The sequence below is a fragment of the Pelobates fuscus genome, chromosome 7 (genome assembly GCF_036172605.1).
Source record: "Pelobates fuscus isolate aPelFus1 chromosome 7, aPelFus1.pri, whole genome shotgun sequence".
Classification (NCBI taxonomy): Eukaryota; Metazoa; Chordata; class Amphibia; order Anura; family Pelobatidae; genus Pelobates; species Pelobates fuscus.
Genome location: NC_086323.1, coordinates 28,509,101 through 28,581,189, shown reverse-complemented (window position 1 = coordinate 28,581,189; position 72,089 = coordinate 28,509,101). Strand labels below are relative to the sequence as shown.

At 44.8% G+C, this 72,089-nt stretch overlaps 2 protein-coding genes across 3 annotated transcripts; both read right to left on the bottom strand.

The window, feature by feature from the left end:
- Positions 1 to 778: 778 nt before the first annotated feature.
- Positions 779 to 20,594, bottom strand: LOC134569031 (carnitine O-palmitoyltransferase 2, mitochondrial-like). The gene is made up of 5 exons (XM_063427846.1): positions 20,402 to 20,594; positions 12,370 to 12,450; positions 12,139 to 12,245; positions 2,155 to 3,459; positions 779 to 1,123 (listed from the first exon to the last, which is right to left on the bottom strand). Exons 1-5 carry the CDS (start codon positions 20,557 to 20,559, stop codon positions 789 to 791), a joined length of 1,986 nt encoding a protein of 661 aa, XP_063283916.1. The 5' UTR covers positions 20,560 to 20,594; the 3' UTR covers positions 779 to 788.
- Positions 20,595 to 47,886: 27,292 nt separating this feature from the next.
- On the bottom strand, positions 47,887 to 65,636 carry LOC134569030 (carnitine O-palmitoyltransferase 2, mitochondrial-like). 2 transcript variants are annotated; one of them, XM_063427845.1, is made up of 6 exons: positions 65,613 to 65,636; positions 59,893 to 60,090; positions 57,850 to 57,930; positions 57,619 to 57,725; positions 49,266 to 50,570; positions 47,887 to 48,233 (listed from the first exon to the last, which is right to left on the bottom strand). In XM_063427845.1, exons 2-6 carry the CDS (start codon positions 60,048 to 60,050, stop codon positions 47,899 to 47,901), a joined length of 1,986 nt encoding a protein of 661 aa, XP_063283915.1. In that variant the 5' UTR covers positions 60,051 to 60,090; positions 65,613 to 65,636; the 3' UTR covers positions 47,887 to 47,898. The 2 variants fall into 2 exon arrangements, with proteins under 2 accessions (XP_063283915.1, XP_063283914.1); XM_063427844.1 differs by lacking the exon at positions 65,613 to 65,636 and having other exon boundaries at positions 59,893 to 60,118.
- Between the last annotated feature and the right edge of the window lie 6,453 nt (positions 65,637 to 72,089).

Here is a 72,089-nt window from a genome sequence, read left to right as displayed (position 1 = left end):
ACTTGCAAACAAATGCAAAAAAGCATGTAGACACTGGGTGTTTTTAAACTCAGGACAAAATTTTGAATCTATTTAGCAATTTTTTTCATTAGCTTTTGTAGATGAGTAAAAGATTTTTCAAGTAAAAGTCAATTATTTTTTAATTTTTCACCATATTTTATAATTTTTTAAAGTAAATTATATGACATAATACAAATAATGGAATGTAAAGAAAGCCCTTCTTGTTCTGAAAAAAACCCCCAATATATATTTTGTATGGAACTAGTAAATGAGAGAGAGGAAAATTACAGCTAAACACAAACACCACAAAAGCCCTGGTCCTTAACGTACAACATGGTCAAATGATGTGATTTACTTAAAGGGGAACTTCTCAGAAATTTGCACCATGAAATAAAACACTGAAAATGAAGCATTACGGATTATAAAATAACATCATAATCCAGTTTAGAAAAAGCAAAGTCAGTGCAATTAGGGAAAATTATTAATAGACACAGAACATGTTAGCACAATATAAATGCTAATAATAATAATAATAATTTCTCTATGCTGACAGAGCTTATAAAAATGATTAATAGGGAAGATGGAGGCATCAAAAGCATATTTTTCAGATTTCACAAATGCATATTTGTTAAATATAGGGATAAGTAAACATAATATAAAAAATCCTAGGAAATCAGTTTGCGGTCATTGGATTAGAATTGGATTGAGAACCTTAGAACTTCCCATACCTATTATTTCCGACTTGATCCCTGCCTATAATACTTTAATTGCTTCGAGTACTGGTTTTTTTAACAACTTTTCACAGATTTCTCTTCTAGAACTTTGAATATGTCCTCTAGTGACTGGTGCACGCACTGCACAAACTGCCCAACATCACGATCTGTGTATGCCCCAATGTTAAAAACCATCGAGTCATTGTGCATGCTGTATGCAATCCCAAATCCATCTTCTACTGTTGGTGCAAAACCCAAAAGATGGATAGCTGGACTGGTGAGAGTAGAGGTGGAGAGGACATTGTAGTTAATCTGATCATAGGCAGGATCTTGATAGAACTCTGGGAGGGTCAGTCCGTTCCTTTCTCTTAGGCATTTCATGGCATAAAGGTGGCGATCATACCCCTGCCCTGTAGGAGGAGAGACAAAAAAATAACCCAGAGAAGATTCATGCAAAACTGTTAAAAATAAATCTCATTCACGGTCTTCTTGAACTAACTGGGTTACGGTATTTCTTTGGTGCGACCTTCAGTCACATGCCAAATCTGTAGTTTTATAATACTGATCTGTATTCCCAGTGCCAGAGTATTAATGTCCTTACTTAGTTTCTGGGCCACCCACGCCTGCATTTGCAAAACGAAGAAAAACAAAAATAAATAATTTACTCACAAACTATAGCACTAAATTAGGGAGTTTTCTACTAAACCGCTGAAAGATCAAACATTTAAAAAAAGTAATTTTCTTAATTTTGGTCTTTCGGTTGTTTAGTAAAATAGTGTAATTAATTATTAGGAGGGCGCTATTAAAAAAAAAAAAAAACAACTAAATAAAAATATATTGTGATTCCCTCTACAATACATATTGTGCCTTTATTATCATTATAAAGATATAATATAGATAGTAAATAAGTCACTAATGTGGTACCCTTAATTATGGAATTCCCACTTAATGATACCAAATTAGGGAGCCATCTACTAAAAAGATGACAGCACTATTTTGCTCTTCCAATTGCTTAGTAGACATGTCTCTAATTTGCTATCTTTATTAAAACAAATAGATCCAAAATAATTTGTTTTCATTTGTTCCAAATGTGTGCGTTACCGTCAAATTTCATTCAGAATAAATGCATTGTCTACTATTTATATCTCCTTAAAGGGTTCACATGCTAGAGGGACCCGTCCAGGGCCTTTTGCTTAACTGAATCTGTTATCGGATTACTGGTTGTACCCCCTCGATGATGGCCCTGATGGGGTACAGGGTTCATAGTAGTTCGGACTATGCAAATAAGCTACTAATAAAATGAAACACATTAGTATGTTAAGTTATTTTTCAAAACATTTGCTGAGAAATGCATTTCCATATGTTGATATTTTCCTAGCATCTCAGTTTTTTTTTTCCCCCTGCAGAATCCTATACTTTGCTCAACTATTTTGAGTCTTACCCATTGAAGCCTCCTGGATGAGTTGGTTGTGGTATTTTGAACATTCTTGCAGCATTCTACGGAGCTCAGCCACACTGTGTTTTGAAAGATTTCTTACAAAAGCCTCAGAACATTTCTTGGTATAAACAGAGGCCGATCGTATGACCTCGGTGCGGCCATGTTTGAAAGCTGCTGTACTGCAGGCCTCATATGTGGTCCTGGTGTGTCCGTATTGTCTGAAGAATGTCATCTGAAAGGAAAGCTGGGCTACAGCATCTGGGCTGATCTTATGGGTCTGCAAGAACTCTTTCCCACCTCTTCTGTACTCCAGGGGTAAAATGTTGAATGAGCTCATAGTTGCATCAAACTTTTTTTTGGCGGTTGCGATTGCAGATTTCAAAGAGTCATCAAGGTGAAAAACAAGTTTCTGTATAACTTGGCTGGAATCTACTTTAGCTGGGAGAGTTTGAGGAGATATTGCTGGTTTCTGCGTGCTATCCCTGAACACCTCATTCTGGAACCGTATGACAGTTATTCCATCTCCCCATGAGTGCTCAAAGTTCACAGCCGCTGTCCCATCTTGCGTCATGATAATGCTGAGGGACTTGTCGTACCACCGGTTCATACCTGATCCATGGAGCATATTGTGGGACAAGTGGATATCATCCTTAATGGGAAAGTCATCAAGACACAAGCAAAACACAGCACAATCCACTTTTTTCAGGGCCTCTTCATTTCCTTTTTCAAGAAGCTTCTGTCTTAAAACAGCCCATGTATTTCTTTCTTCACTTGTGAGATATCCCACAGGAAACTCCGGAGCAGGGGTGGCATCCGATAGGATATACTGCAAGTGGGCCTGAATTTCTGAAGCCTTCACTATGTTCCCATCTTTGTCAATGACATCGAACACATAAAAATTCCCATTCCTTAACACCAACAGGTGCTTTCCGCTTTCATCTGCCACCAGTTCATCACGGTTAAGTTTCGGCAGACGAGTGGAGTTAAAGAGCCAAACAAATGGTGACATATCCATAGGGTAAGCATTCGCCATGTGTGCTGGACACCCAGGCAACAACGATGGCACAAACCTGATACATTTCTTAAACCCCTGTGTGTCACGTTTGTCTGGATTAATGTGTAAAATCTCAGGTTCAAGGTAACCTGCTTGAACAGTCTTCAGGAATCGCATGGCAGACACCACCATGTTAGTGGATCTGATCAGCTGGTTATTATATTCTGGCCGAGGGTCAGGGGTGAAGGACATGAAGGGATTACAGTTCAGCACAATGGGATCACGAGCACATAGATACATATCAAGCCAGTAATCTGTAAAAATGAGAAATCAATAATTAATATACTTGGGTAATCAAATACAGCTATCCTCAAATAATTAATAAATCTTAATTTGTACCGAGAAAAAGCTTTAGATCTGAATTATCTAAAAATCAGAGTTCACTGTAGCCAAGACAGATCTACACTAAAGTAAGGGTCAACTATGGGGTAAAATTACCTTTTATGTTTAATTAATTAATTACACAGATAAGTGTTAACCCAATTCATAAAATGATGTTTTCTTTAAAATTTATTGTAAATAATTAGTAAATTACATCACAATCTAGTTCAGTCCTGGCACAGCAAGGAGGGAAAACAGGAATATATATATTTTTTTGTTTCTTCTCCTCTCTGTATGCTTTATCTATGCTGAGTGACCGATGTAAATAGCGAAGCTTATAACAATGATGGACAAGGACCTAGGATGGAGGCACTCAGAGCTAAACACAACATTGTGGGGGGGAAAAGGATAATTAAACAAGAAGTTATAATATGTATGCAGTTGCTTGGAGTGTCTTCTTGCATAGTTTGCATTTGTAAAATTTGAATGAAGTGGTCTAGGTGCAATGGTCCTGACCTTGTAACCCTGCAATGTAAAACATTGCAGTGTTTAACCACTTAACAACCACATAATGGTCTATGGCAATGTTTGATTGAAGGGTTAAATGCTCCTAGTGGCTGGTGTCCTGGCAGCCACTGGAGGCACTAGCATTGCAATGACGGAGTTTCACTCTGTCATGTAATGTTTGATGTCCATGAAGACACTGAACGTCATCAAATGCATTCAGTGTTTCCCTGTGCAAAGCATTGGATTGGACAATAAGCCAAGAAGGGACAACTCCAGGATGACGTCACAGAAGGAGATGCTAGCTGCAACACCAAGTAGGTCTCTGAGCGTGATAAAAGATAAGCAAAACATTTTAATCACTATTTTTTAACAGGACACAAGAAAGGGCTGTGGTGTCTGATTCTAAATAGGGATTAGGACATTATGGTTGAACGATAAAAACCCAAGGGCAGAGTACAGAATATTTGATACAGTCCTAACCTCAACATCTGAGGAAAGGGATTTAGGGGTCATTATTTCTGATGACTTAAAGGTAGGCAGACAATGTAATAGAGCAGCAGGAAATGCTAGCAGAATGAAGCCCATGGAACAACGCAGTAAGAGGAGTGGGCCTTGACAGAGCCAGGAAGTGGGCAGGTGCTAGTGTTTGGGGGTTGGATTAGTTTAATGGAGCTTGGGGGCGGAGACAGGGAGTATAAAGAGCAGCCATTTTAGATTAGGGGCCATTTTAACCAGAGCCTTTCTTACCTGTAAATTGTGTCAGGTCGGCGAGGTTCTTTTTCTTTGTCGTTTCTGCAGGATTATGGCGTCGCTAGATGAGATCCTGGATGGTGTTCGGGCAGCGGTGAAGGACAGAGGACTGGATTGGCTTCATCAGCAGTTGGGGACTGCCGGGCCTGCTCCTGCGGTACCGGCCCGTCGACCGGCAAGGAGGACGAGACCGCCTCAGCGTTTGAGCCCGGGCGCTGGGCCTGCAGCGCGGCGGAGGAGGAGCCCTTCAGCGGGAAGTGGGGTGACCGACGGTCCGGGTGAGCCCCGGTCGACAGAGCCAGGCAGGCGCACGGCTCGCTCCGGTGGGCGCGGCAGCGGCCTGGCGAGGACGGCCGCACAGCGCATGGTGGCGGAGGGATCTAAGCCACGCGGTTCCGCGGCTGGCAGGAGGAACGGTCCGGGAGGATCTCGGAAGACGGCCGGGACGGAGGCCAGGCCGGCTGGGAGTCATGTGAGCGGCGGCACGAGGCGGACACGTCCCGGTGAGTCAGCCACTAGTGCGAATGCTGGAGGGCAGGGGTGTGATGGTGATGGCGGATGTATGACGGCCCCTCAAGCTGTGGGGGGAGGCCAGGACGGCAGTGTGAGGGCAGGGACGTCTCAGGCTGAGGCAGGTCAGGGAGACAGATGCAGGGACAAGGGGACCTCACAAGAAGCGAGTGGGTCTGGGCACACGGCAGGCTGCCGGGATAGCGAAGATGAATCTGACATGGGGCAGACGGCCGAGGAGAGGCCAGGCTCGGCACTGACAGTTGAGGGACAGGGTGCTCAGACTGTTAAGCTGGTTAAGGATGTCAGCGGTAGGCGGGAGGGCCCATCTGGCCGCTCCCAGGGTCAGCTTCATGACAGGGAGACCTCAGGGAGTGAGTGGAGAGCAGAACGACGCTTCTCTGGCGTCAGGCGCAGCGTTTCAAAGAGCAGAGCAAGGAGTTCAGGGAGCAGGGAAAGATCACCTGCGCGGAGCGGGTGCAGCTTAGCAGGCTCATGTTGCAGGAGGCGTGATTCCAGGGATAGCAGGAGGAGGAGTCAGCGGAGAAGATCGGGTTCGCCGGGAGAGAGGCTCAGTGATCGGTGGAGGGGATCATCTCGTGAGGGCAGTCGCCCTGCGAGACGCTGCGTTGCTGAGGAGGATTGGGAGGAACGTAGGGAGGAAAGGCGGGTGAGGAAGGTTCAGGACAGACTACCCAGATTTCCTTCTCCCTACAGGTCTCGGAGCAATACCCCTACGGTCTCGAGGCGAGTCCAGGCGGATGGGAGTCGGCGACAACGGGATTCTCCGGTGCCTGAAAAGGTGGACGGAAGGACGGCGCCTCTGCAGCCAGCTACGGCCAGAGGTTCGAGTGGTGAGTTCTTACACACACGACACCCAGGACAGTTGTTAAATGATTTAAGAACATTTTTAGATTCGTGGTCTGGGAAAGAGGGGTCGCCTGCGCAGTTCGGGAAGGTGTGGGCACGAGAGAGTAGTCGGGACATAGCTACAGGGCTCGGGGTTACACAGCTGTCCGCGCACGGCGGAGGTGAGTCGGGAGCGGGGGCTGATTTGTCTGGGTTGGAAGGAGGGGGCGAAGAGCGGGAGGTAGGTGATGTCCCGGATGCGGCGCGGCAGAATGTGCACGTGTCCTTCGCGGGCCCCCTCGGATGTCATTTAAAAGTGGAAGTGAAGGAGAAGATTTGGAAAGGTGAGTTTGTGGAGATATTTTCCCTCCTTCCCCTAGAGGAGTTCTTAGACTTGAAGGAGGAGGATAAGAAGGATGCTAAAAAGGAGGAAGAGGAGAAAAGGCGAAGGTATCGCAAGATACCTAAGACCTTTGGGAATTGGTTGAGGGCCTTCTGCATTCTAGCTAGTGTAATCGGGGAGAAGGCGCCGGGGCGTTGCTCAGAACTATTTTGTTATTTGGACGGGATAGGTGACGCGTACCGAAACTACGGAGGTTTGGCTTGGTGGAGGTACGACGAACAATTTCGTCAGCGGCTGGCAGCGAATGCGAACATGCGGTGGGACCAAATGGACCTGCCGTTATGGATGCGCCTTATGATGGCCCAGAAGGCGGCGCCCTTTCCTGGGGCAGCCGGCACGGCCTCAGGGGCCGGGTCGGCTGGGCAAAAGAAAGGTTTCTGTTGGATGTTCAACGAAGGACATTGCAAATAGGGAAATAATTGCAGGTTCCGGCACGAATGCTCAGGCTGCGGGGGGTCCCACGGTGTCAACCGTTGTTTCAAAAAGGGTAAGTCTGGCGGGGGAAGCGGGCCCGCAGGGGCGGCAGCCACCGCAGCTCCCGTTGGGAGCGTCTCCGGTGAAAATAGACGCGATGTTGCCTTGGCTAAGGCGATACGTTAACAGGGAAGATGCTATTTTCTTGTGGCGGGGTTTTCGGGAAGGGTTCTTTATTCCCTACGTAGTTAGGGGACCTGGTGCGTTATGTGGGAATCTTAAGTCAGTGCGGGAACACCCAGAGGTTGTGAGGGACAAGCTAAGTAAGGAAGTGCAACTGGGGAGGATGGCAGGGCCGTTCTCGGCACCGCCATTGCCCGATTTGCGAATATCCCCGTTGGGCGTGGTCCCCAAGAAGGAGGCAGGCAAATTCAGGTTGATTCACCATTTATCGTACCCGAAAGGGGCTTCGGTGAATGATGACATCGACACGGCTCTTAGCTCCGTCTCTTATACGTCATTTGACAAGGCAGTCGAGTTGGTTCGGAGGCTGGGGCAGGGTGCACTGATGGCAAAGGTAGATGTGGAAGCAGCATTTCGACTGCTCCCGATACACCCGGACTGCCATCATCTGCTCGGTTGCTGTTTTGAAGGGGAATATTTTGTTGATCTGTGCCTGCCTATGGGCTGTTCGATCTCGTGCGCCTATTTCGAGAAGTTTAGTACCTTTTTGGAGTGGGTTGTGCGGACGGAATCGGCAGAGGGTGCGGTGGTGCATTACCTAGATGATTTTCTTTGCGTGGGCCCGCGGGATTCGGACCGCTGTAAACAGATATTGGACGTGTTTCAGTGGGTGGCGCATAAGGTAGGGGTTCCCCTGGCGGAGGACAAGACGGTGGGGCCTACGACGTGCCTTAGTTTTTTGGGCTTAGAAATTGACTCCTGTAAATGGGAATGCAGGTTACCGGGGGACAAATTGTCACGGCTGCGGGAGCTGGTGGCCACGGTAGGGAGGGCCAAGAAAGTGACACTGCGAGGGCTCCAATCGCTGGTGGGGAGCCTTAATTTCGCGTGCCGGGTCATACCCATGGGGAGGGTTTTCTGTAGGCGCCTCGCGCAAGCTACGAGTAAGGTGCGTCTGCCGTCGCATTACATTAGGGTTTCGGCGGATATGAAGGCAGATTTAATGGTGTGGGACCGGTTCTTGCAGGATTTTAATGGAACGGTGATTTTTCGAGAGCCGGCGGCATCAGGGGAGGTTGTTGGTCTATACACCGACGCTTCTGGTAGCGTAGGCTTTGGGGCTTACCTGGGGGGTCACTGGTGCGCTGAGCCATGGCCGGAGGCCTGGAGGCAAAGCTCGCTGATTAAAAATCTAGCGTTTCTGGAGCTATTCCCGGTGGTGGTAGCGGTGAGTTTGTGGGGGCGGGTGTTGTCCAACAAGCATATTATATTTCACTCAGATAACATGGCGGTAGTACAGGCGATCAATAGTTTGTCGGCGTCGTCCCCCCCTGTTTTGTGTTTGCTGCGGCGTTTTGTCCTTCTTTGTATGTCTTTTAATTTGGTGTTTAGGGCTAGGCACATCCCTGGTATGTTGAATGTGGTAGCTGATGCGCTTTCTCGTTTTCAGTGGGAACGATTTCGGGAAGCGGCGCCGGAAGCTTTGGCACAGGGGCAGGCTTGCCCTGGCGAGATGTGGCAGCTCGGGACCGCATGCTTGGGGAGTGTATAAAGAATTCTCTTGCGCCGAGCACTTGGTCAGGCTATGTCAAGGTTTGGAAAGAATGGGACGAGGCGGTACAGCAGGTAGGGGGTGACAGTTCGCAAGGGCAGAGGGTGGATGTGCTGTTGTGGGTACTGTGTCGCTTGTTTGCTAAACAAGCGTCGCCGGCCGTGATAGATAGGTGCATGTCCGCCATGGCGTTTTTGTTCAAGTTCAACGGGTGGGAGGACATTACGAAGAATTTTCTAATACGCCAGGCTTTGAAGGGCTTTAAGAAGGGTAAGAAGCTCGCGGACCCGAGGCGACCGGTGTCGTTTTCGGTTTTGCAAAACCTGTTAAGTGTGTTGATTGATTTGTGTAATTCCCCTTTCGAAGTGACACTATTTTCCGGGGCGTTTGTCTGGGCGTTTTTTGGGGCTTTTCGCATTAGTGAGCTGGTGAGTGCCAACAAGTTGGGGAACGGCGGTTTGATGTTCAAGGACGTGGTCGTGGGTATGGATCAGGTGCAGATATGGCTGCGCCGGTCTAAAACGGACGTGTACGGCAAGGGACGTGCGGTGGTACTGTATGAGTTGCCAGGATCAGAGGCTTGCCCGGTGGCTTGTGGCAAAGGGTACTGTGAGGTGCGGCCAGAAGGTAAGAGTTGTTTCTTTTTACACGCCGATGGTTCAGCGTTGTCGAGATTTCAGTTTCTGCGGATTTTTCGAATGGGTCTGCAGAGAATGGGCTTAGAGCCGAGTCAATTTGGGACGCACTCCTTTCGCATTGGGGCAGCGACAGAAGCTGCGCGTTTAGGTCTGGGGGACGAGAAGATCAAGCAAATTGGGAGGTGGGAGTCCGTGCGATTCCGCTCGTATGTAAGGCCTGATAAGTTGGTGTAATGGCTAGGGTGCAAGTATCTGGGGATGGGGACTTTGCCCTTTTTCTGCCACTAACTTTGTCTCTTTTCAGGTTTGAAAGTTTGGTTGCTGGGCCACTCGTATGTGTACTGGGCTGAGAAGAGGGCCGCAGTTCGCAGAAGCGGATCACAGCTGGGCTTTCCTTTGGAACGAGTGACTCTATGTTGGTTTGGTTTCAGGGGAGCAAGTTGGCAGAGTTTGTGTAATTTCTTGTTTCAGAAAGTGGTTGGTGGGTCGGTCCCGGATGTGGTATTGATTCATGGAGGAGGGAACGACTTAGGTGGGATTCCGCAAAGGGAATTGGTGAGAAGGATGAAAAGGGATGTAGATCGGCTGAGGGAGCTGGTTCCTGGCGTGGTGGTGGTGTGGTCTGAAATGGTTCCGCGATTTGCGTGGCGGCACGCCAGGGACCCGGCTGCAATAGCTCGATCGAGGGGTAAGGTTAATAAGATTATGTCAGTTTTTATTAGACGTTCTGGGGGCGTAGTGGTGCGTCACAGAGAGTTGGAGGGCATGTTACCTGGGTATTTCAGGAGGGACGGTGTACACCTGTCAGACGTGGGGAACGATTTGTTGAACCTTGGGTTCCATGAAGGTATTGAGCAGGCCCTGTTTAGGTGTGGTGGGGGTCGCACATGCGCTTAAGGAGGTCAAGCCATGTGCTGTGGCGGAACAGGGCATAGTAGAAATTGGAATTTGGCGTAGAGTTTGGACTGGACAGGCCGAGGTGTAGGCCTGATGGAATTAAGGACTGGTTGGTTCTAGCTCTTCGGTGGCGACGAACCTGTGGGTGTAGGGGTGTCTGAGGTACACCCCTACAGTTAACAATATGATGTGGGGCCTCTTTGGTAGGCCGTGTTTCAAGTGAATTGTTATTTGTTATATATTGTTCAATTGGTAGGGTCATTGTCAGGGGTACTGTGTGGGGGGTATAGTAATTTTATGTATAGTTGGACAATGACCCTAAATTATGTTAATTTATGATAATTTAATTAATAATTTAATTAATAAAAGCTGTGGACTTTATACTCCAACAGAACTAACTGTGTCCGTGTCTTATTCAGTTTAAGGTTATAGTGCATGACTAATATCGTCTGTACAAAGGTTTATATAAAAGTTTTAGCACATGCCGAATAACGTCTGTGCAAATGTCATGAAGCCCATGGAACAACGCAGTAAGAGGAGTGGGCCTTGACAGAGCCAGGAAGTGGGCAGGTGCTAGTGTTTGGGGGTTGGATTAGTTTAATGGAGCTTGGGGGCGGAGACAGGGAGTATAAAGAGCAGCCATTTTAGATTAGGGGCCATTTTAACCAGAGCCTTTCTTACCTGTAAATTGTCCCACCCACCCTCCCTTGGTTTAGCAGTTCCGTTTCAGTCACAGCGGCGGAACAGGGCATAGTAGAAATTGGAATTTGGCGTAGAGTTTGGACTGGACAGGCCGAGGTGTAGGCCTGATGGAATTAAGGACTGGTTGGTTCTAGCTCTTCGGTGGCGACGAACCTGTGGGTGTAGGGGTGTCTGAGGTACACCCCTACAGTTAACAATATGATGTGGGGCCTCTTTGGTAGGCCGTGTTTCAAGTGAATTGTTATTTGTTATATATTGTTCAATTGGTAGGGTCATTGTCAGGGGTACTGTGTGGGGGGTATAGTAATTTTATGTATAGTTGGACAATGACCCTAAATTATGTTAATTTATGATAATTTAATTAATAATTTAATTAATAAAAGCTGTGGACTTTATACTCCAACAGAACTAACTGTGTCCGTGTCTTATTCAGTTTAAGGTTATAGTGCATGACTAATATCGTCTGTACAAAGGTTTATATAAAAGTTTTAGCACATGCCGAATAACGTCTGTGCAAATGTCATGCTTGGTTGTATAGGGAGAGGTATTAGCAGTAGAAAGAGGGAAGTGCTCATGCCATTGTACAGAACACTGGTGAGACCTCACTTGGAGTACTGTACACAGTACTGGAGACCATATCTTCAGAAGGATATTGATACCTTAAAGAGAGTTCAAAGAAGGGCTACTAAACTGGTTCATGGATTGCAGGATAAAACTTACCAGGAAAGGTTAAAGGATCTTAACATGTATAGCTTGGAGGAAAGACGAGACAGGGGGGATATGATAGAAACATTTAAATATATAAAGGGAATCGACACAGAGGAGACTATATTTAAAAGAAGAGAAACTACCACAACAAGAGGACATAGTCTTAAATTAGAGGGGCAAAAGTTTAAAAAATAATATCCGGAAGCATTACTTTACTGAGAGGGTAGTGGATGCATGGAATAGCCTTCCAGCTGAAGTGGTAGAGGTTAACACAGTAAATGAGTTTAAGCATGCATGGGATAGACATAAGTCTATCCTAACTATAAGATAAGGCCAGGGACTAAGGAAAGTATTTAGAAAATTGAGCAGACCTGATGGGCCGAATGGTTCTTATTTGCCGTCACATTCTATGTTTCTATGTAATACATCTTTGCTATAGTTCCATTAATGCTGAATTTTTCTTTGTGCAGTTCGGAATCCTCCTGAATCTTATTCATACCATAAACATAACTCGTGTGTTCATTCTGTTTGTCTTGCAACACCAGTTCCTCGTGAAGTTGCTTTCCGATCCCATTCTGGAAGCTCTTTGCCAGCTGCTCAGTCTTCCTAGAACATTAACAGAACAATTCTAGGTGTTGTCAAGATATTTTGAAGAAGAATCACAGATTCACCCCATTAGATCGAGGCTCACAGCACACAGTCACACACTGTTGGACTATAAGGTAAGTACCTGAATTGTTCAGCATCCAGAAGAGGTGTCTGTGCGTTCAAGTATCTTTTTATAGAATCTTCAAGTTTTGGAATGGGTAACCTGCAAACCAAGACACAGTGGTTATATTTAATTTATGGCATATATAGGCTGACAGTAAAGAACGATAAATCAAACATTAGGTTGACTGTAAGATGATTCAGCCTGTATCGCGATTGAATGTCTAGCAAGATGCTGCAGAAGCAAGCGGCTAGGAGAAGGGAACAAGAGAACTCCTTACATACTGACCGTTGTGTAACAGAGTGCATTTTATATTTTCAGGGAGATTTTCAAGACAAGAACACTAGAACAGATGCCATTCTGGGGCAAAGCGCTAAATATGGAGCAGTTACCATGGAAACCAATAGAATTTCTCTCAACTTTGAGTACTCTGCACCTGAAATAGTGCCTTGATAAATCGTCACTTTTATCTTCTAATTTCAATTTTTTTTTTTTTTTTTTTGAAAACTCAGGTATATAATCCTAAATTAAGCAGCTTTTTGAGGAGCTGACTAAGAATTCCTAAACTATTTTTTTTCTTGCCATGTACTCTATGGGAATCTGACCTTTTTTTTCGCATAATGACGTTTAAAAAATAAATTGATTTTGTTTTTAAAACTAAAAAGCAAGGTCTTCTGAAATTAACAAGGTATTGTGTTTTTCTTTTTTTACTGTAATTCACAGAAAAAGCACTGATAAAAAAAATGTAAGCTTGATGTTTAACGCAGTGAGTGCAAAAATAAAAAAAAAATTTCAGTACATGTGTGACATGGCTTAGCAGCTAAGGGGTTAAACATTCCTCTCACCATGAGCGAATTACGTTTCTATTCTGCAATAGTAAATATGTGCTGATATCAGAAACATATTAACGGAACTTGCCAAGCACCATAACCACTAAAGCATGCTGTATTAGTTATGGAGCAAGAGGTGCCTTGTCACCCCAAAATGGAAGTAGTCAAACCATTTGCTTGCAGTGACGTTCTGTGATATGCCAGTCACTGTATCTGCCACTGCTTTAAGATCTCTTCACTGAGCTCAGCTTGGCAATGCAGGGCTTAGCTTAATACCTGAGACCGGCGTCTGGTAAAACCTAGGTAAGAAATCAAATCATTGATTTGTGTGCTAGGGCACTCCTAGCACCATAACAACTTCAGAAATTATGTGCTTCCATATATGACTTGGTCTCCGGGATCTATGGATACTCTAGAACAGGGTTCTCCAAATTCTGATGTTGCTGAACTCCCATGATTCTCTGGCTATCTATTTCATTCAAAGAGTCATGGAAGTTGTAGGTCCGCAGCATCTGGAGGGCCTGAGATTGGAGAACTCTGGACTAGAGGCAGGAATTGAGTGCCACTTCAGAGGTCTCTGAGTGCTCAAAGTGGCGTCTGTGTCGTAAGTTATCATGACTGGTTGGGGCCCTGGTAAAGTTATCTTTTCTTAGTAAGTGTCTCACATAAATTTTCTTGTTTTTTTTATTACGTGCGATGCATATGCTATGGAATTTGTCCCTGTCCCCCTTAGTCCTGCAATGTAAAACATTGCAGTTTTAGAGAAACTTCAGTGTTTACATTGCGGTACTCAGACTGCCTCTAGTCGCTGTGTACCAGAGAGCCACTAGAGACGCTTCCGGGAGTTTCAGGGAGTTTGACTCTGTGAAACGACACTGGACGTCCTCACTCTTTGCATTCAGGCAATGCTTTATTGTGGGGGAAGGCCTAATGTGCGCCTGGTGCTTGCTGCGCATCCGCATTAGGTCCCCCAATCAGATAACATTGGAGGAAGCGGATCATGACCCAGCGCCAAAGAGGGAGGGCAGTTTGCATTCCTAACACTATAATTTTCCTTTAAGAAAACTGACCTGTTTTTTCTAGTTTAAAGATTTTGCAGATTGGCACCGGTTAGCTTATGGACAGTTTTATGTCAATAATTCCCAGATTTTACTAGTAACATGACGTAAAGTCATGATTTTATTAAAGACACGGAGGCGAGTATTATGCATAACTCTTTCTTTATTTCCTCAGCAGCAAAGATAGAGGAATATAAATATTATCAAAAAATGAAAGAAAAAACTGTACAGGCATAACAGGTAGCCAATCACATAATAGAGGAAGTAGCTATATAAGTCCTGTGTCTCCCACAATCCCCCTCTTTCTTGCGAAACCGAAGACCAGGTAAGATAAAACGATGTCCCACTTGATCCAAACAGGAAACGGGAAACAAAACGATAACTTCAAGCTAAAAAAAGATAGAGAAATATGGTAATTTCCAAACTCAAAACTGTAGACTTACCAAACATAACCGTGAGGAGTTCTACATGAAACAGGATTCTGGAATAGAAAAATATATAAGATTAGAAACCAATATAAAACTGCCAAAATCATCTAAGCATGATAAAATTACACGATACTGAAACATGAACTCAATACAGACCTAATTGACAACATACCTGTATAGCATCGAAGCATCTCCTATCCCAAATCCACACCGGGAGGGTGGGAGGGAATAATACTCGCCTCCGTGTCTTTAATAAAATCATGACTTTACGTCATGTTACTAGTAAAATCTGGGAATTTTATTAAAGACACGGAGGCTCATATTATGCAAGTTCAAAGCTGTGCTATCACTTGAGATGCGATGTGTTCAATTGGTCTGAAATAGAAGTCTCTGAAGGTCGATTCTCGGGACCAGTCCGCTGCGCGCATGATGTCTTCCAGACGGCAACCAACTGTGGATGCCTTCGAGGCCATAGCACCTCGTACAGAATGAGGCGTAAAGATAGACGTGTCTATACCCGCTAGGGATAGAAGCCAACGAATCCAACGCGCTAGCGTCGGTGTCGATACTGGGCGATGAGGAGCCTTAAACGAAATGAATAGGGGATGTCGGTCAGATGAACGCAACGGTCGCGTAGCCTCTAGATAGGCCTTCAAACAATCCACCGGACAGAGTGCCGGACATAACGAGAATCTAGGATATACGAAGGATTTGGATGCCGACTTAGTTCTCCTAGATATGTTGAAAGGAACGCCTTCAGGAGTAAACACAAAGGCACCCCAATCAAGAGCCCTGACATCGGAGACTCTCTTACAAGAGACCAGGCAAAACAGCATAACCATCTTGGAGGATAGTTGTTTAAGAGTCAAGTCATGGTTAGGATACCACTCCGACAGAAACCGCAACATTATGTTGACGTCCCAAAAGGCAGAAAACCGCGACCTAGGTGGACGGACGAAGCGAATACCCTTGAGAAGACGGCATACAAAAGGATGTTTGCCGACGGGTAAACCTTCCAAACCTCCGTGACCGGCAGATATGGCCAAGCGAAAAACATTGATAGTCCTGTACGCCTTGCCTGAGTCGAACAGGGCTGTGAGAAACCCCAGGATCAAATGGAGAGGGGCAGATACGGGATCCACTGCCCGTTCCATGCACCAATCAGACCAAGACTTCCATGCAGCTCGGTAAGCTGATCGCGTGCCCGGAGCCCAGGCGTTATCGAGGAGCAAGAGAGTTGACTGTGGAATGTCAGGGACAAGCCAGCGTCCCCTGAAAGGAACCATGCTACTAGGGGCAGCTGGTGTTGCAGCACCAATTCGTGTGAGTTCCCATCCGGATCCAGAAGGAGGTTCTGGAAGTTCGGTAACAGACGAGGGAAGTCTATGGACAACTCCATCAAACGAGGGAACCACGGACGGGATCTCCACAGAGGGGTGATCAGAGCTAGACAACAGTCGTGACGAACCAGCTTCGAGATCGTACGAGCAATCATGTTGAATGGAGGAAAGGCATACAGGTGGCCCGGAGGCCATTCCTGAAGAAAGGCATCCGTCGCCACAGCCGCCGGGTCCGGTCTCCAACTGTAGAACTTCGGCAACTGAGTGTTCAGTCGAGAGGCGAACAGGTCCATCTCGAACCGTCCCCACAGCCTGGTTAGGCCTTGGAAGACCGAGGCGTGCAATCGCCAGTCTCCCGAGTCTCTCAAATGCCTGGAGTTCCAATCCGCACCGGAATTGTCCAGACCCGGAATATGTTCCGCCGTCCCCGAAACGTTGTTGAGAAGGCAGAATTGCCAAAAGTCCTTCGCCAGTAGAGCCAACATCTTGGACTTGGTGCCGCCCAGGTGAATTATGTATCGGACCGCCGATACGTTGTCCAACTTGAGGAGAACACAACAGTTCGCCCTTCCAGGGGTAAGGCTGCGAATCGCAAAGGCTCCCTCCAGAAGTTCTAGGCAGTTGATGTGTAACGACTTCTCTGCGTCGGACCATCTGCCCCCCGTGGAAATGTTGCCACAACGAGCCCCCCAGCCGTGCAAGCTGGCATCTGATTCTATGATCACGTCCGGAACGGAACCGAAAATCGCCCTTCCGTTCCAGGCTTCCATGTGTGCCAACCACCATACCAGCTCGTCTCTGGATTCCTCGTCCAAACAAATTCGGGATTCGTACGATTGACCCGAACGTAGGTGTGACCCCTTGAGCCGCTGGAGAGCCCGGTAATGCAAAGGGCCTGGGAATATCGCCTGAATGGAGGAGGCCAGTAGACCGATAATCCTTGCCAGCTGCCGGACCGACAAGTCCGAAGCACGAAGAGCCCGACGAAGCTCCTTCTGGATGGCTTTTATCTTGGACTCCGGCAAGTACAGGAACTGCCGTACGGAATCCACCTGGAACCCCAAAAACTCCATAGACTGGGCGGGTTTCAGGACCAACTTGTCCCAGTTGACCAGAAAACCTAGGTTCTGTAAGAGGTTGACCGTCCAGTCTAAATGCAACCTCAGGCATTCCAACGATTGGGACATGATTAGGATGTCGTCCAGGTAAATAATCAGTCGAACCCCTCGGGTACGGAGGAACGACACCACCGGCTTCATTACCTTGGTGAAACACCAAGGGGCCGAGGAGAGACCGAACGGCAGGCATGTAAAACGCCAACGCCGTCCGTGCCAGGTGAAGTGCAAGTAGTCCCTGGATTCTACTGCGATTGGAACCGTGAAGTACGCATCCTTCAGGTCCAACTTGGCCATCCAATCCGACTGTCTCAGAAGGTCTCTGAGACAATGAATGCCTTCCATCTGGAAATGCTGGTAGCGTAGGAAGGCGTTGAGAGGGCGAAGATTTATCACTGGGCGGACACCGCCCCCTTTCTTGGGTACAAGGAAGAGATTGCTCGTAAAGCCTGGAGTGGCGAACGGCAATTCTTCGATGGCGCCCTTCGAGAACATCTCCGCGACTTCCGCGGAGATCATCGCGTCTTGCTCCTGTGGGAGAGACAATTCCCTGGGGTATACGTTTGAACAGGCAGGGAAACAAAATCTAGGTGGTAACCCTTTACGCACTGCAGAACCCAAGCATCTGAGGTTATAACTGCCCACTTTGGGTAGAATAAGGCCAGCCTCCCCGCCACCCGAACCTGATCGAGAAGGGAAGAAGGGGTACTCACCATAAGGGCGTCTGCCCGAAGACCCACCACGGGGGTATCTGGAGCCCCACGATCTCCCTCTAGCCGGGAAGAAGGGAGGCGTTTTCGGATCCTGGAACCCTCGAGAGGGGAAAAAGGAACCTCTGGTGGCACGGAATGAGCCTCGGAAACCACGGCCGGGTGGACGGTTCCTGCTACGCCCGGCCCCACCGAAAACCTTGGGCGCGAAGACGCGCTTCATATTTGGCTGCGCCTTGTCGATAGCCGTAAAGGTTTTAACATAGGACCCCATGTCCTTCACAAAGGATGTGCCGAACAACATCCCCTCATCGGCTGAGTCAGGCTCAGCTACGGTCATAGCGGCCAGTTTAGGGTCTATTTTCAAAAGAATAGCCTTGCGTCTCTCGGAGGACATAGCCGTGTTAGCATTCCCCACAAGGCAGATAGCTCGCTGGACCCACCCTATGGCCACATCTACATCCAGAACTGAGTCACCATTACGAGCGGCGTCAAGAAGCTCGTAGAGCTTAGACAGGGGGCCCAGCGTATCTAGAATTTTATCTTGGCACCCTTTCAGGGAGTGATCAAGACCCTTTTTAGGCTTCCACCCAGACTTATTCAGAAACTGGGCGATTTGAGGGTCAACGTCTGGGGTTTTACAGGCAGCGCCAGGGAGGGAAGGTCGTGGGCATTCGGCGCGCAATTTATTGCGGCCTTCCTTGGACAGAGGTGTGCGAATCCGTTTAGCCACATATTGGGCGATATGGTCCGGAGGGACCCATTCAGCAGACCTCGGGTGACGTAGGTCGTCCGGGTCGAACAGGGGGTTACCCTGTGGGTCTAAAAGCCCCTTATTATCATCCCCAGTGGGGTCTGGTACTTTTCCTCGTGGGTTGGCAGAGGACCCAGTAGGGGTTACACCCGTAGGGGGTTGATCCTCGTCTGACTCGCCCTCAACATAGGAGTCATACTCCATGATATCGGAATCATCTTCCACACTCCGGTCGGTATCCGACCCATTATCCAGGGCTCTAGCCCGTTTCCATAACCTAGCCTTTTTAGCCCGGCCAGGGGCTCTTGTGCGCGTGGGGTGCGCGCTATCCGCGACCGCCAGAGGCGTGTCAGTCATGGCAGGCAAGGCCTGCATCGAGGAGTGGGAGCCGATATGGCGAGATTTTGCCTTAGCCTTACGGGCACCCGGCACAGTTTGGGCAGGGGAAGGGGACCCCACACCCATGGGAGGCAAAAATACAGAATGAAGTGACTGGGTGAAGGAGGACGAAACAGCCCCCATAGCGGAGGCAATAGCCTTCTGAAGGGAGGACGCCATGGTGGCCTCCAATAAGGCCTGGAACTCCTGAGAGGCCATAGCGCCCTCAGGGGTGTCTTTCGGGAAATCCCCAGAGGGGTCAGTAGGCCCATCCTTATGATCCTGCATAATGGCGGTAGTCACTAAGGGTAAAACTGCACTAAGGAAAACCTAAAGAAAATTACCAGACAAGGGTTGAGTAACCCAGCAGAACAGCAAACGGATTATAACTCGATCGTTGGTGTAGCAGGGGAACCCGAGAAACAGGGACCGACCGCACGGCAGGACAGGGCGACACAAATGACCGCCCAAAATGGCCGCCGCACGTGTCAGAGTGCGCTCGCGGGCCGGTTCCCGGCGGGGGAAGGGGCGCGTGCACCTACCCGCGCGGGCAGCCCGTGAGAGGGGAACGAGCACACTCAGCCGCGGTCGCAGAGAGAGGACCGTCGCGGCAGATTAACCACGCCGAAAAGCGATCAGAGAGAACGGGGGCGGGATGGAGGGGAAAGCACAGCCCGCGATGGCGGGCAAAGTCCCAGGGGAGAACACCCAACTACACCAACGATGTGGTCAAAAACAAACACCAAATACAGAAGTATAATAATATTAAGAGCTATAAGCAACAATTGCAAAATACATGTAAATAACACAACACAAAATGCAATCAGTAGTAGAGCTCAGTAAGGTACTTAGCTGTCTGAGGAAGCAGCAAAGAAAGAGGGGGATTGTGGGAGACACAGGACTTATATAGCTACTTCCTCTATTATGTGATTGGCTACCTGTTATGCCTGTACAGTTTTTTCTTTCATTTTTTGATAATATTTATATTCCTCTATCTTTGCTGCTGAGGAAATAAAGAAAGAGTTATGCATAATATGAGCCTCCGTGTCTTTAATAAAATTATTCAGCATTTGGAAAAAAATAAATGGACGTAATGATTGTTGTAGAGTTAATCCATCACTTAACAATTATCTCCAAACCGATTAAATTATTTATAAAATAAAAGTAAACCTGTAAAGGAAAATATAATGAAGCTAAATCACAAAATGTGACACGTCCACATCAAAATATGCGCACTTATCATTACATTTAATGCAATTATGCAAATAACCCCTTTTGTATTTTTTAACCTGATTTGTTTTTACATCTTTGTTATTTTGTCCACAATGTGCCATCTGGCTATTCGTTCACTACAGGTCGCTGCTTAGTGAATAAAGCAGTTACAAAATAACTGATTGACGACGAATGGAATCACATGTAATTTGTCGCCTCATTCCTCACCTGGGCAGGTGTTCTTGGAAGTACATTGTGGGAATGCTGCTCCTCTGCAGGTATTCTGTGTCAGTGCTTCCTGTGCTGTACGCTCTGAGCAGAGTACAGAATGGGGAGCCAGCAGCACCTCCTCTCCTAAAACAGGACTTGGTCAGTAGGTGAGCCATGAACACTTCTGGATGGAGGAACAATGAGACCTAAATGGTGCATAGAATAAAGAGATATTCCGGGATTGACTGGAACATGACAGGTACTGTGGCTAGAAATTAGATATTCATCACTTACAAGACCAATGTTTTATTTTATTATCATACATGTAAATGCCGGACACGGAACCTGACGTGTAAATCTGGCTTTGATTTTCAGCTGAAGGGGCTTCATGTCTTTGCTTGACCTTAAAGGGACACTATAGTCACCTGAACAACTTTAGCTTAATGAAGCAGTTTTGGTGTAAAGAACATGCCCCTGCAGCCTCACTGCTCAATCCTCTGCCATTTAGGAGTTAAATCCCTTTGTTTATGAACCCTAGTCACACCTCCCTGCATGTGACTTGCACAGCCTTCCATAAACACTTCCTGTAAAAAGAGCCCTATTTAGGCTTTCTTTATTGCAAGTTCTGTTTAATTAAGATTTTCTTATCCTCTGCTATGCTAATAGCTTGCTAGACCCTGCAAGAGCCTCCTGTATGTGATTAAAGTTCAATTTAGAGATTGAGATACAATTATTTAAGGTAAATTATATCTGTTTTAAAGTGAAACCAGTTTGTTTTTTTCATGCAGGCTCTGTCAATCATAGCCAAGGGAGGTGTGGCTATGGCTGCATAAACAGAAACAAAGTGATTTAACTCCTAAATGACAGTGAATTGAGCAGTGAAATTACAGGGGAATGATCTATACACTAAAACTGCTTTATTTAGCTAAAGTAATTTAGGTGACTATAGTGTTCCTTTAAGTCAATTGGTCTACAGACTACATTATTCAAAGCTCCAAACAAAATCTTACCATTGTCCTGTGCTCACTGTCTCTCCTTCCAGTATTCCGTGGTCCAAACACCCCTTTTACTAACTTATTTTAACACGGGCATCTTATCCATCAATCCCTTCTGCCCTCCTAGATTCTAAGTTTGTTTAGGTTGGCCCTACTTTACTGCTTGTCTCTGTCAATATTCTGTATGCTAATTACTTGTCAAATATCCCCATTCTATAATTGTAACGCACTGCAGAATATGTTGGCGCTATAGAAATAATAAAAATAATATACTGTTGGGGGCGGGGCCTGGGCAGCATGGCGGCTGGCTGCACATCGCATGAGCTCCATACTTAGATCTCACAATCTGCCTGATGTCGGGCACCCAGCCAGCCGCCGACACCCTACAAAGCTGCACACATCTAAGTACGATCCCGGGAGAAGTTCCTGCAACCTTGTGGACTTACCAACTCGACTCTCCTACAGAGACCACACTGAGGCCTACCACAGCTGCCGGGCGAGTGAAACGGCCGATCACCCGACCCACAAGCAGCTGCAACACATCTACCACTCTGTCGCTCACCCCGTTACCCCCCCCTCTGGACCGGGGGGGATATCCCGGTCCCTGTTGAAGAACTCTCGCTCTTCAGCAACAAGCAAGGGGCCCATTAGAGACCCACACGGCGCACGCAACATGGCCGCCACCTCAGCGACTCAGCAATCATTGTCAGGCCTGACAACACAAGACTGGCTCACCGCATTCAATCGGAGATTTGACGACATCTGTCACAAATTCTGGTGTCGGATCCAAGACAGAGCTCAGAGACAACCCTCCCGCTCAAAACAACGGCCCCACAACAAAATCCTTGAAACATATCCCTCACCCAGGCAGGAGACTGTAGAGAGAAACGGCACACATGTACATACACCCCCCTGCGGTGCGGATGGAGGATGCCGGGGCCTACCACACCTGCTCTTCTTCCGAGCCGAGGGCTCAAACGGAGGTAACCCCTCACTGCCGTCCATATACCCAGAGGGCCATCCGACACCCGGAGAACCCATGGGCCCACGATCCCGCGGAAAGGATCAATGGACACCAGGCACGGGCCCCCAAAAAGGTCTTGGGCCGAGGACATGGGAGGTGGAGACCCCACGCACCGATATCCAGTCGACAGGAGACAGCACAAGACCCACTCAGACCCGGTATGCAGAAGGGTGTGGGGAACACAAAAGCGACCTACCAAACATCACAGTCCTCTACAAGGGACCGACATGGACAGAGAGCCACCCCAGGAGACGGCCACCCACTCTACCAACGCCTCGGACCCACCTGCCAAAACATGGCACCTCCGGCACCCGGAAGCGGCGGCCTCCCAGCCGTGGGCATAGGCTGAACAAACTGTCCCATAGACTGGCAGGGAAGTGCTGTGGCTCAGTAACCTGTAGGATGACCCACGAACTGTGAATCGCACCCAACTCGGGACTCAGTTACCACCTCCACAAGGCTAAGCAACTCACCTACCACAGGCCTTATTAATGTCTGCATGCATTCTATTTCGTTTATATTTCTTTAATGTTTATGTGTATCCTGTATGCATCCTTTTAATGTTTAACTGCCAGCTGGGAGCCTCCCTCAGGGAATGGCTATCAGATACAGTGCCTAAACTACTAAATGGTCTGAGCCTAAATAGAAATATCTAAGTCATGTTTGCAACCAGCCTTGAAGATATTAGATCAACCGTGCATAATAGTGCCAAAATTGAGATATTGTTTTCTGTAGATGTAGCTCCTATAACTGGTAGCTGTTGATGTGGCACTATAACTAACGCAATGCCCTTTGCTAATCCTGAGACTAATCACTTTATTAAGCGCGATGTAGTGGTAGTACACAGCGCACGTACATGCATAGTACATAGCCTGCCGTTAGTGTTTTACCTACACAATGCCTTTTGGTTACGTACCTCTTGCTTTTTGGTTACGTACTGCGCAGGCCCACCTATTAGATGTTAAGCACTCCAGCATTGAGCGACATGATTTTCTTAGCAATGATTTACATATGTGTTTTAAAACTTTTGATTTTTAGCACTGCAGACCTCCCTGACCTAAGGCAGCAAAAGTTACTTAAGCTTGATGAGCCTTTAACTATCCCCCTGTAACCCTGTATGACACTCTTGATTAAACTTAGGTTAAGCCATTAAAACAGGGCATTCTAGCTAGCTGAGCAATGTTTAACAATTTATTAATTCTTAGTATATACTCTCTGTATGTTTGCAGTCTTAAGCCTGATGATCATAACGTGAACCGCTACAACAGACATACAAAGTTAGCGTGTATTAAGCTTGTTTTCACATCATAAAAATTGTGCCTTTTTCCAAATGCCATGCAACTGTTAACATATACCTGTTTTTAAAATCGCCTGTAACTGCTATCGTGGCATTGTAAGCATTTTTTGTTATTCCGTGCACAACAAAAATAAAGAATTAAAAAAAAAAATAATAATAATATACTGTTGTGACTAATACTGGACACTGTTTAGTTTTCTACCCACCGTACAATGTGTTATTTCCCGAGCGTGAGATCAGATGCTTCACATGTGTGCCAACATACATTTGTTCTGGGAGCCCTGAAACAATGCTATCCTACCGTACATCACAATCAGATATATTAACAATCCAAATGCATTTTAAAAATGTCATCCAAAAAAAACCCAAAAAAAACACCCCTAAGACAGAATGCTACAATATGGTGCCAGGAATGTAGTCAAACTGTTTGCATACAGATTGACAACCTACCTGAGGTCTGCACGGCACCAACCACCTCCTGTAGTAGACCCGGAAATTCTCTGTACTGAACTAAGCTCGGCATTCGCTAAGCTAACGCAAGTTCCAGGCAGGAGCGTCCAGCTCTCCTGGAGGCTGTGACCCAAGGCAAGTTCAAACAGTTTGACTACTTGCGCCTGTGAGCTCCTGTCACTATTACCTGTACAGCACACTGTAGTGGTTATGGTGCTTAGAGTTTTCCTTCCATAAATATAATTTTAATCAAAGAACATGAAATATATATCATTAGACAACTACAAAGCTGCCCTTCATGGTCACAATTTTATAATAGTTCTTAATCCCAGAGAATTGACTTCCCATTTTCATTGGCAGTGATTTTGACAGTTTCAAATAGGTATCTAGATCCAGTTTTGGACATGGTTTGAATGTCTGATATCTACATGCCCTCCAATGTTGACACACATCTCAAGGTACAAAAAATAAAATTACTAAGGAATATTTATTTGGGAATATTTTCCAGCAAATCTGTTCTTATTATACACTTCCTGTATGCCATTAATGTTGCACAATTTTTATATTTTTGCTAGCTTAACTAAACAGCTCTATTGTCAGTGCAAGACTAGATAAAATAAAATAAGAATAAAGATAAAAATAACATTAATATATGCTTAACAATGCTAGGTCAGCTGTGTTAGTATAGGCATAATGTAATAACACGGTTTGTAGTCTAGCAATAGCCGACTAACATATAATGCATAATGCGCTATGCCGTGTGTTTAGGCTATGAGGCGTTGGGTAACATTGCTAAAACTTGCCTGTGGACTGTGGTATTTCTTAATGGGCAAACTACTGTATTTATTAAAAGTCAAAATTACTGTGGTAGTTATTTAACTTACTGTAGTATTTTTTTTTTTTTTTTTTTTTAAGATTCTTTATTTTTCGTTTTCCAAAAAAGACAGTTTTACAGAAAGGAAGGTTAGTAAAGTAATAACATAGACTATACGATTAATGACACTGCACATTATATAGAGGTGATATCGTTGGGTCTATACCATCTATATGTGGACTGGCGCTTGTTGGGGGCCTCACAGTCAGTGTTTTCCCCGAACATAGATGAACGTAGCAGAGCAGGGAATCCCTCTAGTGCCCATGACGGCTTGCACTTACCACCAAGCGAGAGAGCTGGTTGTAAGTGCGAGCAGTCGTAAAACAGGTAGGTCGCAAAACGAGGACCACCTGTATATTATTGCTTGTGGTGTGCTGGGAAGAGCTTTAGTGTGCCTTGTGTGAGAAAATGTCGAGGAACACGCCTATAATCCCATCAGACCCAGCCCAATAACATTACTCATCCTATAATCTCCTCATCACTCCCAGGTCAATCACATTACCTCATCACACAACCCCATCAATCTGAGTCCCAATCACAAAACCACATGCTATAATACCAGCACCGCAGCAACAATCCCAAATCCCCACAAGTAGCATGAAACACATTCATTTATAGATATCTGTTTAAATGGCCACACATCCATAGAGAGCATTTAAAAGTGATACATGTTAAGACACCTTTTGTGTCTATAAGTAAATCGCCGTTTAGTTTACCTTCCCCTCTCACCGTATTAAATCTCTTGTTCGTATAATGTGTAATCCACGAACCATAACCAGGGGAAGCGGTAATCTCCCGAATGGGATCCGTGAATGCACTCTGGTACACGAACCGAACTCCACGAACTGCCGCTAACAACCGAATCACGATATCCACCAAGCGGCACAAGTTTCCCATAAACAGTCTCTAAGCGTGAATAAGAAATCCCCCCAATAACGAGACAGAAGCTCCGTATTGAGGGTCAAACAGGATCTGGATTTACTGTGGGCTACCCGCCCGTATTTATGCAGGTCTCCCACTTGGTGGACACTCCCCTAGGGGACCAAATGGGAGACTGAAATTATAGATGTACAGCAGGACATTCCAGACATACAGGCATAGACGTTTCCCACAATGCAATGGGGTTTCCTACTTCCTGCCCTGGAGATAATTGGGAAGAAAGGCAATTATCTCCAGGACAAAGACCCATCGCCATTTTAAATATAACCTCAGAAAATACATAAAAATACATAACTTTATGATGACTGTATATTTCACATCCATATCACATATCCCCAGATAGCCGGGATCTGAGGGCACATTATTGACGAATAGCGCTCAGATCCCATTGTATAGTTCAATCGCCACGGAGTCAAAGTTCTTATAGTCTTTCGGCAGGCGATCGACTCCATGGGAAGGCTATCTGGGTTACATACTTTCGGTCGACGGTAGAACTCCCGAACAGCTGGTATTCGTATAGTCTTGTCGAGGCAGCCGGATGACCCATAGTTTCAGCGGTGTTCGGCAGAAAAGGTGTCCGTTTTTAGTTCCATGGAATCAGAGCCGAGCACCGCTGGGCTTTCGTCTGATTAAAGATGGCCGCTGCCTCGTGGTCGACATGCGAACGGCGGCCACCCCGAAGTCGGCTTAATTGAGAAGTGTCTGCGGTTAACCACAACGTTCTAATTGGGATCAAAAGGTTAACCAGCAGCACACTTCTCTTCTGGGTGGCCATCCGTTCGGCAGTTTTATTCGGGAAAACAGTCATTCGGATGGTTAGGATACTGAACACAGTCATTTAGACGGATGGCACAAAATAGACGAACCCACAAAAGAAATAGACAGACGGATGGTTCTGTCACAATACACATTAATGGTGACACTTCAATGGTCCTTCAACATACATACACAGCGTGCACAGACAGGTTTAAAATGCCGCCTGGTGGCAATCTGTGAACCATCTCCAGCAAATAAATAAATAATTTTAATATATAAATAAAATGCAGGATGAGCGCTCCTAATATTGTTCCCCTAAATTTTGTTATGTTATTCTGTGTTTGCACTGAGGCTGAAATCATTTCCTATTTTAATTTTTTTAAATACATTTCCTTTTTATTAATTAATTATACAAACAAATACATCATATATATCAATACAGCACCATATTAAACATACATAATTGCATTGCTAATTTCCTATTTCAATGTGCCCCTGCCTGGCCGATGCTAGTACTACCCCAGTGATACCCCACGCCAACCCCAGTCATACCTGTCCTTCTCCGATCTCTTCTATCTGTCTGCTGTCTGTCTCCTGCCTCTGTCTGTTTCTTTTATATTTTGCCCAAAACATTCTCCTCCCACTGCCCCTCTTTTACTTTTTCCCTATATTCCCTTCCCCTCTCAACTTGTAAGTATGGTGAATAAAATACAGAATTACAGAATTCAGGATTAAAGAGCCAAGCTAGACTGCTAGCTCAGTTATTTTTTAATGGTGAGGTCTGGTATGCCCAGCTCTAATTACTGCCCCACAACATACCCAAACTACTCTACATTCCCTCAGGTACATCCTGGGCACACACAGAACATAATGCACCCTGGGGGCATTCCCATGAGCACACACAGTAACACAATGCACACTGAGGGCATCCCCTGGGCACACACACAGTAACACAATGCACACTGAGGGCATCCCCTGGGCACACACACAGTAACACAATGCACACTGAGGGCATCCCCTGGGCACACACACAGTAACACAATGCACACTGAGGGCATCCCCTGGGCACACACACAGTAACACAATGCATTCTCTGTGTCTACACAATGACACTATTTCAAGCCAAGCACACAATGAATATCACTTACCAAGTACACAGAGCGAGGACCAAGTATATACAGCAGTTACAGCAGAGTACACCATGGGCACAGTGAGAACACATTAAGAGAGTATCCTGTGCACACAATGATTACCCATTAACTCATTATGGACTAATGCCATTCTCCGTAACCTGACTTGGCAGCTTCACACAGCTCGGACTTTATGCACTGGAATACGTTATGTAAGACCAGCACTTCCAGAAGTCAGGAAGATGTTTTGTTAAAAAGGGAGACATGTCTTCGGGGGTGGGGTTATGCTACAGTGAGTAAGTTTTTATTTTTAACCAAAACGACAGAGATTTATACGTGGCGAAAAATACATTATTAGGGTTATTCCCTAAAATGTGAATTTAAAGTTTAGTAGAAAACTGGAAGCAGTCCAAATTTTTTCAAATTGCCTCTTTTGGCCTTAAATTAGAAATGTACTTTGAATTCACTTTGAATTCTCACTTTAGTGAATATAGTATGGCTTTAAGGCCACCGCATATCTAAAGCTCTTAAAGGACAAATGTCACCTCAAAACAGTTTAATATATAATAATCCTTGCATAAAGTTTTGCTAAACAGTCGCAGCAAGCATTTGCTCCTCTACAATCTCAACATATAAGCTTCTAAAATGCTATTTTAAGCAGAATATGTATTCCTTACACTATAGGTTTAAACGGCTGTGTAGTCCCCCAGTCTCCCCTTATCTCTGCTTAAAATGGTAATTAACCTTTTTACAGCGCTGCGCGGGTCTGGTCACAGATGGGCCACCCCTGCTCCACCCCATTGGCTGAGATTATCACACAAGCTGGGAAGCTTTCACACATGCGCTGCAAAACACCGGGCTGTGCTAATCAGCATCTTCTCATAGAGATGCATTGACCCAATGCATTTCTATGGGGCACATTCAGCGTCCATGCAGAGCGTGGAGACGCTGAACGTAATTTCTTCACTTTGTGCACCACTGACCGAGGAAGCACCTCTAGTGGCCGTCTGAGTTACTGCCACTGGAGGTGTCCCTAGAAAGCAATGTAAACAATGCCCTTTCTCTGAAAAGGCAGTGTTTACATTAAAAAGCCTGCAGGGACTGACTATACTGACCAGAACAAAAAAACATTAAGCTTTAGTTGTTCTGGTGATTATAGTGTCACTTTAAGCTTCTCTATGCCAGTGTCACTGCTCATCGGGCAACCGAGTTGCAAGCTGAAGTTCATCTCGATGCTGTAGCCGAGGAAATCTGGTCTTCTGTATCTGAGGCCTGGAGTTTTCTCTAGCAGGGAGAAACAGCCAATCTCTCCCACTGAGACAGCATTGGCATCATTGACACTCTATTGGGCCCGCATTACCTCTGCCTGGACTGTTGGGGGTTATCCTGGTCCCCACCAAAAAATATCTTATTTCTTACTTTCTCTTGAGCATACTCAAGTAAGCCGGCTCCCACACATACAAGATGGCTGATTCCTATGTCTCTGTTAAGCTCCCAGAGAAGTAGAATAGACAGCAGTGTGACAAATGCTTTTGTGGGGCATCTGATGCTTAAGAGCAATTCTGGTAGATTGAATCAACCCAGTCCAACCTAATTTAGCCATTTCCATTTCCTATGTCTGGCTGTTTAAGAATAGGCGGCAGAACTGGAATAATGGTCGCTTTTTGGATTCAATTCCCAACCATTTTGAGTTATTTTCCGTTTTGTGTCTGGCCCTTTAAGAAAAATATGCAAGCTAAATTAAATCTACTTCATTTTTTCCTTTGTTGGTGCATACAGTTAGTGTCCCTTTAAAGAAAATAGAGATTCCCCATAGGAGATGGGATTTTTAAAGATGTGATAGATGTTTTATTTAGTTAAGATACTATTTTTGCACATATAGGTAAGGTCCCTTTAAGAAATGCATTTTTAAAAATTAAATAAACGATGAAGAATTTTTTATACACAAGTTTTTATATATTTGATATATTTAACAATTTTAAAGTCAATATTCTATATATATATATTTTTATATCATTGTTTAAAATATATCAGACATTAACTAAAAGTGTAAAGATATCCTCTATATATGACAGGGGAATATCGTTGAAACATATAGGGTAGAATTGAGAACCGTTAGTGAGTGAGAAGTAACTATATTCTTAATTTCTCTTTCTCTTTCATCCATACTTTTTCATTCATACGGTCTTAAACGTAAATCATGTGAAAAGGAATGACAGTTTAATTAAAAAATGCCTTAGCGGGAGTAACCATGGAAACATGGGTTAAAACAAAAATTTATTTTAGAATGTATAAGCATAATAGAAAGTCCATTTGTGTAATCGCAACAAAGAATATGATACATAGTTAGTGTATAATTGTATAGGAGAGATACATTGTTAATTTGTAAAGTAACACTAAAGGAAACGAACAGCCGCTATATAAGCACCTCTCGGCAGTCAGTCCACATCCATCGAGAAAGCCGCCAAAGCGGAGAAACGCGTCTGGAGAAGAAATGACTCCCACCACTGCCAGCTAGCACCCATATTGCACAGAGGACCGTGTTCTAAATCTAAACCAGCTATTCCGCGCTGCTGTCTCGGGACGCCGAGAGACTGAATACAGGTCTGGACTGTGTGTAATCTATGTATCATTTTGTTTTAGACAGAGACACAGATTGTCTGTGATAAACAAATATTTTTAAAGTGTTTTATTTTCTTATGAGGAACACCTCAAATAAAGTTTATTTATGAATTTTTAAGTTGTGATTAAGAAGGATTGATTTTTAAGACATATATTTTTTTCTATTTTCCTATATACACCGGTATTTACACGATGGAGCTATCTACTTAATGTGACCATCTGGATGAAAATGTATTATTGGACTTTTATGTATCTATCAAATTGCGGAATATGCCATAGATATCAAATATCTGGATTTTGATACTGAGCCTGTTATTTGTATATGAGTAACATATTTAGAGGAGAAGGGTTATCCAGTCTTTTATGTATCAGAGAATAGTCAGAATACATGCCGATACTGAATGAGACACAACGATAAGGGAAAGCCAAAAGTCAAGGATACCAGAAAACAGGGAAGTCAAAAAGAAGAAAAAGTCCATAACCAGAAATAAATGCTCAGGAGCACACTCTCGGACAACCACTGGGGAAACCACGACAGGGCAATGAGGAAAGGCAAAAAAGGAGTTTTAATAAGTCTCCTTTAAATCCGATTGGCCATACCCGGCCTCTGACCCCAGAACATGCGTGCGCGTCCTTTGCGTGACATCACACGCACGTCGTCAATACCGTGGGTGGACGTGGGGTTATAAATTGGTATGGGTCCGCAGCGGCCTGCGTCTTTCAATATGCCGCAGGAGTCAGACACACCGGCACCTGGCTGCCGACCAGCATCTCCACCAATACCTGGTAGGCAACCATCAAGGCAGACAATCAAATGGAACATGTCAGGGATGCCCTTTGGCACCCCTATTATACATACTTTCCATTGAACAATTAGCCATCTTAATTAGGAAAAATGAACAGATTCAAGGACTACAGGTAGGAAACCGTAACTGCAAAATAACTTTATATGCAGATGATGTCTTACTGTCCATGACAAACACTGTAGAATTAATTGATGCACTCATTATTTCCAATAATCAATTCGGTAAAATTTCAAACTATAAAATTAATGTTCAGAAATCTCACATTTTAACAAAGTTTGTTTCTAATACTAACTTAGAGCTGATGGAATCTAAATATCAATTTGACTGGAAAATACATATATAGATTATTTGGGAATTAAAGGGAAACTCCAGTGCCAGGAAAACGATCCGTTTTCCTGGCACTGGAGGGTCCCTCTCCCTCCCACCCCCCAATCCCCAGTTGCTGAAGGGGTGAAAACCCCTTCAGTGACTTACCAGGGCCAGCGACAGGTCCCACGTCGCTGCTTCCTCCTCCCCCGCCGCTCCTCCTTCTGCTTACGTCGGCCGGTGGGCGAGACTGATCTCGCCCGCCGGCCGAGGAGACCTAATGCGCATGCGCGGCAATGCCGCGCATGCGCATTAGCGCACCCCATAGGAAAGCATTGAAAATGAATTTCAATGCTTCCCTATGGGGAATAGAGCGACGCTGGAGGTCCTCACACAGCGTGAGGACGTCCAGCGACGCTCTAGCACAGAAAACCTGTGCTATGAAGCAGGAAGTGTCCTCTAGTGGCTGTCTAATAGACAGCCACTAGGGGAGGACTTAACCCTGCAAGGTAATTATTGCAGTTTAAAAAAAACTGCAATAATCACACTTGCAGGGTTAAGGGTAGTGGGAGTTGGCACCCAGACCACTCCAATGAGCCGAAGTGGTCTGGGTGCCTGGAGTGTCCCTTTAAGATCAAACTAGATATACCCATTATCATAGAATTCAACTATATGGAATTGTTGAATAACTTGACATCATACTTCTCCTTCCGTAAAGGATTGGAAATATCATGGTTAGGCTGAATAAACGTAGTAAACGCCTTTGTACTTCCTAAAATTCTCTACTTGTTTAGAACCATCCCCCTCAGAGTTTATTCTAAATTGTTGGGCAAATTTGTTATATTGTTTAAAGACTACATTTGGAGGGGAAAGCATCCAAGAAAATACAATGATATCTTAGTTAAAACTAAAAAAGAAGGAGGGGTGGCATATCCTAATATATATTATCTACATGAAGCAGCTATGTTAACTCACTTTACTCTTTGTTTGAATTTGAAAACAGAAGACTTAGACTGGTTACATTTTGAAAAAAAGGATATGGGTTTACGTGATATCTCAAAAATATTTTGGTATATATTAAGTGCAATACTGTCAAACTGATCCAAAATGGACTGATGGAAAACTGAGTACCCATGGATTTATGACCACTCAAAGGAGAGGTAATGGATAATGTGCTTACTGAGTTTTTCACTAAAGTGATAATTTAACAGGGAAGCACCATAATCAATAGAGCTCACTAGCGGATGTGGCTGTTTCAGAAGTAGTGCATGCAGAGATTGGTGCCTGGCGGACCTCAGGTAAAAAAGTCAAACTATTCTAAAACAGTTTTGCTACCTAGAATTAGTGGGAGCCAGAGCCATACCCACTACAGCAAGCTAAGGCTAAAGCAGTTAAATTACAAGCATAGCTGACTTGGAAACCTTTTCCTAGTATAGTTTGGCTATATTGCAGTTATTTTTTTTTTTTTTTTTAGAAACTGACAATGTTTAAATCGCAGGGTTATATCCACCTTAAGTGACTGTATTCCTGACAGCCATAGCCATTAGAGACGATTCTGCGGCACTGACTGGCTAATCTGTCATAAGCCTATATCCTTTCATAGATAGTGGATTCCTTTGATATACTAAGTGACCATTAGCATCTAGGACACTGGTGGATCATGGGTGGGGGCAACGGGGCAATTGCCCCCCCCCTTGAGGCTCTCCCCTGCTGGCTAAAGCAGGGCTGGCACTGTCCTAGCCCCAGCCCTGCAATGTGCCTTCATGAACCGGAGGGGAGGGAGAGAGGACCCAGGAGCTACGGGCTAGAGTTCACTTTCACCACTGGGACCACCAGGGATCGAAGACATACATTTATTTATTTTTATTTAAAAAAATTTATTTAGAAAACAAAAACCCTACCCTCCTCACCACACATTCACACACTACCCCCCTACACACATTGCCCCACACACACATACACATTGTCCCCCCATTCACACACTGCCCAACACACACATACAGTGCCCCCCACACACACATACAGTGCCCCCCACACACACATACACTGCACACACATATATACTGCCCACCCATACACACACACAGCCCCACATACACACACTGCCCCCACAAACATACACTGCCCACCCATACACACACACACTGTCCCCCATACACACACCATACACATTCACACACTGCCCCCACACACACCATACACATTCACACACTCCCCACCCACACCCACATAGCCCCACACACACATACACATCCCCCCCATACACATACTGCCCCCCCCCACACACACATACACATCCCCCCATAAACACATTGCCCCACACTACAACCCCCCACACACACACTGCACCCCTCACACATTGCACAACTCACACACACCACTGCTCTTATGCCCTGCTAGAGCCCATATCCTAGCAGACCCCAGGTAAGTTGTTCAACTGTTCTTTAACGGTTTGACTTCTTACTCTGGTAGGGGGTCCCGGCACTCCTGGCACCATAATGACTACACAGAGCTGTAGTGGTTATTGTGCATGGATTATTTCTTTAAATAATCTACAAGTGCCCCTCCCGATATCAGGTTCTGGATCCGCCACTGATTTAGGAGACCATTGTCTTCCAGTGTCATATAAGAAAACATTAATAACAACCAACAAATTCATTACCATGCCTTATCTTGTGCATATTCAGAAGAGGAAAAGCAAACCCTACAAAAAAGAATATAAATATTGCGAGTGCAGTTTAAGCCGTTTGGAAGCAATTGTGAAGCCTGCTGTATTAGTTCATAAGTAGGAAGTGTGACAATTTATATGGAATTGAAAAATTGCAACAATTCATAGATGCAATAACTATTTCTGTGGTGAGCACAAAATAAAAAATAAAACCAAAAGTTCTGTTTGGATTGGTATAGGTCTGAAGCGCAAGGGAGGGCTCACTTATTGTTCCTATAAGTACGCCTTCCCTCCACCTCTGGTCCGGCTTGGAAACCTAACATGAAAACAGAAGGTATAAATCCAATGATGTGAAAATTTATAATGTGCTTGCTTGGGGTCAAGTTCTAATTTTGAGTAAGTCTCCATTTTTCCTTGCCGAAGCCCCCCGGACAAAAAATACTATTACTTTACCTTTGGAGTGTGAAGTTAGGTTTTCTGTTATTTTCTCTTTTTTATTTTTATCCGTTTTGGTGTAACTTATTTTTTTGCCATCTGTTTTTGTATGCACGGTGACTGCTGTTTTGATCATAATAAATATTCCTATATTAAGTTCTGTTTTTATATGGTAAAGACTCCCGATCAATTATTAGCTATTTGAAAACACATATATATTGTTGTAACGGATCGCCTGGCACCCCGACTGGGTACCTCCGTTAATGGATGCTCCTAGCGTTTCCTGAGGACTCCAAGCACTCTGGCAGACACCACAATCACCGAACCGATGCAGCATATGAATCTTCTCAAGCATAGGAATGCTGTAGACCGTTGAATAGGAACCATACGAATAGGCTTACACTCCTAGCAGTCAACTGGAACAGCATGCAATAAATCCTTCCCCCAATAATGAGACAACACTTCACTTTGAGGGTAAAACAGGAACTCTGGACTGGCACATCCAGCCTGGCTTTTATTACAAGAGTACACATACAGGCCACACCCAGGGGGAGGCATAAAATAACCAATGACATAGATGTTACCTCCCACACATCCCCTCCCCTTAGTGTGACACAATCCCATTATTCATACAGTTTAAAATATACTTTTTACACAATATTTATAACTTCAAAACCATACATCACATTCACACAAAATTACATATCCACAATCTATCCATTCAGGGCATATTAAAAAATGGCATGGATCAGACCAGGGGTTCAAAAGTTACTAAAAGTATCTTTTGTCCCTTACTAGCCTCATGGCAAACCGGTTTAGACAGGTTTTACATAGGCCTCTATCCTGGAGACAAAGAGGAAAGTAATCCAATTATCCAGGGCTAGAAGCAGACTCCATTAACCACATGGTTACAGAAAGACATAAAACACTTTAAAATACAGAAAGTCACCTTTTACACATAACACACAGACATTTCACATATCCCCAGATAGCTGGGATCTGAGCGCACAAAACTACCGAATAGCGCGCAGATCCTATTCACACAGTTCAATTGCCATGGAGCTAATGTCTTTCCCATAGTCTTTCATTATATGAATAGGCTCCATGGCATAGCTATCTGGGTTAACCCATTCACATAAAGTCTGGTCCATAGTCCAAAGGCAAGAGGCGGGCAAGCAGCCCCCTCCAAGGACACGTGGCGAGGTCGGTTTCGCCACACTTCTCCCCTTTACCCCCCAGACTAACAGGGTATCTGACCTCCTGCCGGTCAGTGCCCTGGTTAGTCCAGCAACCCACCCACAAAACAGAAACAGCAGTACAGCCCACCCACAATAACTGGTTACTACACCTGGGTAGAGGAGAACTTTGTCCAGGTCCAGGTGTCTCACCACGGCTGCGTGGGGGACTGGTAGTCTGCCTTGGTGGGTTGCTGAGTGGGCAGAGACCAGTGGTACTCTGCCCTGGTGCCAGTGCTACCGCGGAAGTAGCCTGGTTGGAGCCTGGTTGTGGGAGGGAGAGACCGACTGTCTCCCCTCTGGCTACACTGCTCTGTGGCTGGGGGACAGGACCGACCGTCCCTACCCCTTGGGCTGTAAGTGCAGAGACTACGGTCCCATCTGCACAGTTGCGGGGCTCAACATCTCCCCTTGGTGGGTTAGGCTGCCGCTGGAGAGAGGGTGTAACAAGCTCCTCTCTCTGGACTGTCAACTGCCGCTGGGGAGAGGGGTTAACAGGCTCCTCTCCCTGACACTCTCTCTGCTGGTGGAGAGGGGGACCAGCTGTCTCCCCTTTCATTATTTTGTCCTGCTGCTGGGGTGTGAGACTGACGGTCTCTGCTCCCTGCAGGACACACTGCCGCTGGGGAGGAAGCTCCCTGGGGTACACACTGTCGCTGGGGAGGAAGGATTGCACCCTCAGCTCCCTGGGGTACATACTGCTGCCGGGGAGGAAGGATTGCACCCTCAGCTCCCTGGGGTACACGCTGCCGCTGGGGAGGAAGGACGACACCTTTGGCTCCCTGGGTTACACACTGCCGCTGGGGAGGACGGACGACACCATCAGCTCCCTGGGGTACACACAGCCGCTGGGGAGGAAAGACGGCACCTTCAGCTCCCTGGGAAACACACTGCCGCTGGGGAGGAAGGATTGCACCTTCAGCTCCCTGGGGTACACACTGCCGCTGGGGAGGAAGGACGGCACCTTCAGCTCCCTGTAACGTACACTGCCGCTGGGGATCTGGGCCGACTGCCCAGCATCCCTGTAGGGCCGGTAGAGAGACCTCGGTCCCATCTCCACCTGCCTGCTGGGGGCCTTTCCAGTACCACTCTATGCAGTCCTCTACTTTGGGTTTCTCTGGTTTGTGTTGGAGGAGGATACCGGCTACCTCATCTCCTTGACCATGTCTCACCATTAACAGTATGAATTTGTGCTCGAGATCACGTGACCTCTGGTTCTCTTTACGCAGTTGCTGCGCAGCTGCATCAATAATCTCCTCCGGGGGATTCGGGCCATATTTGGCTACTCTCCTCAGTACCTCAGTAGCAAAATCTACGCCTTCATATCGATAATATCGATAAAGCTGTTCGTAGACAAGCGTTGCCCTCAATATGCTCTCATACGATACCAGTACGGGTGTCTCCAAGGTGCTGCTCCTCACACTAGGACGCCATCCCACCGCTGCCACCAATGTAACGGATCGCCTGGCACCCCGACTGGGTACCTCCGTTAATGGATGCTCCTAGCGCTTCCTGAGGACTCCAAGCACTCTGGCAGACACCACAATCACCGAACCGATGCAGCATATGAATCTTCTCAAGCATAGGAATGCTGTAGACCGTTGAATAGGAACCATACGAATAGGCTTACACTCCTAGCAGTCAACTGGAACAGCATGCAATAAATCCTTCCCCCAATAATGAGACGACACTTCACTTTGAGGGTAAAACAGGAACTCTGGACTGGCACATCCAGCCTGGCTTTTATTACAAGAGTACTCTCCCCTGCCCCCCCTTTCCATTAGTGGTCTCTCCTCCCTCCCCCAACCCTTAGTGGTCTCTCCTCTACCCGCACCCTCCCTCTGCCCCCCACCTTTCCATTAGTGGTCTCTCCTCATCCCCCTTTCCTTCAGTGGTCTCTCCTCCCACACTCCCACCCTTTGTGGTCTCTGCTTTCCCCCACCCTCCCTTAGTGGTCTCTCCTCACCCCCCTCCCCTAGTGGTCTTTCCACCATGCCCTCCCTACCTTAGTGGTCTCTCCCCCCCACATTCTCCTCAACCCAGGGCCGGTGGAAGGATTTTTGCCATCCTAGGCAAAAGAAAAGTTTGCCGCCCCCCCTTCCCAATGTGACATCACAATGCCCCACCCATATGATCTGCCATATGAACCAACGCCAGTGCTGCACACAGTGTGTGTTTACATTAAAAAGCCTGCAGGCACAGGCTATAGACACCAGAACCACTTCATTAAGCTGCAGTTGTTCTGGGGACTATAGTGTGCCTTTAATGTGAGGTAAAGTAGAGATGAGTGTCACTAATAATATACTAGATTGCCTACTTACAACCAGATGAGGATGGTGAAGGGCTCTGGCTGCAGTTTGGCTCCACTGGTCTGGTGTAGAACAGGATCTCTGGAGGCTGTTTGTAACTGTGGTCACAAAATTCAATGTTCTGGGAGAACGGGAAGCAGCTCCATTTTTTGGGGGCCCCTTACACAGCTCAAGGTCTGGGCCCCAGGGCCTGACGGTGAGCATGCCCATAAGGCCCACCCATAAGTCCACCTACATGTTCCACCCATGAGTACGCTCACAGGGAGTGGAGTGTGTAGGGGATGTGTTATGTGTTATTGTAGAGGATCTAATGTGTGTGCTTATGGAATGTAGTGTGTAGGGATACCAGATTGTGTAGGTGATGCAGTGTGTCCCTGTGTTCTCCTCACCCCTCCTCCCTGTGTTCTCCCCATCTCCTCACCTCCCCTTCCCTGTGTAGTGTGGCCGAGCTCCTCTCCTGTCTGCAGTACAGGAGCTTCTGTTTCCTGTACCCGGCCGTGCTGACAGGAAGTGACAGGAAATTTTATGTTTTATCCCTATGTGTTACTATTCTCTAAATAAAAATTACCCCCTATATCTAGCCCAAATTTAACACTCACTTAACCCTAAATGTTCCATGTTCTGTACTTAAGTTGACTAACTTCCTGTGTGAGGGGCTATATCAGGGCAGGATCTGACATCACAGCCCGCCCCCTCCAGACAGAGTGGAGACAGGCGGACAAACCATAGATATAGAATACCTAGATGCCGCACGTCTATGGAATTCTCTGCTGAGCGGCGAGAAATGCGGCAGCCATCTTGGACCGGTCGCCGCTCTACTGAAGCTATTGAAGAACCCTTGGAAAGCCCATCTTACTAAAGGTAAGTGAAGGACTTGGGGCACTTATAGCCCTTAATGCCCCTACCCCTTAGTACCCCTACCCCATGTCATTAATGCCCCTATCCCTAATCCTTAATACCCCTACACACACAGTGTTAATACCCCTATCCCTAATCCTTAAAGGACCACTCTAGTGCCAGGAAAACACTTGTTTTCCTGGCACTAGAGTGCCCTGAGGGTGCCCCCACCCTCAGGGACCCCCTCCCGCCCGGCTCTGGAAAGGGATTAAATCTTACCTTTTTCCAGCGCTGGGCGGAGAGCTCTCCTCCTGCTCTCCTCCTCCGATCCGCCTCTTCTCCTCCCCGTCGGCTGAATGCGCACGCGCGGCAAGAGCTGCGCGCGCATTCAGCCGGTCACATAGGAAAGCATTCATAATGCTTTCCTATGGACGCTGGCGTGCTCTCACTGTGAAAATCACAGTGAGAAGCACGCAAGCGCCTCTAGCGGCTGTCAATGAGACAGCCACTAGAGGACATAGGGGAAAGGCTTAACCCATTGATAAACATAGCAGTTTCTCTGAAACTGCTATGTTTATGAAAAAATGGGTTAACCCTAGAAGGACCTGGCACCCAGACCACCTCATTAAGCTGAAGTGGTCTGTGTGCCTAGAGTGGTCCTTTAATACCCCTACACACACAGTGTTAATACCCCTATCCCTAATCCTTAATACCCCTACACACACAGTGTTAATACCCCTATCCCTAATCCTTAATACCCCTACAGTGTTAATACCCCTGTGCTGGGATAGGGGGATTAACACTGTGTGTGTAGGGGTATTAAGGATTAGGGGTAGGGTCATTAATGACATGGGGTAGGGGAAGGGGTACTAAGGGGTAGGGGCATTAAGGGCTATAAGTGCCCCAAGTCCTTCACCTACCTTTAGTGAGATGGGCTTTCCAAGTGTTCTTCAATAGCTTCATTAGAGCGGCAACCGGTCCAAGATGGCTGCCGCATTTCTCACCGCTCAGCAGAGAATGCGGCATCTAGGTATTCTATATCTATGGGACAAACAGCAGCATTCCAACCAGCCAATCACAGCACAAGATAAAGGACAGGATCTGACATCACAGCCCCGCCCCCTCCAGACAGAGCGGAGAAAGGCGGACAAGCAGCAGCATTCCAACCAGCCAATCACAGCACAAGATAAAGGACAGGATCTGACATCACAGCCCCGCCCCCTCGAGCAGCTCCTCGTCGGCAATGCGTGCAGTCAGGAAGGACAGACGTTCCAACCAGCCTATTATGTTTCAATAGAGTTAGACAAAAAATGGAGGAACACAACTGCAGAATTAATAGGTAGTACTACACCTTTAAGAAAAACAAAAAGAACTTCCAGCATGATTTCTTGAGAGGTTTTATTTTTCTCTTAATGAATCAAGTTGAAGACTATTTATCTCATACTTCTAATTTTGGTATGAAGGAAAAAGGGAAAACTTTATGCAATTCTCTTGTTTGAAATAAAAAGGAAAAAAATTATAATAATGTCCCCATTATATGAATTAGGATTTAGAATGAAATATAGTAGAGTTAATGAGTGGCACATAGAAATTGATTATCCATATATGCAGGTTGCAGCAGTAATTAAACTTGATAGGTGGCACATGGAAATTGATTATCCTTATATGCAGGTTGCAGCAGTAATTAAACTTGATAGGTGGCACATAGAAATTGATTATCCATATATGCAGGTTGCAGCAGTAATTAAACTTGATAGGTGGCACATGGAAATTGATTATCCATATATGCAGGTTGCAGCAGTAATTAAACTTGATAGGTGGCACATAGAAATTGATTATCCATATATGCAGGTTGCAGCAGTAATTAAACTTGATAGGTGGCGCATATAAATTGATTATCCATATATGCAGGTTGCAGCAGTAATTAAACTTGATAGGTGGCACATGGAAATTGATTATCCTTATATGCAGGTTGCAGCAGTAATTAAACTTGATAGGTGGCACATATAAATTGATTATCCTTATACGCAGGTTGCAGCAGTAATTAAACTTGATAAGTGGCACATAGACATTGATTATCCTTATATGCAGGTTGCAGCAGTAATTAAACTTGATAAGAGGCACATGGGAATTGATTATCCTTATATGCAGGTTGCAGCAGTAATTAAACTTGATAAGTGGCACATAGACATTGATTATCCTTATATGCCAGTTGCAACAATATTTAGATTAGATAGAAGTGATACTTAAGGTTTCTCTTGAACTTCCTGTAATTGTAGTAGAATTTGAAGGGATCAGCAAGAAGTAGAATGATCCTGGTTTGGTTGAAAGTTCACTGAAATAGGAGTCCGTGCTGGTGTAACAGATGCTGAAGAAAACAAGGCAAACAAGGGCCGGTAGAAGCGAAAGAGGTAGCTCAGCGTGGAGTCCGAGGTCGGGTCAAAATAACTCAGCAAATTGAGTTTGGCGCGGCTTCCCTATAAGGCAGGTGAGTGGAGCGTCATCGGAATAGGAGGAGCTTACTTTCGTATGCAGAAGTAACTTCGGGGGAGCGGAGTCACAGTTATTATATGACACAGCCATGCGCAACATAAGGGCAAGGAAAGAGGGACATGGAAATGGAAGACATAAATGGGGAGGAAGACAGGATAGAAAAGGGGATTTGGAGAGACACAAATGAGGCTGGGAAGAAGAAAGAGAAACAAGTGAGCGATCTGAAGTGACCAACAAAGAGAAAACTCATACAATGGAGTCCAGTAAAAGCATAGTCTAAGCACATCATTTTGTGTCTATGAATTTTAGATGAGCTCCCCCTGAATTCACACGTACTGTTTTAACTTACCAACACACCACTGCAATAAGAAACACACAAACCATACTATGATTGTATTCACACCAGGTGACATACCTTGCAAACACACCCCAACACACACACTCCTGTCTTCCCAAGCTAAAAGCGACGGTCTGCATTAGCAAATTTTGGTATCATATATAAATGTATATTTGCATTCACACTCATCTACAGATTCATTCCTGACACTCCTCAAAAATATTAATGTTTTCAGATACACGTTTCATATATACACAAAAACACTGCACACAAATACACCTTCTTGGACTACAAACCTTTGTGTGACCAAGTACTTTTATATGCAGGTAATAATTTGAATAAATATTTTTTTTTGCATCCTGTCTTTGCACATCCGTGGCGAACGCGAACAAGCTATGTTCGCCAGGAACTATTCGCCAGCGAACCGTTCGGGACATCTCTAGTTGGCACTATATAAATACCAATAATAATAATAATAATTATACACTAATACGACGCGAACAAGCTATGTTCGCCAGGAACTATTCGCCAGCGAACCGTTCGGGATATCTCTAGTTGGCACTATATAAATACCAATAATAATAATTATTATTATACACTAATACGACCCTGCAGTCAGTCACGGGTTAGAAAGCTTTCGACATATACACAAGAATTCACAAACTTACTCTACTCAAAAAAAATTTGCATTTGCACATTCAAATGCTTTTTTAAAATGTTTTTTTTTTTTTTAATGAAATTCAAATATACTGGCATTAGGTACATGAATAAGAGCCTTCACTTTGTAAGTACACATGCAGGGTTATTTACAAAACTAAGAATTGTTAGGAATTCAAAGTGGATTTAAAATTTAAGTATAAAGTTGCCAAACTGGAAACATAGTTGATTTGGAGAATTTTTCTAGTTATGCTATTTTGGCCTTAAAGGAGCACTATAGTGCCAGGAAAACAAACTCGTTTTCCTGGCACTATGTAGTCATTAGGCCCCCCCCCCCCACTCTCAGGGCCCCCCTTCCGCTGGGCTCAAGGGGTTAAAACCCCTTCAGCCACTTACAGCGCAGGGCTCCCTCGGCGCTGGGGAACTCTTCTCCCTCTGCCGACGTCAGCTCTGCATGCGCGGCAAGAGCCATACGTGCAATCAAACCGCCCATAGGAAAGCATTACTCAGTGCTTTTCTATGGACGTCCAGCGTCTTCTCAGTGTGATTTTCACAGTGAGAATTGCGGAAGAGCCTCTAGCGGCTGTCAGTGAGAGAGCCACTAGAGGCTGGATTAACCCTCAGTGAAACATAGCAGTTTCTCTGAAACTGCTATGTTTTCAACTGCAGGGTTAAAACTAGAGGATCTGGAACCCAGACCACTTCATTGAGCTGAAGTGGTCTGGGTGCCTACAGTGGTCCTTTAAATTTGAAATTCACTTTAAATTCCTAACAATTCTTACTTTTTTTTGTCAATTGTCCCCTATTTATTGCTAATCAACTATAGGATTCATTCAAAAAACAGTTATGTTTAGTGACTTAACCCCTTAATAACCGCTGACGTTTCAGGACCGTCATCGGAAAAATACCCTTGAGGTAAAACATCTCACAGTGATGATATTGTCAGTGAAAGTTATGTTTTTTTGCATTTTTCACACACAAACAGCACTTTCACTGATGATATAATTGTTGTGATATGTTTTACTGTTTTGAAACACTAATATTTGTGTTCAGCGAAGTCTCCACAGTATAACAGTACCCCCCATGTACAGGTTTAATAGTGTTTTTGAAAGTTACAGGGTCAAATATAAGGGTCAAAATTTTTCACATTGAAAATTGCCAGGTTAGTTATGTTGCCCTTGAGAGCATATGGTAGCCCAGGAATGAGAAGCACAGAATGAGAAGCATTTGCAAAAGAAGACAATCCAAGGTATTGCAAATGGGGTATGTTTAGTCTTTTTTAGTAGCCACATTTAGTCACAAACACTGGCCAAAGTTAGCGTTCATAATTGTTTTTTTTTTTTTTTTAATTCTTTATTTATTCCCTTCACTCATAAGACAGAGAAGGGCAAATTATTGCGGTACAAACATTGCAATATAAACACGCATATTCTGGTATTAGTCCTTCCAACTAGGGGTAGTACAGTCGGTAACCTGGTGAGTCGGGGGTTTTATGTGTTAAAGAAATCGCTTACGTCTGGTATATGTGCTCTGGGCTAAGTGTGGTCCACGGCCCCTGCGGTGTTTGTCGGTGGGGGGGCTATTCCCTCTGTGAGTGTACTTCGTCTGTGAGTATGTTCCCCTGAGGTAGTGGATGGATGCTCCATAACGAAGGCCGTGGAGCCAGTTAAGGTCTAATGTGTCTCTTGAGGCTGTCTCATTGGTGCCGTTCTGTTCCGTGGTCATCCTGTGGTGTGGGCTGTCGTGTGGGCTAGTGGGGAGGCCATAGTCCAAGGACTGCTCTTTAATATTGTATGGATCTAGAGGTCGTCGGGCTAATGGCCTTATGTGTTACACCGCTGCATATGGTGCAGAGGTGGGGGGGGTTTGGAGCCGCTATGACTGTGGGCTCTCTGCTAGATCTGTGAGAGTGTGCTATGTATAAGTCTCCGTCGGTCCATGAGGGCGTTAGGTAGGTATTGTCGGTTTCTACGGTCGATGGGAGCCTACGCTCTATTGTAGCCAGAAGAAAAGGGGAGTAAGGGAAAATTGAAAACATATGGGAGAAAAATACAACGTGGGATGGGCAGCAGTTCTTTGTGCGGCCTTAGCCGCGCCATGGGGGGCCATTCTGGTGGCAGCAGGCTTCCCCTTGTTCAAGGTGTGTGCGCTTCACATCAGGTCGTGGCTAGTGCCTTAGTGTAGAGGCTAGTGTTCGGGTCTTTCGGTGGGGCCGGCTGCACCGGGGCTCTCGTGCGTTGCGGCGCCGTGGTCTCTCCCGGCGCAGGTTGCGGCATGATGTCTCCTGAGAGGCCCAGGGTCTCCATTACTTCAGCTGCTTGGTGCATGCCCTGGATCGTGTGGGTGATGCCTCCATGTTGGAGTTGCAACATCCGAGGTGATCTCCATCTGTAGCTGATCTCTTTGGCCCTGAGCCGTGCCGTGAGGGGCTGTAGGGATCTCCTCCACTGCATTGTGTCCCCAGTGAGGTCGGCATAGAAGGTGAGCTGCATGTTTTCAAAGAGGAGTGGCATGGCCCCTCTTAACGCGGCCTGTACCGCTGATTTATCTCTGAGGCTGGTAAAGCGCGCCACCACGTCTCTGGTGGCCGACGCCGGTGCCCCCCGTGGCTTCGGGACCCGGAATACGCCTTCAAAGGAGATGTTCTTCGCCTGTTTAGGCGGCAGGAGAGTCCCCACCAGCCGTCTCATAAGGTGTGGGAGCTCCGTGTTCGGGATCTCCTCCGCCAGTCCGCGTACCTTCAGGTTAGCGCGGCGCCTGGCGTCTTCTGTCTGTGCGAAGCGTTGCGCCAGGGTGGCGTGTTGTAGTTTCATCGCTTGCACCTCAGATTCCAGGGCTTCTATTTTCTGTGCGTGGCTGTCGGTCTTTGCCTCCTGCGTTGTCAGGCGCCCAACCATGCCTGTGAGGTCGGTCCGGAGTGCCGCCACATCTGCCTGCAGTGTTGTCTGGAGGTCATTCAGCATCTCCTTCAGTGTGGCCGCTGTTACCGGCATCTGGCTCGGATTCCTTGGGACCGAGTATGTTTGTAGCGGGGGTAGTAGGTCCGCCGCTCCTCGGCTTTGCAGAATCTCGTCGGATGAGTCAGAGTACCCCTCTATGTCGGCGGCCATCTTGGGCCCACAGGCTCCCTGCGCCCGGTGGAGAAATTCCTCGATGTTTCTGACGCCCGACGGTCCGTCTGCTCTCTGTTTCTTGGTCTTACGACCCATGGTTGTTGACGGTAATTTTCCCTCGTTTTCCGAGCTATTGTGCCGCAAAATCTCGCCTTTTCTAGCTGTTTTGGTCGGAGCTCCTGAGGCATGCGACTGCTCGTGTCTGTTGCTTGGCTCCGCCCCCGTTTTTTGCATTTTTAACACACAAACAAATATAAATGCTAACTTTGGCCAGTGTTTGTGTCTAAATGACTACTAAAAAAGACTGGACATACCCCATATTGAATACCCTGGGATGTCTACTTTAAAAAATATGTACATGTGAGGTGTGATTCAGAGATTTATGACAGATAACAGTGTTACAATGTCACGATTGATACATTTTAAAAATATATATTTTGAAACAGTAATATCCTACTTGTACTTATAGCCCTATAACTTGCAAAAAAATAAATAAAAAAAAGCATGTAAACATTGGGTGTTTTTAAACTCAGGACAAAATTTTAAATCTATTTAGCAGTTTTTTTTCATTAGCTTTTGTAAATAAGCAAAAGATTTTTCAAGTAAAAGTAAAAAAAAAATGCTTTTTTTTTTCTCTCCATTTTCACCATATTTTATAATTTTTTTTAAAAGTAAATTATATGACATGATACAAATAATGGTATGTAAAGAAAGCCCTTATTGTCCTGAAGAAAACAATATATAATTTGTATGGAAGCAGTAAATGAGAGAGAGGAAAATTACAGCTAAACACAAACACCACAAAAGTGTTAAAACAGCTCTGATCCATAACGTACAACATGTTCAAAACAGTCCGGCCGTGAAGGGGTTAAAGATCAAATCTCAAAATTCAGGTTAAAATAGCCAGTATGTGAATTTAGAAGTGTTGTAAAATGTATTCAGGCCGACCATATTGACATGAACATAGAAACATAGAATGTGACGGCAGATAAGAACCATTCGGCCCATCTAGTCTGCCCAATTTTCTAAATACCTTATCTTATAGTTAGGATAGCCTTATGCCTATCCCACGCATGCTTAAACTTCTTTACTGTGTTAACCTCTACCACTTCAGCAAGGCTATTCCATGCATCTACTACCCTCTCAGTAAAGTAATACTTCCTGATATTATTTTTAAACATTTGCCCCTCTAATTTAAGAATATGTCCTCTTGTTGTGGTAGTTTTTCTTCTTTTAAATATGGTCTCCTCCTTTACTGTGTCGATTGCCTTTATGTATTTAAATGTTTCTATCATATCCCCCCTGTCTCGTCTTTCCTCCAAGCTATACATGTTAAGATCCTTTAACCTTTCCTGGTAAGTTTTATCCTGCAATCCATGAACCAGTGTAGTAGCCCTTCTCTGAACTCTCTCTAAAGTATCAATATCCTTCTGGAGATACGGTCTCCAGTACTGCGTACAATACTCCAAGTGAGGTCTCACCAGTGTTCTGTACAATGGCATGAGCACTTCCCTCTTTCTACTGCTAATACCTCTCCCTATACAACCAAGCATTCTGCTGGCATTTCCTGCTGCTCTATTACATTGTCTGCCTACCTTTAAGTCATCAGAAATAATCACCCCTAAATCCCTTTCCTCAGATGTTGAGGTTAGGACTTTATCAAATATTCTGTACTCTGCCTGCGTGACTATAGTGTCCCTTTGAAAACAGCATGATGTACTTAACGTGGAACTTCTCAGAAATTTGCACCATAAAATAAAACACTGAAAATGAAGCATAATGTATGCTAACCTTTCTTCCATGACATGCTCTGTTTGCTTTTACACTTATATTAAAGGATTATAAAATTACATCATAATCCAGTTTAGAAAAAGCAAAGTCAGTGCAATTAGGGAAAATTATTAAAAGACACAGAACAAGTTAGCACGATCTAAATGCTAATAATAATAATAATAATAATTTCTCTATGCTGACTAGGTGCAAAGGACAGAGCTTATAACAATGATTAATAGGGAAGATGGAGGCATAAAAGGCATGTTTTTCAGATTTCACAAATGCATATTTGTTAAATATAGGGATAAGTAAACGTAATATAAAAAAATCCTAGGAAATCAGTTTGCTGTCATTGGATTAGAATTGGATTGAGAACCTTAGAACTTCCCATACCTATTATTTACGACTTGATCCCTGCCTATAATACTTTAATTGCTTTGAGTACAGTTTTTTTTTTTTTTAACAACTTTTCACAGACTTCTCTTCTAGAACTTTGAAAATGTCCTCTAGTGACTGGTGCACACACTGCACAAACTGCCCAACATCACGATCTGTGTATGCTCCAATGTTAAAAACCATTGAGTCACTGTTCATGCTGTATGAAATCCCAAATCCATCTGCTACCGGTGGTGCAAAACCCAAAAGATGGATAGCTGGACTGGTGAGAGTAGTGGTAGTGATGATGTTGTAGTTAATCTGATCATAGGCGGGATCTTGATAGAACTCTGGGAGGGTCAGTCCGTTCCTTTCTCTTAGGCATTTCATGGCATAAAGGTGGCGATCATACCCCTGCCCTGTAGGAGGAGAGACAAAAAAATAACCCAGAGAAGATTTATACAAAACGGTAAAAAATGTATCTCATACAGGGTCTTCTTAAAATAACTGGGTTACGGTATTTCTTTGGTGCGACCTTGGAGTCACATGCCAAATCTGTAGTTTTAGAAATACTGATCTGTATTCCCAGTGCTAGAGTATTAATGTCCTTACTTAGTTTCTGGGCCACCCACGCCTGCATTTGCAAAACGAACAAAAACAAAAATAAATTATTTACTCACAAACTAAAGCACTAAATTAAGGAGTTTTCTATTAAACAGCTGAAAGATCAAACATTTTAAAAAAGTAGTTTTCTTAATTTTGGTCTTTCAGTTGTTTAGTAAAATAGTGTAATTAATTATTAGGATGGCGCTATTAAAAAAAACAAAAACAACAAAATAAAAATATATTGTGATTCCCTCTACAATACATACTGTTGTGCCTTTATTATCATTATAAAGATATAATATAGATAGTAAATAAGTCACTAATGTGGTACCCTTAATTATGGAATTCCCACTTAATGATACCAAATTAGGGAACCATCTACTAAAAAGATGACAGCACTATTTTGCTCTTCCAATTGCTTAGTAGACATGTCCCTAATTTGCCATCTTTATGAAAACAAATAGATCCAAAATAATTTGTTTTAATTTGTTCCAAATGTGTGCGTTACCGTCAAATTTGATTCAGAATAAATTAATTGTCTACTATTTATATATCCTTAAACGGTACACATGCTAGAGGGACCTGTCCAGGGCCTTTTGCTTAACTGAATCTGTTATCGGATTACTGGTTGTACCCCCTCGATGATGGCCCTGATGGGGTACAGGGTTCATAGTAGTTCGGACTATGCAAATAAGCTAGTAATAAATGAAACACATTAGTATGTTAAAGTTATTTTTCAAAACATTTGCTGAGAAATGCATTTCCATATGTTGATATTTTACTAGCATCTCAGTTTTTTTTTTGCTGCAGAATCCTATACTTTGCTCAACTATATTAAATCTTACCCATTGAAGCCTCCTGGATGAGTTGGTTGTGGTATTTTGAACATTCTTGCAACATGCTACGGAGCTCAGCCACACTGTGTTTTGAAAGATTCCTTACAAAAGCCTCAGAACATTTCTTGGTATAAACAGAGGCCGATCGTATGACCTCGGTGCGGCCATGTTTGAAAGCTGCTGTACTGCAGGCCTCATATGTGGTCCTGGAATGTCCGTATTGTCTGAAGTATGCCATCTGAAATGAAAGCTGTGCTACAGCATCTGGGCTGATTTTCTGGGTCTGCAAGAACTCTTTCCCACCTCTTCTGTACTCCAGGGGTAAAATGGTGAATGAGCTCATAGTTGCATCAAACTTTTTTTTGGCGGTTGAGATTGCAGATTTCAAAGAGTCATCAAGGTGGAAAACAAGTTTCTGTATAGCTTGGCTGGAGTCCACCTTAGCTGGGAGGGTTTGAGGAGATATTGCTGGTTTCTGCGTGCTATCCCTGAACACCTCGTTCTGGAACCGTATGACAGTTATTCCATCTCCCCAAGAGTGCTCAAAGTTTACAGCCGCTGTCCCATCTTGAGTCATGATGATGCTGAAGGACTTGTCGTACCACCGGTTCATGCCTGATCCATGGAGCATATTGTGGGACAAGTGGATATCATCCTGAATGGGAAAGTCATCGAGACACAAGCAAAACACAGCAGAATCCACTTTTTTCAGGGCCTCTTCATTTCCGTTTTCAAGAAGCTTCTGTCTTAAAACAGCCCACGTGTTTCTTTCTTCACTTGTGAGATATCCCACAGGAAACTCCGGAGCAGGGGTGGCATCCGATAGGATATACTGCAAGTGGGCCTGGATCTCTGAAGCCTTCACTATGTTCCCATCTTTGTCAAAGACATCGAACACATAGAAATTCCCATTCCTTAACACCAACAGGTGCTTCCCGCTCTCATCTGCCACCAGTTCATCACGGTTAAGTTTCGGCAGACGAGTGGAGTTAAAGAGCCAAACAAATGGTGACATATCCATAGGGTAAGCATTCGCCATGTGTGCTGGACATCCAGGCAACAAGGATGGCACAAACCTGATAAATTTCTTAAATCCCTGTGTGTCACGTTTGTCTGGATTAATGTGTAAAATCTCAGGTTCAAGGTAACCTGCTTGAACAGTCTTCAGGAATCGCATGGCAGACACAACCATGTTAGTGGATCTGATCAGCTGGTTATTATATTCTGGCCGAGGGTCAGGGGTGAAGGACGCAAAGGGATTAAAGTTCAGCACAATGGATTCACGGGCACATAAATACATATCAAGCCAGTAATCTGTAAATAGAAATAAATCATTAATATAATTGGGGAATCAGCTACAGCTATGCTCAAATAATCATTAATCTTAATTTGTACCGAGAAAACGCATTAGATCTGAATTATCTAAAAATCAGAGTTCACTATAGCCAAGACAGATCTACATTAAAGTAAGGGTCAACTATGGGGTAAAATAACCTTTTATGTTTAATTAATTACACAAATAAGTGTTAACCCTTTTCATATTACATAGTTACATAGTTACATAGTTACATAGTTACATAGCTGAAAAGAGACTTGCGTCCATCAAGTTCAGCATTCCTCACATCTATTTTGCTGTTGATCCAAAAGGAGGCAAAATAACCCAATTTGAAGCGATTCCAATTTTGAAACAAACTAGGAGAAAAATTCCTTCTTGACCCCAGAATGGCAGTCAGATTTATCCTTGGATCAAAAATCTATTACCCTACATTGAAAAATTATATCCTTGAATATTCTGTTTTTGCAAGTATGCATTTAGTTGCTGTTTGAACATCTGTGTAGATTCTGATAAAACCACTTCTTCAGGCAGAGAATTCCACATCCTATTGTTCTTACAGTAAAATATACTGCTGTGCTTTCTTTCAAATTTATTGTAAAGAATTAGTAAATTACATCACAAGCTAGTTCAGTCCTGGCACAGTAAGGGCAAACATTACATTAGGGGAGGGGAAACAGAAATATTTGTTTTTGTTTCTCCTTCTCTTTGTATGCTTTTTCTATGCTGAGTGACTGATGTAAAGGGCGAATATGATACCAATGATGGACAAGGAGCTAATCTGGAGGCACTCAGAGCTAAACACAACATTGTGGGGAAAAAAAGGCTAATTAAACAAGAAGCTCTAATCAGGGCCGGACTGGCCCACCGGGATACCGGGAAATTTCCCGGTGGGCCGCGGCACCTGGGGCTGGGCTGATAGCCTCCTGTAATCCTGTCCGGCTATGTGTGAGCTGTGCGGCCGCACAGGGCCCCATGGGAGCAGGGGGTGCCAGGCGGCCGGCACAGCTCACACATGGCTGGCCGGGATTATTAAAAAAAAATTGCAGTGGGGGCGGAGCTAGCGTGCGGCGTGGACGGAGCCTAGCGTGCGGCGGGGGCCCTGGTAACTGCTGCATGGGAAGCAGGAAGGAGTCCCTGCTTCCCCAACAACCAGCCTCCAGGAGCTCTAAGGGATGTGGAGGCAAGAAGCAGATCAGTGTGTCTGTGTGTGACTGCCTGTGAGCGTGTGACTGTCTGCCTGTGTGTATGTGACTGTGTGTGTGTGTGACTGCCTGCGTGTGTGTCTGTCTGTCTGCGTGTGTGACTGTATGTGTGTGTGTGTGACTGTCTACCTGTGTGTGTGTGTGTGACTGTCTGCCTGTGTGTGTGTGACTGTGACTGTCTGCCTGTGTGTGTGTGTGTGGATGTCTGCCTCGGTGTCTGCCTCTATGTGTGGATGTCTTTGTGTGTGTGCATCTGCTAGTGAGAGAGCGAGCAAGCTTCTGTGTGTGTGTGTGTGCGCGCATCTGCTAGTGAGGGAGCCTCTGTGTGTGTGCGCCTGCTAGTGAGTTTGTTTGTGTGTGTGCCTGCTAGTGAGTGAGCTTGTATGTGTGTCAGTGAGCTTGTCTGTAGGGATCATATGTGTGTGTGCGTGTTAGTGAGCTTGTCTGTAAGGAACATGGGTGTGTCGGAGCCAGTGGCGTACATGCGACCCGGTATGTACGCACTGGGCCAGCCTCTTATCCTGGGGAGCCCAGGAGCCGGCCACCTCCGGGCCCTCCGAGGCTGGCCCTGCTTACACCCGGCGGGCAGTCCGGCTGGCCGGTGCGCGAGGGAGCACTCTCCCCTGAGTGCTTCCTCTTCAGCTCCCTCGCGCACCGCACTGATAACGGAGCCGGAAGATGACGTCATCTTCCGGCGCCGGTATCAGTACGCGGCGCGCGAGGGAGCTGAAGAGGAAGCACTCAGGGGAGAGTGCTCCCTCGCGCACCGGCCAGCCTGACTGCCCGCCGGTGGACCGGCCCCCCAGGAGCCCAGCAGCACCACTGGACCCCAGGGAATCCCCTCAGAACTCCAAAAGGTAAGGAGGCTGGGGGGATTAAATTAAAAAAATGTGTGTGTGTGTGTGTTAGTGTTATTGTGAGTGTTACTGTGAGTGTTAGTGTGTGTTAGTGTTACTGTGAGTGTTAGTGTTACTGTGTGTGTTAGTGTGTGTGTTAGTGTTACTGTGAGTGTTAGTGTGAGTGTTATTGTGTGTGTTAGTGTTACTGTGAGTGTTAGTGTGTGTGTGTGTGTTAGTGTTACTGTGAGTGTTAGTGTGTGTTAGTGTGTGTGTTAGTGTTACTGTGAGTGTTAGTGTTAGTGTTACTGTGAGTGTTAGTGTGTGTGTGTTAGTGTTACTGTGAGTGTTACTGTGAGTGTTAGTGTTACTGTGTGTGTTAGTGTGTGTGTTAGTGTTACTGTGTGTGTTAGTGTGAGTGTTAGTGTTACTGTGTGTGTTAGTGTGAGTGTTATTGTGTGTGTGAGTGTGAGTGTTAGTGTGAGTGTGAGTGTTAGTGTGAGTGTTAGTGTGAGTGTTAGTGTTACTGTGAGTGTTAGTGTGTGTTAGTGTTACTGTGTGTGTTAGTGTTACTGTGAGTGTTAGTGTTACTGTGAGTGTTAGTGTTACTGTGTATGTTAGTGTTACTGTGTGTGTTAGTGTGTGTGTTAGTGTTACTGTGTGTGTTAGTGTGAGTGTTATTGTGTGTGTTAGTGTTACTGTGAGTGTTAGTGTGTGTGTTAGTGTTACTGTGTGTGTTACTGTTACTGTGAGTTAGTGTGTGTGTGAGTGTTATTGTGTGTGTTAGTGTTACTGCGAGTGTTACTGTGAGTGTTAGTGTGTGTGTTAGTGTTACTGTGTGTGTTACTGTTACTGTGAGTTAGTGTGTGTGTGAGTGTCAGTGAGTGTGTTACTGTGTGTGTCTGTTACTGAGTGTGTTTGTGTTAGTGAGTCTGTTTGATGTCTGTTAGTGAGTGTGTGTTTGTCAGTGAGAGTGTATGAGTGTGTATGTATGTCTGTCGCTGAGTGTGTCTCTGTCAGTAAATGTGTGTGTCTGTTAGCTAGTGTGTATGCGTCTGTTCGTGAGAGTGTGTGTGTCTTCAGCACTTACCTTTCTCCAGCGCCGGACTCCCTTGGCGCTAGGGGATCCCTCCGCCTCTCAGCTCCGAATACGCATGCATGGCAAGAGCCGTGCGCGCATTCAAACCGCCCATAGGAAAGCATTACTCAATGCTTTCCTATGGATGTTAAGTGTCTTAGAATCGCGAAAGCTCCTCTAGCGGCTGTCAGTGAGACAGCCACTAGAGGCTGGATTAACCCTCAGTGAAACATAGCAGTTTCTCTGAAACTGCTATGCTTTCAGCTGCAGGGTTAAAACTAGAGGGACCTGACTCCCAGACCACTTCATTGAGCTGATGTGAGCTGATGTGATCTGGGTGTCTGTAGTGGTCCTTTAAGTGTGTGTGCATCTGCATGCACTGGTGTACATACCGCGGTCGCAGCCCTGCAACCCCGACCAGGTGCCCGCCGCCATGTGTTGCGGCCCCGGCCTGCGCAGAGTAAGCGTGCAGGGGGGGGGGGAGGGGTGGCCCACGGATCAATTTTCGCACCAGGGCCCCATAGGTCATGTGTACGCCACTTGTCGGAGCCTGTCTGTGGTGAGCATGTGTGTACAGTGAGCTTGTCTGTAGTAAGCATGTGTGATCGTGAGCTTGTCTGTAGTGACCATATTTGTGTCAGTGAGCTTTTCTGCAGTGAATCTGTGTGTTAGTTAGCTCTTCTGTAGGGCACATGTGTGTGTCAATGGGCTTGTCTGTAGGGAGAGTGTGTGCGCATCAGTGAGCTTGTCTGTAGTGAGTGTGTGTGTGTGACAGTGAGCTTGTCTGTAATAAGCTTGTGTGTGTATCAGAGTTTGTCTGTACTAAATTTGTGTGTGTTCCAGTAACCTTGTCTGTGTGTGTCATTGAGATTTTCTGTCAATGAGCCTATTTGTGTGCATCAGTAAGATTGTCTGTGTCTGTGTGTGAGTATGCTTTACTGTATAATTTAATTACCCTGAAAGGACTAATATTTTGAATTAGAAGAAGACATGTATCAATAATATATATATATATATACACACACCCGACATATCTATGGGGCTGGCATATATTTTTTTCCAGGGCTGCTTCATATCCCCAGTCCGGCCCTGGCTCTAATATGTATGCAGTTGCTTGGAGTGTCTTCTTGCATAGTTTATATTTGTAAAATTTGAATGAAGTGGTCTAGGTGCACTGGTCCTGACCTTGTAACCCGGCAATGTAAAACATTGCAGTGTTTAACCACTGAACAACTATTACAGGAGAAAGCCGCAGAAGCCACACACAGAGAGATGGAAGCAGGTCTGATTCAGGAAGTAAAAGTCTTTATTATCACCGATCGGGTCTCAGATGAACTATCGTTCCAAAATGTCTGAGCCCAGAGCACATGGGGACAAAGCTTTTTGTTAACAGCATATCCCCTCCCATACAGTATAACCCCTCCTATACTCCTCAGACCAATCAGTGAACAGGTTATTCAGGATCACCTTATATGGGCAGACCACATGGCTCATTAAGACAAAGGAATGTGATTTCAGTTCCTGCACATGCTCAGTACACTGATGACTCACTTAACTATTTGTAATCTAATACACTTAACATATGCCACATGGAGATTTCAGCCTACTAAATTTTGGGCCTTGCTGAAATCCCATCACATTCCCCCTTTGATGCTTCTGATACAAAGTTATTCCAGATGTGGTGGTCTGATCCAATCACAATGCTTCCCCGTAGGATTGGCAGAGACTGACAAGGAGGCAGATCAGGGGCAGAGCCAGCACAAGTCAAACACAGCCCTGGCCAATCAGCATCTCCTCTTAGAGATGAATTGAATCAATGAATCTCTATGAGGAAAGTTCAGTGTCTGCATGCAGAGGGAGGAGATACTGAATGTTTGGATGCATTTTAGGCAGCCATGACCCAGGAAGGATCTCTAACAGCTATCTGAGGAGTGGCCAGTGAAGTTATTACTAGGCTGTAATGTAAACACTGCATTTTCTCTGAAAAGACAGTGTTTACAGCAAAAAGCCTGAAGGGAATGATTCTACTCACCAGAACAAATTCAATAAGCTGTAGTTGTTCTGGTGACTATAGTGTCCCTTTAAAAGCTCCTAGTGGCTGTCTTCCTGGCAGCCACTAGAGGCACTAGCATTGCAATGACAGAGTTTCACTCTGTCAAGTAACATTCAAGTCCATGAAGACACTGAACATCATCAAATGCATTTAGTGTTTCCCCATGCGAAGCATTGGATTGGACAAGAAGCGAAAACTCCAGGATGTCTGAGCGTGATAAAAGATAAGCAAAAAAATGTTATCACTATTTTTTCACAGGACAAAAGAGCTGTGGTGGCTGAAACTAAATAGGGATTAGGACATTATGGTTGTAGGACGATAATGCACCTTGGGTGTAAAGATCCAAAGGCAGAGTATAGAGTATTTTATAGAGTCCTAACCTCAACATATGAGGAAAGGGATTTAGGGGTGATTATTTCTGATGACTTGAAGGTAGGCAGACAATGTAATAGAGCAGCAGGAAATGCTAGCAGAATGCTTGGTTGTATAGGGAGAGGCCCTGGGGAGATAGCGCAGACAAGGGCACATGTAGGAGTGTGGGGATAGATGCATGGGATTGGTTGGGAAAGAGTGGGTGGGTGGGATTATGTTCTGTGTAAGTTAGTGTGGGGGAGGTCTTGCCTCAGTGCCCCTTGGGATTCGGGCCAGCAAACAGCTTCCCTTCCACCTGCCCTATTAGTATATTTATTCACAGCTAGCCGGGGGTATGTCCTTGCCAATTGAGTTTGAGTGGTTACGTTTAAGTATATGGAATGAGATGAACAAGTTTTTTAAGGTCTCAACCTCCCCTGCTTCAAAGGTTTAACATTAGGTTGCCTGAGGTCTCGTGCCCATCGAGCGTGGATAAGGTCGGCTGATGGCGGGCATTGGAAAGATATGATTTTTATGACGAGGGGGGAAGTGAGAGGAAGTGGTGATTAGGAACCACTGTATGTTTATTGGCAAGGACAGTTGGGTCACTATATAACACTATGTGTGGAGTTATATATGTATACATGTTAATTTATGCTTATTTATGTCTAACGTCTTTGGTTACAGAAAAAGAAGAGATTTAATAAATAAAGTTATGGATGTGTTATGCAGTAATTTAGTTTGTGATAATAAATGCTGTGGCCTGTTCATCCATACTAGGTGGTCTGTCGTTATTGGGGGGTTGAATGGGGTTAGTTTTTGTTCTAGGCTGCATCGCGATTCCCCACTACATACATACAAGGTATTAGCAGTAGAAAGAGGGAAGTGCTCATGCCATTGTACAGAACACTGGTGAGAACTCACTTGGAGTATTGTACGCAGTATTGGAGACCGTATCTTCAGAAGGACATTGATACTTTAGAGAGAGTTCAGAGAAGGGCTACTAAACTGGTTCATGGATTGCAGGATAAAACTTACCAGGAAAGGTTAAAGGAACTTAACATGTATAGCTTGGAGGAAAGACTAGACAGTGGGGATATGATAGAAACATTTAAATACATAAAGTGAATCAACACAGTAAAGGAGGAGACTGTATTTAAAAGAAAAGAAACTACCACAACAAGAGGACATAGTCTTAAATTAGAGGGGCAAAGGTTTAAAAAATATCAGAAAGTATTACTTTACTGAGAGGGTAGTGGGTGCATGGAATAGCCTTCCAGCTGAAGTGGTAGAGGTTAACACAGTAAAGGAGTTTAAGCATGCGTGGGATAGGCATAAGGCTATCTTATATATAAGATAAGGTATTTAGAAAATTGGGCAGACTAGATGGGCCGAATGGTTCTTATCTGCCGTCACATTCTATGTTTCTATGTTTCTATGTAATACATCTTTGCTATAGTTCCATTAATTCTGCATTTTGCTTTGTGAATACAATCTTATTCTTACCGTAAACATAACTCGTGTGTTCATTCTGTTTGTCTTGCAACACCAGTTCCTCGTGAAGTTGCTTTCCGATCCCATTCTGGAAGCTCTTCGCCAGCTGCTCAGTCTTCCTAGAACATTAAAAGAACAATTCTAGGTGTTGTCAAGATATTTTGAAGAAGAATCACAGATTCACCCCATTAGATCGAGGCTCACAGCACACAGTCACACACTGTTGGACTATAAGGTAAGTACCTGAATTGTTCAGCATCCAGAAGAGGTGTCTGTGCATTCAAGTATCTTTTTATAGAATCTTCAAGTTTTGGAATGGGTAACCTGCAAACCAAGACACAATGGTATTATTTAATTTATGGCATATATAGGCTGACAGTAAAGAACGATAAATCAAACATTAGGTTGACTGTAAGATGATTCAGCCTGTATCGCGATTGAATGTCTAGCAAGATGCTGCAGAAGCAAGCGGCTAGGAGAAGGGAACAAGAGAACTCCTTACATACTGACCGTTGTGTAACAGAGTGCATTTTATATTTTCAGGGAGATTTTCAAGACAAGAACACTAGAACAGATGCCATTCTGGGGCAAAGCGCTAAATATGGAGCAGTTACCATGGAAACCAATAGAATTTCTCTCAACTTTGAGTACTCTGCACCTGAAATAGTGCCTTGATAAATCGTCACTTTTATCTTCTAATTTCAAACTTTTTTTTTTTTGGAAACACAGGTATATAATCCTAAATTAAGCAGCTTTTTGAGGAGCTGACTAATAATTCCTAAGCTATTTTTTTTTCTTGCCATGTACTCTATGGAAATCCGACTTTTTTTCCGCATGATGACTTTTAATATAAATTTTAGATTTTGTTTTTAAAACTAAAAAGCAAGGTCTTCTGAAATTAACGAGGTATTGTGTTTTTTTTTACTGTAATTCACAGAAAAAGCCCTGATAACAGAAAAAATGTAAGCTTGATGTTTAACGCAGTGAGTGCAAAAATCAAAAAATGTCTTCAGTACACGTGTGACATGGCTTAGCAGCTAAGGGGTTAAACATTCCTCTTGCCATGAGCGATAATAAGGAATCAAATCATTGATTTGTGTGCTAGGGCACTCCTAGCACCATAACAACTTTAGAAATTATGTGCTTCCATATATGACTTGGTCTATGGATACGCTAGAAGAGGGTTCTCCAAATTCTGATGTTGCTGAACTCCCATGATTCTCTGGCTATCTATTTCATTCAAAGAATCATGGGAGTTGTAGTTCCGCAGCCTCTGGAGGGCCTGAGATTGGAGTGCCACTTCAGAGGTCTCTGAGTGCTCAAAGTGGCGTCTGTGTCGTAAGTTATCATGACTGGCTGGGGCCCTCGTAAAGTTACCTTTTCTTAGTAAGTGTCTCAAACTATTTTTTTTGTTTTTTTTTTATTACGTGCGATGCATATGCTATGGATCTGCAGGTGAATTTGTCCCTGTCCCCCTTAGTCCTGCAATGTAAAACATTGCAGTTTTAGAGAAACTTCAGTGTTTACATTGCAGTACTAAGGCTGCCTCCATCGCTGTGTACCAGAGAGCCACTAGAGACGCTTCCGGGAGTTTGACTCTGTGACGACACTGGATGTCCTCACGCTTTGCATTCAGGCAATGCTTTATTGTGGGGAAGGCCTAATGTGCGCCCGGCGCTTGCTGCGCATGCGCATTAGGTCCCCCAATCAGATAACATCAGAGGAAGCAGACCATGACCCAGTGCCAAAGGTGGGAGGGGAGTTAGGGGGAAATCAGAGAGGGCACTGTAGTGTTAGGAATACAGCTTTGTATTCCTAACACTATAATTTTCCTTTAAGAATAATAGAGCTGTTTTTTTCTAGTTTAAAGATTTTGCAGATTGGCGCTGGTTAGGTTATGGACAGTTTTATGTCAATAATTATTCAGCATTTGGAAAAACATAAATGGACATAATGATTGTAGTAGAGTTAATCCCTCACTTAATTACAATCATCTCCAAACTGATTAAATTATTTATAAATTTAAAGTAAACATGTAAAGGAAAATATAATTAAGCTAAATCACTAAATGTGAAACATCCACGTAAGAACATGCGCACTTATTATTACATTCAATGCAAATGACTTCTTTATTTTTCTTAAACCTGATCTTTTTACATCTTTGTTATTTTGTCCACAATGTGCCATCTGGCTATTCGTTCACTACTGCTTAGTGAATAAAGCAGTTACAAACTAACTGATTGACGATGAATGGAATCACATGTAATTTGTCGCCTCATTCCTCACCTGGGCAGGTGTTCTTGGAAGTACATTGTGGGAATGCTGCTCCTCTGCAGGTATTCTGTATCAGTGCTTCCTGTGCTGTACGCTCTGAGCAGAGTACAGAATGGGGAGCCAGCAGCACCTCCTCTCCTAAAACAGGACTTGGTCAGTAGGTGAGCCATGAACACTTCTGGATGGAGTAACAATGAGACCTAAACGGTGCTTTAAAAAAGAGATACCGGGACTGGAACATGACAGGTTCTGTGTCTAGAAATTAGATATTCATCACTTACAAGACCAATGTTTTATTTTTTTAATCATACATGTAAATGCCGGACATGGAACCTGATGTGTAAATCTGGCTTTGATTTTCAGCTGAAGAGGCTTGCATGTCTTTGTTTGACCTTAATTCAATTGGTCTACAGACTACATTATACAGAGCTCCAAACAAAATCTTACCATTGTAAGATTACTCTCTCTCCTTCCACTATTCCGTGGTCCAAACACCCCTTTTACTAACTTATTTTAACACGGGCATATTATCCATCAATCCCTCCTGCCCTTATAGATTCTAATTTCGTTTGAGCTGACCCTACTTTACTACTTGTCTCTGTCAATATTCTGTATGCTAATTACTTGTCAAATATCCCCATTCTATAATTGTAACGCACTGCAGAATATGTTGTTGCTATAGAAATAAAAATAATATACTGTTGTGACTAATACTGGAGACGGTATCGTTTTCTACCCACCGTACAATGCGTTATTTCCCGAGCGTGAGATCAGATGCTTCACCAGTGCGCCAACACACATTTGTTCTGGGAGCCCTGAAACAATGCTATCCTACCGTACATTACAATCAGATATATTAACAATCCAGATGTATATTAAAAATGTCATCCAAAAAAACCCTCCCAAAAAAAACCCAAGACAGAATGCTACAATAGTTATGGTGCCAGGAATGTAGTGAAACTGTTTGCATACGGATTGAAAACTGTTTGCACTGCACCAAACACCTCCTGTAGTAGACCTCGAAGTTCTCTGTATTGAACTAAGTTTGGAACTCGCTAAGCTAACGTAAGTTCCAGGCAGGAGCGTACAGCTCTCCTGGAGGCTGTGACCCAAGGTAAGTTCAAACAATTTGCAAACAGTTTGACTACTTGCGTCTGTGAGCTCCTGTCACTATTACCTGTACAGCACATTGTAGTGGTTATGGTGCTTAGAGTTTCCCTTCCATAAATAAAATATAAATTAAAGAACATGAAATATATATCATTAGACAACTACAAAGCTGCTCTTCGTGATCACAATTTTATAATAATTTTTAATATCTGAGGATTGACTTCCCTTTGGCATTGGCAGTGATTTTGACAGTTTCAAATAGGTATCTAGATCCAGTTTTGGACATGGTTTGAATGTCTGATATCTACATGCCCTCCAATGTTGACACACATCTCAAGGTACAAAAAATAAAATTACTAAGGAATATTTATTTGGAAATCTTTTCCAGCAAATCTGCTCTTATTATACACTTCCTGTATGCCATTAATGTTGCTGTTGGACTGTGGTATTTCTTAATGAGCAAACTACTGTATTTATTAAAAGTCTAAATTACTGTGGTAGTTATTTAACTTACTGTGGTATCTATTAATGGGGAAACTGACTGTGGTATTTATTAATGGGCCAACTTACTGTGTAACATCTTAGTGGGCACCACTGGTGTACATACCGAGGTCGCTCCAGGAGGTCCCTGCGACCGGGTACCTGCCGCCATCTTCGGGGCCGCATGTAAAGGGGTCCATCGGGTGGCCCATGCTGTCAGGGCCACCCGATGGAGATGGATTGTCAGGGGGCCCGGTCAGCACTGGGTGCTTTAACAGCGCGACCGGGCCCCCTGTGATGTCAGCCAGCTGGGAGGAAGTGACTGCACGTCACTCCTCCCAGCTAACACTGAGAGCCGCGCGGGAGGAAGGAGTCAGAGTGGGAACTCTGATTCCCATCCACCTGAGCCACCACTGGACCCCAAGGAAAGTCACCCTCCTGCACCTAAAAGGTAGGAAACACGAGGGTGACTTAAACATTTTGTGTGTGTGTGTTTGAATGTATCTGTGTGTAACGGACCGTTTCAGCATGAAAGGGGAAAAATGCGTTTAGGCGATAATCCCCTTTTCCATAGACAGGCACAGCTACTGCAGAACATCAGAACTCACGAGCTGGATACGAAATACACTCCGAACTGGAACAGCTGAACAAGAAAAGCATACAATCGGCTTACACTCTTGGCAGTCAGCTTACAATCCAATCCCCCCCAAGAACGAGACGACACTTCATTTTGAGGGTTAAGCAGGAACTCAAGACTGGGACACCCAGTCTCGCTTTTATTACAAACAAGTACATACAGGACACTCCCAGGGGGAGGATGAAATTAACCAATCACATGGATGTACCTCCCACACATTTCCTCCCCTTAGATTAACACTTAACACAATTATACCGTACACCCTTTTCCCCAATTCCTGGATGTACCCCAAATACATAGGCTACACCTCCAAAACAGGTATCCCCTGATAGCCCTTATTCAGGGGGACAACATATGCAAGAATCAGCCTATTCGGATAAACGGTTCGGGAGTTATGGGACTTTAAAGTATTGACCGACCGCATGGGTAAAGTATCCGAAAACAGTTCCATGCATTTTGGCCCTGCGGTCGGTCACAAACAAGTGAATGAAACAGACGAATTGCCTGTGTTATAGAGCCTGGAGAGGGTTTGAATGAATTCCCTTGTTTGTGGGGTTCTTTCTACCGAACGGCGGGTCATTCGGTAGTTTCCATACGAATTTCTGGAAGTATGGAGGTCTCAGCGGTGTTTGCCTAGTCAAGTGTCCGATTTTAGTTCCAGACACTCGACGGCAAAACACCGCTGTTCGGTAGTTTAAGATGGCCGCCGCCACGTGGTTGTTTCCCGAATGGCGGCCACCCAGAGGACACATAATACATTACATGAAAGTATTAAAGGCAGGATTACTGTACTACGCTCCACAGTCTTAAAGGGACAGTAGTCCCAAAATGTCCATTGCTGATTTTAAAGGGCCAGTAGCAGCAATATAAATTAGTACATGCCCAAATATAGTCTTTAAAGTGCAATATGTCCAGGGGCCATAGTCAGCGGGCAGGAGGCTAGCAGCCAGGCCTCTCCAGTTCACAGTGGCGAAGCTGGTTTCGCCACACTGTGTATGTATCTCTATGTGCCTGTCTGTATATATGTGTGCTTGTTTGTTTGTATGTATGTGTGTCGTGTGTGTGTATGTATGTATGTGTGTGTCTGTCTGTGTCAGTCTGTATGTCTGTGTGTGTCTGCCTGTATGTCTGTGTGTGTGCTTGTCCGTTTGTATGTATATATGTGCCTTTGTGCGTATGCAGGGACGTATTTGCCGCGAGGCAAACAAGGCATTTGCCTTGGGCGACAATTTCCAGGGGGCGGCAAAAAACGCTGCCCCCAAAATGCCCAGGCAAATACCTTGTTTGCCTCGATTTCTGGGAGCCCAAGAGCTGCCGGCTGGCCACTTTTGGGTTCCCCTGGGGCGGGTGGGTGGCAAGGGAGCACTTTCCCCTGAGCTCTCTGCTTAGCTCCGTCGCGCGACCCGCAGTAATGCCGGGAGCCGGAATATGACGTCATATTCCAGCTCCTGGCATCACTCTGCGGCACGTGAGGAAGCTGAGCAAAGAGCTCAGGGAAAAGTGCTCCCTCGCTGCCCGCCCGCTCGCATGCCTGTCTGCCTGTACGGGAAAAATTAAATTACGGGGGTGCCCGAGCACCGTCCTGCCTAGGGCAGCACAAATTCTAAATACACCACTGTGTGTATGTGTGTCTTGTGTCTGTCTGTATGTATGTGTCTGTATGTGTGCATGTCTGCATGTATGTGTCTGCATGTGTGCATGTCTGTATGTATGTATGCCTGTCTGTATGTCTGTGTGTGTCTGTATGTGTCTGCCTGTGTGTATGTGTCTTTGTATGGGTGTGCCTGTCTGTGTCTGTCTGTATATATATATATATGTGTGCCTGTCTGTTTGTATGTATGTGTCTGTCTGTGTGTATGTGTCTATGTGTGTGTGTGTCTCTATGTATGTATGTGTGTGTGTGTCTGTCAGGGGAGGGGGGGAGTGTGGGGAATAGGGAGGGGGGGGGGCCACGGGTCAGTTTCGCACCGGGGACCCATGGATTGTGTGTACGCCACTAGTGGGCACCTGACTTGGCATATGTTTAATGGGCATATGCTGACTGTGGCATGTTCTGTGGGGCAAAGTGACACTGTTCTGTGTCTGCACTTTATTACTCTTTTTTTTATATATACAAGTACTCCTCACTTAACGACCCGGTTGTAGAACAAATTGGTCGGTAAGTGAGGAGTTAAGGGATTCCCTGTTCTGGTGCGCTTATCTATGTTCGGGGAAATTTCCCCGAACATAGATGAATGCAGCAGAGCAGGGAATCGTTCTAGTCCCCATGACGGCTCGCACTTACCACCCCACAAGAGAGCTGGTCGTAAGTGCGAGCCGTCGTAAAACAGGTAGGTCACAAAACGAGGACCACCTGTATATTATTGCTTGTGGTGTGCTGGGAAGAGCTTTAGTGTGCCTTGGGTGAGAAAATGTCGATGAATACTGCTATAATCCCATCACACCCAGCCCAATAACATTACTCATCCTATAATCTCCTCATCACTCCCAGGTCCAATCACATTACCTCATCACACAATCCCATCAATCTGGTTTAAAATGCCGCCTGGTGGCAATCTGTGAACCATCTCCAGCAAATAAATAAATAATTTTAATATATAAATAAAATGCAGGATGAGCACTCCTAATATTGTTCCCCTAATTTTTGTTATGTTATTCTGTGTTTGCACTGAGGCTGAAATCATTTCCTATTTTAATTTTTTTTGTAATACATTTCCTTTTTATTAATTAATTAATAGAAACAAATACATCATATATATCAATACAGCACCATATCAAACATACATAATTGCATTGCTAATCTCCTGTTTTAATGTGCCCCTGCCTGGCCGATGCTAATACTACCCCAGTGATACCCCACGCCAACCCCAGTCATACCTGTCCTTCTCCAATCTCTTCTCTCTGTCTGCTGTCTGTCTCCTGCCTCTGTCTGTTTCTTTTATATTTTGCCCTAAACATTCTCCTCCCACTGCCCCTCTTTTACTTTTTTCCCTAAATCCCTCCCCCTCTCAACTTGTAGGTATGGTGAATAAAATACAGAATTACAGAATTCAGGATTAAAGAGCCAAGCAAGGCTGCTAGCTCAGTTATTTTTCAAGGATGAGGTCTGGTATGCCCAGCTCTAATTACTTCCCCACAACATACCCAGACAACTCTACATGCCCTCAGGTACACACACTAACATGATGCACACTGAGGGCACCCACTGGGCACACATACAGAACATGATGCACACTGAGGGCATCCCCTGGGCACACACACAGAACATAATGCACCATGGGGGCATCCCCTGGGCACACACACAGTAACACAATGCACACTGAGGGCATCCCCTGGGCACACACACAGTAACACAATGCACACTGAGGGCATCCTCTGGGCACACACACAGTAACACAATGCACACTGAGGGCATCCCCTGGGCACACACACAGTAACACGATGCATTCTCTGTGTCTACACAATTACACTATTTCAAGCCAAGCACACAATGAGTATCACTTACTGAGTACACAGAGCGAGGACCAAGTATATACAGCAGTTACAGCCGAGCACACCATGGACACAGTGAGAACAAATTAAGAAAGTATTCTGTGCACACAATGATTACCCATTAACTCATTATGGACTAATGCCATTCTCCGTAACCTGACTTGGCAGCTTGACACAGCTCGGACTTTATGCACTGGAATACGTTATGTAAGACCAGCACTTCCAGAAGTCAGGAAGATGTTTTGTGAAAAAGGGAGACATGTCTTCGGGGTGGGGTTATGCTACAGTGAGTACGTTTTTTATTTTTAACCAAAACGACAGAGATTTATATGTGGAGAAAAATACATTATTAGGTTTATTCCCTAAAGTGTGAATTTAAAGTTTAGTAGAAAACTGGAAGCAGTACACATTTTCCAAATTGCCTCTTTTGGCCTAAATTAGAAATTTACTTTGAATTCTCACTTTAGTGAATATAGTATGGCTTTAAGGCCACCGCATATCTAAAGCTCTTAAAGGACAAATGTCACCTCAAAACAGTTTAATATATGGGGGCGGAGCCTGACAGGGGAGCCGAGCAGACGCACTATCTGTGAGCTCCCGAGCCCGGGCCTATTACTCGACGAAAAACAGGGGTACGTTACCTTGGATTGCACCCCAACTCACCTCATCTTGTTGTACAGAAGCAGGGGAGCAAGGGGATACCTCTCATGCCCGACATGCCCGCTGGAAAGCCGGACCCGAGGCTTGGGGCCTACAACACGCAGGGCAGGGTAGAGACGGCCGCTCTCCCAGTCCATCGCTACAAACAGCCTCCGCGACCTCTGGCCTCCCCCCCCCCCACAGGACCGGCGGGGGTTATCCCGGTCCAAATAGCTTCGACCATCATACCTCCGTGGTCCCCGAGACCCGACACTCCCGACCACGCACAAAACCTGCAGGCCGCGTGCCAGTCTGACATGGCGGACACACGACCCAGCGCAGGAAGCTTGCCAATGGAGCACCAAAACCTCGCCACCGAGCCCCTAAACATTCGCCTGAACAATCTGTTCCACAACTTCTGGGCAAAGATTGAGTCGAGATACACTGCTACACGGACCCAGCAGCGGGAGACCAGGAGCACCGATAGTGCACGGGGGGGCGCCACTCGGAGGGGGCCTGACCAACCCTCGGGCAATACTTCGCAGAAACAACCTGCCACTCACCGCATCAGCCCATCCGGGCCAAAGGCCACTAGGGGTACAACCCCATCGCATCACCCACGCAGGCGGAGGCCTGCCCGCTGCAAGCGGGGCAAACACCTCGAGGCCCCCAGACCTGTCCCACCAGGGAAGGACCCGGTCTCTAGCAGCTCCCGAGTCCGTGGGAAAACAATGCCGGCCTTGTCGAGGGCCCGGAGCTGGAGGGAAAAGTCGGCCTGCTTTTGGCGGTTAGCCAACACCCGTGCCTACCCGTCGCCTTTGCCACAGATCCCCGCGAGAGGAATAGGATGACTCACTGAATACAGGCAACCAACGCAATGGACGCTACCCAGAAACAAGCGTTGACACTTAAGCTCTGATGATCCGAACTTACAAGTTTGTGCACATGTTCCTGTACACATTACTGGACTCTTTTCACTTGTCACAAATTTTATCTAACTGACCACATACCTGTTCTGACCTAACCGACCACATCTAAGCTAACTGACCACATACCTGATCTAACTGACCACCAAACTCCCTAGGTCAGTCAAGCTGCTGCACACACTCACCTGTCACACACCTTGCAAGCTAACTGAAGCTAACCCGGCTAACACTGTGACACCTATTATACCCCATATACCTATATTCTGTTCCACCATTTAGTGACCCTGCAAATCTAGGACCAACCCAATGGTGACATACACCTGTCTCCTGCTTTGGCAGCCGGGGTTACACATAGCTCCACACAGCCACACGTATCTAAACCCACACGGAGGTACAACTATTGCCTACACACTTAAAAAAGAATGTATTAACCGCTACTGTTTAAACTTACACATACGCATGTTTTCTAATCTTGTGTTTTAATTTCTGCTATATGTGACATAATGGAAGCTTTAAGCATGTTCCTGAACCACTGATATATACTGTTTCCATGTCACCGTCTCATCAGTATGTCGGTACACCTGACTACCTTTAAGCTTGCCTATAGTATAAAATTGTGCATGCCATTCACATGTCCCGTATGTAAAACGAAGTAAAGCCTGAGGACTGCTTTCGGGGCACCTCAAGCCTGTATGCATCAAATATGCACTGCAAAAATAAAATATAAAAAAAAAACAAACAAAAAAAAAAAAAACAGTTTAATATATAATAATCCTTGCATAAAGTTTTGCTAAACAATGCTGAACAGTCACAGCAAGCATTTGCTCCTCTACAATCTCAACATATAAGCTTCTAAAATGCTATTTTAAGCAGAATATGTATTCCTTACACTATAGGTTTAAATAGCTGTGCAGTCCCCCGGTCCCACCTTATCTCTGCTTAAAATGGTGATTTACTCACCTTTTTACAACACTGAGCGTCTGGTAGCGGATGTCCCACCCCTGCTCCACCCCCTTGGCTGAGATTATCACACATAGGAAAGCATTTGGAAGCTTTCACGCATGCATTGCAAAACATCAGGCTGTGCCAATCAGCATCTTCTCATAGAGATGCATTGACCCATGCAGAGCTTGGAGACGCTGAACGTCATTTCTGCACTTTGTGAGAGTGACTGCCACTGGAGGTGTCCCTAGGCAGCAATGTAAAGGCAGTGTTTAGATTAAAAAGCCTGCAGGGACTGACTATACTAACAGGAACAAAAAACATTAAGCTGTAGTTGTTCAGGTGTCACTTTAAGCTTCTCTATGCCAGTGTCACTGCTCATCGGGTAACCGAGTTGTAAGCTGAAGTTCCTCTTGATGCTGTAGCCGAGGAAATCTGGTCTTTAGTATCTGAGGCCTGGAGTTTTCTCTACCGGGATGAAACAGCCGATCTCTCCCACTGAGATAGCCATGGCATTGTTGAACAGAAAAAGGATAGGGGGCACTCCCGAGACCTGAATTGTGTATGAAAGGTGCTGCCGCTGTGACCAAAACTTCATGAATGAGAAAATAAATAGTTGCGGCGCACTCAGACTACAAAAAAACAAATAAGGCTACTAAAATGCCTATCTAAGTATAAATATGGGGATTTGGTTCCACCATATGGCCATATGTTGTTAAGCCCACCACTACTTTCAAAGTACCCCATTATTGGTGGGTCCTACACTAAAATGTGGGGGGCAAATAAATAGTAATAGTTAAAAATAAAAGTGTTTACTATTTAGTAAACACTATTACTATTTATTTGCCCCCACATTTTAGTGTAGGACCCACCAATAATGGGGTACTTTGAAAGTAGTGGTGGGCTTAACAACATATGGCCATATGGTGGAACCAAATCCCCATATTTATACTTAGATAGGCATTTTAGTAGCCTTCTTTGTTTTTTTTTGTAGTCTGAGTGCGCCGCAACTATTTATTTTCTCATTCATGAAGTTTTGGTCACAGCGGCAGCACCTTTCATACACAATTCAGGTCTCGGGAGTGCCCCCTATGCTTTTTCTGTTCATATTATATTTGGAATCCAGACCAGATTCCTTAGGGGTTAAGCCCAGGCCCCCCCAGCTTCAGAGTCTCCTTTAGAGGTGGCCACAGGTGTGTATATATAGAAGGAGTTTATCAATAGTCAAGTCACTTTTATTATTTTTTCCAGCTAGCACAGTCATCTGCAATAGTGAGTATACCCATTTTAGCACAAACACATTAATTATTTAGTTTTAACACTGTTTTTAATTGCTTTCATCACTTATGTTTGTATACTCACTATGCTCTTACCAGTATTTAAATTCAACACTTTTATTTTTAACACTATTACGATTTATTTGCCCCCCACATTTTAGTGTAGGACCCACCAATAATGGGGTACTTTGAAAGTAGTGGTGGGCTTAACAACATATGACCATATGGTGGAACCAAATCCCCATATTTATACTTAGATAGGCATTTTAGTAGCCTTCTTTGTTTTTTTGTAGTCTGAGTGCGCCGCAACTATTTATTTTCTCAGCCATGGCATTGTTGACACTCTACTGGAAGATGGAATCAACCCAGTCCAATTGTTGCAGTTTGTGCCAAACTGCTACTCAACAGCGGGGCCTCAGTTCCGTAACCCTTTCCTGGGCAAGGAGCCACAAGGGAGTTTCCATCCGAACACAGTCCACATACCTGGGAGATCCACCATTGTCCAGGAGTTTCTCAGAGCCATGCCCTGGTTATACGGTGCATGGCTCATCGACATAAGGGTTCTGGCTCTTATTAAAGTCAAGGGTTGGAACTGTCCCACTGTCTGCAAAACTTAAATTAACTCTATAGTATTAGGAGTACAAAATGGTATTCATGACATTATAGTGTTCCTGCCTCTAGTCAGAAATAGATCCCCTTCAGTTCATAATAATAAAAAAAAAAAAATAAAGCTCTACTTACCTCTTTGCCTCCTGTGACATCACGGGGGAGACATGGCATTGGGGACATAATGCGCTTGTGTGTGGCGAGTGCTCCACTTACATTCAAACTTCTCCATAGGAAAACATTGATTCAGTTGCCTTTCTACAGGGGCTTCCGCATCACGAGTCATACTGACAGCCACTAGAGCAGGGGTTCTCAACCCAGTCCTCAGGACCCCCTACCAGTCCAGGATTTGGGGATTACCTGGGTGTGTCTAAGGTGTTTAGAAAAAGGGAAAAAAACACCTTAGACTCTAAGGTGTTTTTTCTTTTTTTTCTAAACACTTTAGACACACCCAGGTAATCCTTAAACCATGGACTGGTAGGGGGTCCTTGAGGGCAAGGTTGAGAACCCCTGCACTAGAGGTAGGCTTAACCCTGCAATGTAAATATTGCAGTTTCTAAATAAAGGACATGGGCCCTGCACCCAGATCACTTCACTGAGTTGAAGTGGTCTAGGTGACTATAGCGTATCTTTAAGTTTATAGATTAATTTGTTAGATTTACTAGGAGAAGCCTCTGTGTTTTGTAATGTGGTTTTAGCACTTTGAGAGAAAAGCAAGATTTAAAAAAAAAGTGTGTACAGTTTGTTCGGAAGGAATGTGTGAAGCGTACGTAAGGCCTCAATTTAATTTTTAACACATAAATACTTCATGAATAAGTGGGTTGACCTGACACACTTTTCATGGTTCATTTGAAGATCCATCCATCCATCCATCACAGTTGTGCCACACATAAAAAAGAAAACAACTTGACTCCAAAAGTGTGGTCAAATGTCTCCTTGAATAATTACGCTGATAGAAAACTTTTACAGCCTTTAATATTCTGCTTTCCAAAACAGCATCCGAACCTGTTTAAGCCATCACTTAGCTGGCAAGCACACAGAGAGATGTAAAACTTGTACAATTCAATCCAAAAGGCTCTTTTCTGCAATATTAAAACTCTGTTTCTATGCACTATATATATATATATATATATATATATAAGTTTCAACTGATGTTAGTTAATGTTGCTTTTGGGTATATAGTCCTAAAGTGCCCTCAATATGTTCTTTTGTCTGTGGTACAATAAAGTTGTTCCACTGTTGAGTGTGAAAAAGTCCAGCTTTAAAGGCGTAGAGAGATAAGGGAGATACCGTTCTCGGACATCTGTGATTGATGAACCATAAGGAAATTACCCTGAACAGGATGATACCAATGATGAGGATGAAGACAAACATAAGAATAAGATTCCTGGGCTGTTTAGGAAGGGAGGACATGACTGCTGCCCGAGCTGGGAATAAAGGGATACATTTGTTTGAATTTTGGGGACATGATAAAAGGGGATGAGTTGAGAGGGGACCTCCCAGTCGGAGAGAAGGAGAGTAACGGACCCTACATAGACACAGCAGACAAGAGTGTTGGTGCCAATTTTTTGTTTGGGGACAATCTGTTGCGGAGCAGTGATGTCAGCTATATCAAGAGATATGCCACGGTGGGCTTGCTTCAGGCCTACCTTGAGTCGCATGGAGCCAGCTCCCGCAACTGCTTCATAGTGACCTGCATGTATGGAGTTCCTTTTTGGGAAACTATAATGGTCACTTGTGTTGGTTCTGGGAAGCGACGTCCAACTCAAAGTTTGATCTTTTCACGGATATGTCAGGTTCTATTGTGTTTGGTGCATATTTTCAGGGCCAGTGGAGTGTGGAAGAGTGACCAGCCAGCTGGCAGAATACGGAGCTAATATGGAATCTTATGTTCTTGGAGTTGTTTAAAATTGTTGTAGTTTTGGGTTGCCGAACTTTGAAATCATACTGTTGTTTTGCACATGGACAACATGAGCGTTGTTCATTTGATCAGCCAGTCTTCTTTGGCTTTCCCTCCAGTTTTGGCGTTGCTGTGTGTCAGGGTACCTGAGGCCTCTACCTCTGAGAGAGGTAGAGACTTAGAAGTTTATCCGTCCGGAC

What these genes read in the sequence shown, in the direction of transcription:
- LOC134569031 (XM_063427846.1), bottom strand. Translation starts at nt 20,559, where the DNA reads ATGGCTCACCTACTGACCAAGTCCTGTTTTAGGAGAGGAGGTGCTGCT. An exon ending in TTCCAAGAACACCTGCCCAG is followed by an intron (nt 12,451 to 20,401) that starts GTGAGGAATGAG and finishes CTTGGTTTGCAG; the next exon opens with GTTACCCATTCCAAAACTTG. An exon ending in CATCCAGGAGGCTTCAATGG is followed by an intron (nt 1,124 to 2,154) that starts GTAAGACTCAAA and finishes CTCCTCCTACAG; the next exon opens with GGCAGGGGTATGATCGCCAC.
- LOC134569030 (XM_063427845.1), bottom strand. Translation starts at nt 60,050, where the DNA reads ATGGCTCACCTACTGACCAAGTCCTGTTTTAGGAGAGGAGGTGCTGCT. An exon ending in ACACACGAGTTATGTTTACG is followed by an intron (nt 50,571 to 57,618) that starts GTAAGAATAAGA and finishes TTCTATTTACAG; the next exon opens with ATTACTGGCTTGATATGTAT. An exon ending in CATCCAGGAGGCTTCAATGG is followed by an intron (nt 48,234 to 49,265) that starts GTAAGATTTAAT and finishes CTCCTCCTACAG; the next exon opens with GGCAGGGGTATGATCGCCAC.